The following is a 72,089-nucleotide window of genomic DNA, read 5'->3' on the forward strand; positions in this document are numbered from 1 at the left end:
ATACAGTACAGAGTTTCAACAAATATGCTACATTATAAAGAAACATTTTCCGGTCCTGGCATATGACAAAGAATGGACCGACATAGTTGCAGATGGGGTTCAATGTGCAGCTGGAAGAGCGCCACCAATCGCAAACTATGTCAGCCCCAGTCTGTACCAGGAAAAGAAAAAATTGCAACCAGTCTGGCTTAAGACCAAAGGGAGCTATAGGTATGGACACCACAGGTGTATTTGCTGTACACATATGTTCATCTCCAAGACGTTTGTTACAGCATCAAGCGATAGAGTATTTCAAGTAAAATCGCACCTCAATTGTAACACAACCCATGCAGTTTATTTAATTACATGCAAAAAGTGTAATTTGCAATATGTGGGGTGCACCATCAATGCTATCAAAGCCAGAATACGCAAACACATTTCTGATGTGCCCCACCGTGGCAATCGCAATGTATCTGCAGCTAGTCTGCATTTGGCTGTTTGCCATGGTGGGGACACATCAGACATGGTGGTACAGAGCATAGAAAAAGTATTTTTGCCCAAACGTGGAGGAGACCACAGAAGAAAATTATTTGAATACGCGTCAACCAGATGGTCTAAATAAACGTCTGGATTTAATCCTGCACCAATAATAGACATCTCATAATTCACGCAGCTTTCATTCATTTTTGGGAACACATGTAGGGGATCTTTCACTTTCTCCTTTAATTTTATTATATTTTGTTATATTCCAGTAACTTTTTATCCAGCGTTTACCTTATGTGTGTTTTTGGCATAGTTTTCTTTAGGGGTGCACCGAAATTCCGGCGGCCGAAAATATCGGCCGAAAATTGGCCTAATCCATTTCGGCCGATATGTTAATTATGTTTTTTTTGTGTTTTTCTCTTTTATTTTTATTTTCATGAGAAGAGTTGTTTAAAGGTGTGACACCTTTCCAGGGGCGGTTGCAGTCATGGGAACACAATTAGTGAAAACAGGTGCACTATCCCCTTTAAAAGGTTCCACTTTTTATGTCTTACTGTGTCATGAGGAAGGGCTGGAATTGTCTCTGGTAGCCCGAAACGCGTAGAAAAAAACTACTATTTTTTGTAACTAATGGATGAGATTTTATCGCAAGCAAAATAAAAGATTCCTTTATCTAAGTGAAGCTGGATTCCTTGAAACCCTTTTTCTGCATTGTGCCACCCGGGCCTGACTCGGGTTATCCGTGCTCACAGGTGAAGGAGGGGCAGGTGAGGTGCAGGTGAGCTGCTGAACTTTCCATTTCCTTTTAATTGGAAAGCTGTTACATTTGCCTAGTTAGAAACATAGAAAGAATAAAAAAAATAACTCGGACAACCCCTTTAAGAGCAAGTAAAGATATTGCAATATGTGAATAAGAGATAAATAGCAAACGTTGTTTAGTCCAAGTTTTTAGTTACTACACTAGCCCGATTATAGTCTAGTCCGGGTTTTTAAAGATCATACTGACTTAATATGTGATTTGTCCCTCATTTATATCATATATCTGACCACTGAAGAAGAAACCAGTCAGGTTTCAAAACACGTTTGGCAAAGAAATACAAAGGCAAGATAGCAACAATACAGAAGGGAAAAAACTAAGATCCTCCATGAAAGAATAAAACATATGCCACGGAGCAAAGCTGGCGTCCCAATATTCCTAATCCGAATGCACTAAAATGAAAGTGGCGGCTCCAGCACGCGGACTAACTGCGAGATCCAGCGTGTTTGGAGGGGAACAGCCATACAGGAGAAAGCCAAGTTTGTGCTAATTATTATTCCCAGCATGGAATAAACACACCAGAAGACGGGTAGGCAAGATAAATACTGTATCTGGCCCAAGTGTGCACGAAGTATGCTGCATATGGAAAAGTAAAACAAAGTGGCAACAAGAGTATATTGTATCAATACAAAATGATACATGATAGAGGAATATAATAATTGGTGACAATTTGTCTTTATAAGAGCGCTACATATTAACAAAAGTTCCAAAAGTGTATGAGCTCTGCTATAGGAACCAAAAGAGGGGACTGTGATTACAATTGCTAATCTACACGCCATTAAGATAGATATACTGTATATTGTATATATTTTTTTTATTTCTTTTTTTAGATTGTTTTGGGATACTGACTTGGTGCGGCTGTTCTTCAGACCTCACCCTCCCATTGAAAAGGGTGAAATCTGCACCAAAAAAATTGCACAAAGAATTGACATGCTGCAGATTTCAAAATCCACAGGGCAGGTCAATTTCCGCACGAAAAAAAAAAAAAGAAAAGTGTACATAAGATTTGTCTAATCTCATACACTTTTCCATTATTACGCTGCAGTTTTTCCACACGGAAAAAACATGCATAAACCCTGTGTGCCTATACACTTAAAGTAATGATTCTGAGGGCCACACCCTCCATCGATGCAGAATATGTAATTGTCTGCTATTTTTAATTGCATGGTAATCTTTGTTGCTATTAGAGATGAGCAGATTGACTCGTTGACAAGCAAAAGTTCTTCACCTGCGAGGGGCTGTCCCTGCTGCTGAAGCTCCGGTCTGCCGCTTGATTGACTTCTCATCCGGCTCTGACAATCTCATGCCTGTGCCACTGCTTCAAGTAGTGATGCAAGTGAAAAGGCTCTGCTCCCAAGGTGGACACTGTCATGTGCCACTACCCAGAAATGCACAGTCGCAGCTTCTGTAGCTCAAGCAGAGCTTCGCCGCTTGTGCTGCTACTCGGAGCAGCGGTACAGGCACGGTGAAGAACTCTTGTTGAAGAACAAATCGATTCTCATGCTCATCTCTAGTTGCTATCATTGTACACATAGGACATGCCTAGTATTGTATAAAAATGGATAATTCAAAATCAGTGCAGAATTTATTTGACAACCCCAAAGTAATCACAATGACTCGCACACAGTGGCAACCATCTGGTCCTGGTCATTATTTCATCTTGGTTTGAAAAAGGATTTCAGTATCTCGAAAGTTGTACCTTATTATTGTGATGACGTTGGGGTTCTGAATAAAATTCTGTATGGCGTCTGAATTATCCATTTGTGATTGTGACCTGGGACATTGGCCACCCTAGGTAGCTGCACCAACCCATTACAATATTTCTGATGTGATAATGTTACTGTTGAATGCACACAGAACATATTGTCAATAAATTCTAATAGTTTTTCTTTTGGATTCAGTACATGACAGACAGATAAATTATGGCATGCTTCATCAGATGTGGATGCCACTGGCTAGAGCTCGTACAGCAGCACACAGAGGCTGTGAGGCTCAAAACTAAGGAGCCATCCAACCTCTGTGCACTGATCCATTCTCGGGAATGCTCTCCATAAGGAGATATATATTCCCTGAATCCTGACAGGCCTCTCACCCAGTTAAGCCAGCACTCTCTGCTCTGCACTGATGAGGGGCAATCACTCCAAAACAGCTGTCTGCAGATGAGATGCTGGCTTTTTATTATTCGAGTCATGTCTCATGGTCTATTTAAAAAGTTGAACATTGACTTATAGGACTATAGGACTTATAGGAATCCCCTAAATCCAGGACTAAATAGTCACAGTATAAGAGAGTGGGGCAGAGACCATGCCATATGAGCTTGCAATCTAAAGGATACAGTTACCTCTACTGTGGTCATATTGCATCACAGAAGATACAATAACTTTATACTTATTTTATTTCTTTATTCTGGTAACATTATTGAATCCAATGGAAATACCATCTAGCCTTGCCAGTAAACACATCAATTTAATTATATCTATCACCTGCAGATGCAGCTGTATGCTAACACTCCATGCACACAGGACAACCAACATATCAGCAGCGATGAATGAACAACAGGTGAGGAGACTGATAACTGCAGAGAACGTTCATCATCTGACCACCCCGATAACTGCTCAGTCATTATATCAATTAGATGGACTTCAGCTTATTTCACTGCTGAAATATTAACACAGCCACCACCATGCCTCCCAAGCATCTCTCTTTTTGATTCAAGTCTCTCAGTCCCTCTTTTTGACCTGGGAAATAAATGTGCATTAATAAACTTACTTATCTGCTCCAGAATCTATCTGCCTGGTTCCTATTGATTGATTGGACCTCATTATTTGGTACAATTTGGACCTTAAAATGTCTTTAATCAGAGTGCAATCTGTATGTTGGATTGAGCAGTGTTTGCACATAGTTCATTCAAATTGTCATGCGAGCTTGAGAACATATCTACTGATTATCTACTGTAATTCTCACAGATCAACAACTAAATAGCATTCATGTTCTAGTGCATGGATCATCAGAATCCAGCACTCTAGCTACTGTGAAATTACAACTCCCAGCATGGTCCATTCATGTCTATGGGAGTTCTGAGGAGAACACCGTTTTCAATTCAGTGCCTCCTGAGGGCCCATAGAATACGAGCATCTAATATTGCCCACCGGCCTTGTCCATGCCTCCCAAGTGTCTCTCTTTTGGACGGACAATGCCTCTTTTTGACTAAAGTCTCTCTGTTACTCTTTTCTCCTTAAATGTCCCTCTTTTTGACCTGGGAAATAAATGTGCATTAATAAACTTACTTAACTATTCCAGAAACGATCTTTCTACCTATATATTAGACCTCAACATCTATATTTCTTCATTACTTGGTGCAATTTGGAACTTAAAAAGTCTATATTTAAATAATTTTTGTGCAGCTATTTAAAGAGACCTTCCAGCACATGTGCTGCACATGCTGTAAAAACAGAACTTATACCCACCTCACCTATGCCTCACCGCTATAGTTTTGACAATGCCGGGCCCTGTTGCACCCCACCTCCTGCTATTGTCTCAACATGGTGGGAAATGCTCAAATAATGACTGGCTGGAGCCGTGACCCGCCTCACACAATGAGGTGTAATGCATTACTGGGTGCATTATTCTCATGCTGTAACCTCACTAGTGTTGTAGAACACTGTGCCTTGCAGTAACACGTACAGGGAGTCTGCTATGGTAGTGAAACAATACTGTGAGTCAGTATGACATGCAGATGACAGGCGTCAATCTCAGAATCACTGCGCACTTCACTTATTTCGGCAGTTATGGGGCCAAAACTGACCAAATAACTCAAGTGTGAACTCAGCCTTACAGGTCAATGTTAGCATCAAGAAGAAGTGCACTCCTTTTACACCGTCGTCAGCTGATTCCACATAGATGTCTACAGAACCAGTTCTATTAAACGCTTATACAAGTAGAGCCCCCCCGACCGGGTGGAGAGGGTGTCAGCAGTAAGTTTGTGTTGACGTCACTGATTATTTTGCCCTTCCTCTGATTCATCAGAACAGTAACCCCCCAAAAAAGGATCCTGTCTGTGGAGCATCCGCCTTCACTCGGTCAGCATTTGGTCAGTAATTCATCAGTATTGCTAAAGCCAAAACAAAACAGGAGTGGATCCAAAACAGAGATGACACGTGAATGGAATATTTGCATGTATTCTGTGTTTTTTACCCACTCCTGCTTTTGGCTACCAAATCATAGGCCAAAGTTAGAGGTAGGTGGAGAGTCCTTAAAAATGATTTCAGGGATTTAGGTAAAAAGCTTAGAGCAAGGACCTCAAAGGTAGTATTTTCCGAAATACTGCCTGTACCACGGGCCACACAAGAAAGGCAGCGGGAGATTAGGGAGATTAACAAGTGGCTCAAGAACTGGTGTAGGAAGGAGGGGTTTGGGTTCCTGGAGAACTGGGCTGACTTCTCTATCGGCTACAGGCTCTATCGTAGGGATGGGTTGCACCTCAATGGGGAAGGGGCAGCTGTGTTGGGGAGAAAGATGGCTAGAAGGTTGGAGGAGTGTTTAAACTAGGGACCGGGGAGGAGGAAATTACATTATAGGAGTGGAAGATAGTGTAGATAGAAACCGGGAGCAAGGTAGTAGGACTGGGGGAGGAATGGATGGAGGGACTAGAACAGTTCAGAAGGAAAGGTGTAGGGTAAAAAATATACATTAACCTCTCAAATGTATGTATACTAATGCTATAAGCCTGACTAATAAAACTGGGGAGCTGGAATTAGTGATGTGTGAGGAGGTCGGCTGCTTCAACACACGATATTCCGGTAGTCGTTCGTCCTGTATGGATGGTCGGATGAATCTGATAGGGAGATAGTAACCGGCTGACGGTCTAACACATGTGTGTAGGGTCCCTAAGGAAATCCTATGGCTGTCTAACCGATACCCTAAAAACTAGAAGTGTGGTAGCAGCCTGACCACAGGGCACTCGTCCTTGAAAGGACGACCCTGTCTGGAACCTTTCCCTAACTCTATTAACTATATGTCCCTAACTATGCATGAGCATTGTCCCTACAAGCATGTTTCACTGCCCGGACATTAGGCAGTTCATCAGGGGAGATGATATAAAGCAGGTCAATCCCAGATGAAATGGTAATACCTGATGACCACAAAATGACACTGTCGGTCAAAGTGGTCAGTAGGTGCACGAGGATGGTCGGCTCCTGTGTGGGCTACCCCATAGATAAGGGGTTAGGAATAATGCAGCAAACTGATGTGTCTATCTGCATATGGGACGCCAACTAACCTGGCGTTTGTTCCTGATTTAAATAGCCCAGTTCCCGCTTCTGATGACGTCAATGCCAGACGTCAGGTGGCGCAGCGCTCGCCCGCACGTAGGCGTCGCGCATGCGCACAACACAGAGTTGGAACGAGGCTTGGAGCGCAGAACAAGTGCCTGATGCGAGATGCACTTCTGCGCATGCGCGAACCCGCATAAGGTATCGCGAGATCGCGGAAGCTGATGCCAACAACGAGATAAGTTGGAGGCGACTCGGGTATTTGATGCTTCTCAGTCTGCATATGTTGTACCAACGATCGGACATTCATAGGTACAGCTAGGCATATTAAACCACAATCGGCTCATAATTATAGATATTTGGGGCTATTCTTCCCAAGTGGGGTCGGAACCGCTGATGGACAGTAAAAAAGCACAGTGAGAGGTCATCGAAGGTGTTCATAGGAGATAAGATGTGTCTCATATAGGTTCTTTGTCAACATAAGTACCTAACCTATAACCTGATATTGTGAGGTTATGGTACATGTTGTTGTCAAGTGGGTGTTCGAACTCACACATAAAAGTTAGAAAGTATTGTCTCAGGTGCTACAGAGATAACAGAAGATGGTAAGAAGAAGCGGTAAGAAAAAGTGGTAAGAAAGAGTGGATGGTGGCTAGTACAGCTGCTGTCAAAAAGGCGGTGGTAACGGTGGCATAGATCCTCATAGAATGTCAGTCTATAAAAAGCAGCTGTAATTCAACTGTTCATTGAGACCATTCGGTGTGACAGTCTTTAAGAGAAATATCCACCGTGTCTCACGCTGTAGAAGGATTTTATCCAAATCCCCGCCTCTTTTGGGGGGGCTAACGGTCTCAATACCCATAACCCTAATGACCTTGGGATTGCCTTGATGTAGTTCGCAGACGTGACGTGCTACTGGAGTATCGCGACGCTTATCAATATCTAGGAGATGCTCACCTATGCGTCTACGCAACTCGCGCTTGGTTTTCCCAATATACTCCATGTGGCAAACACAGGTGATTTTATATATTACCCCAACAGTTCTGCACGAGATGAAGTCTTTAATCTCAAAGTTGCGCTTCAGATTTGTACTGTAAAAAGTTTTTCCTGGGCTGATACTACCGCAGGCCACACACCCGCTGCATCTGAAACAGCCCACAGGTCGGCGTCCAAGCCACATATTGGGCTTGGTCGGTGGTGCAAGGTGGCTATGCACCAGTAAATCTTTGAGACTTTGTCCCTTTCTAAAAGTCACCTGTGGGTGTTCATGCAGAATTTCCCTGACATCTGGGTCCATAAGTAAAATGGGCCAGTGTCGTTTTAAGATCTCCTTTGATTCCTTAGCGGAACCGTCAAAAGTTGTGATGAACCTCACTTTTCTGTCACTTTCTTGCTTAGGCTTTGGGGTAAGCAGTGTCTCTCTTGGGGTATTTTTCGCCCTCTGGAATGCTCCTTTCAATACCTTGTCAGGGTAACCCCTGGCCCTAAATCTTTGCCGGAGGTCTGCTGCCTGTCGTAGGAACTCTTGTTCTTCAGAACAGTTTCTGCGCAAGCGCAGATACTGTCCATAAGGTATCCCTCTCTTTAGGGGCAGGGGATGGCTACTCTGCCAGTGTAGGACTGAATTTGTGGCAGTTGTTTTGCGAAAAACAGTGGTAGAGAGCTCACCACCAGAGGTCTTGGAAATACGGACATCAAGAAAAGGTAGAGAACTCTCGCCAATCTCGTAGGTGAAACGGAGGCCAATACTGTTAGAATTGAGAGAGTCCACAAACTTCTTGAAATCTTTGGTGCCCGCATTCCAGACAATCAAAATGTCGTCGATGTACCGGGCCCATAAGGTGATGGGCCCGGTCATCGATTCAACTTCCCCAAAAACGACAGTCGCCTCCCACCAGCCCAGGAGCAGATTGGCATAGGACGGCGCACAGGAGCAACCCATGGCCGTGCCCCTGAGCTGGTGGTAGATGCGACCGTCGAAGGTGAAAAAATTGTGCACCAACAGAAATCTGAGTAACCGTAATCAGGCAGGGCATTGTACCCCGAGGACTCCGCATTTCTGTCACTCCAGTACAGAAACAGCGGAGCCCTGGCTTCACCACACGTTGGGAACAACTGGCCACTAAAAGCTCACTCCAATTGATGACACTTCTATTGGAGGAGGAAAGACTAAATTTAACTAGCCTAACTGACAAACTGAAAACTCAGATTGAAGTGACAAAAACTTTCGTAGGTGATCCTGAATTTCAAAATAAAGAAAAACAACTCCAGGTTACAGTTGAGAAATATCAGTATTACCTACGAGAACGCAAACATAGGCAGTTCAATAAGGATTTAGCCAAATTCAAAGAGAATAAGGCCTACTCTGTCTTGAAGGAAGTGATCCCTAAAGAAATAACTTCAGAGATCTCTACCACTGACACCGAACTCTCGGACAGTGAGAGAGAATCTGGGGGCAATCCTAACCGGAATAAATCCAAAAATTTCAATAAAAGAGGGAGAGGTAGGGGGAGAGGCAGAGGTACAACTGGTCCAAATAAAACCGGTTTTTTAGATCAGGGTGTGAGTTACCCACTAAGGAACCGCCCCCTCACACGGGACCCATCGGGCCAGAAATAATCAATCTTTCTAGCCATACCCTTACCCATAGCGAAATGGCAATATTATCAAAGGGGTTGTCATTCGTCCCCACACGTCATTACGACATGTTCACTTGGGTCAAGGACCTCCATCTGTTTATAAGAAAGCTCAGGTGGCATAAACATTTTAAGAACGTCGAAAAGAAGAGAGCTCAGATCTTAGGCATACCAGCAGATATCCTGAAGGATGTCGAATTGCTACACAGTTTAGCAGAAGACGAACATACGTCGCAGGGCGCTGGCCCATTCACCCCTTTGCGTAACAAAAGCAATAAAATGCCGCCTACAGGTGACGTTTCATGTATAGACGTCTTTCTACAACTTGTCAGTGCTGATTTGATGGCTAAGGAGTATCCTCCACAGCACAATAATTGTTCATCTGAAGAACATCGTGCCATTAAGTCTTTGAAAGAAGACAAGGATATAGTCATCAAGCCATCCGACAAGGGTGGAAACACGGTTATCATGAATCGACCTGATTATCAATCTATGTGTGAACATATCCTGAAAGATAGCAATAGTTATCAGTTGTTAATGCACAATCCTACAGCGTCATACGTGGTTGAATTACGGGAGATTCTCTTAGCCGGGAGAGCGGAGAATCTTATCTCACAAGAGGAACTGGACTTCATGTATCCCAGGCACCCCGTTATGGCCACGTTTTACAGTCTCCCCAAGGTCCACAAAGGCCTTAGACCACTCAAGGGGAGACCAATCGTCGCCGGCATTGGGAGTATCTGCCAAAATATAGGGATATATGTAGACCAGATCCTTATGCCCTTTGTGACTGCACTCCCCTCGTACACCCGTGATACTATGGACCTTCTGAAACGGGTGGAAGGGATCTACATTGAGGACTATTCCTTGCTGACCAGCATAGATGTGGAGGCGTTGTACTCCTCCATACCACACGAGGCTGGCCTCACGGCTGTAAGTTACTACCTCAGCATGCGAGGACGGCAGTATCAGGCGCATAACGCTTTTGTCTTACGGTTACTCAGATTTCTGTTGGTGCACAATTTTTTCACCTTCGACGGTCGCATCTACCACCAGCTCAGGGGCACGGCCATGGGTTGCTCCTGTGCGCCGTCCTATGCCAATCTGCTCCTGGGCTGGTGGGAGGCGACCGTCGTTTTTGGGGAAGTTGAATCGATGACCGGGCCCATCACCTTATGGGCCCGGTACATCGACGACATTTTGATTGTCTGGAATGCGGGCACCAAGGATTTCAAGAAGTTTGTGGACTCTCTCAATTCTAACAGTATTGGCCTCCGTTTCACCTACGAGATTGGCGAGAGTTCTCTACCTTTTCTTGATGTCCGTATTTCCAAGACCTCTGGTGGTGAGCTCTCTACCACTGTTTTTCGCAAAACAACTGCTACAAATTCAGTCCTACACTGGCAGAGTAGCCATCCTCTGCCACTAAAGAGAGGGATACCTTATGGACAGTATCTGCGCTTGCGCAGAAACTGTTCTGAAGAACAAGAGTTCCTACGACAGGCAGCAGACCTCCGGCAAAGATTTAGGGCCAGGGGTTACCCTGACAAGGTACTGAAAGGAGCATTTCAGAGGGCGAAAAATACCCCAAGAGAGACACTACTTACCCCAAAGCCTAAGCAAGAAAGTGACAGAAAAGTGAGGTTCATTACAACTTTTGACGGTTCCGCTAAGGAATCAAAGGAGATCTTAAAACGACACTGGCCCATTTTACTTATGGACCCAGATGTCAGGGAAATTCTGCATGAACACCCACAGGTGACTTTTAGAAAGGGACAAAGTCTCAAAGATTTACTGGTGCATAGCCACCTTGCACCACCGACCAAGCCCAATATGTGGCTTGGACGCCGACCTGTGGGCTGTTTCAGATGCAGCGGGTGTGTGGCCTGCGGTAGTATCAGCCCAGGAAAAACTTTTTACAGTACAAATCTGAAGCGCAACTTTGAGATTAAAGACTTCATCTCAGTGCAGAACTGTTGGGGTAATATATAAAATCACCTGTGTTTGCCACATGGAGTATATTGGGAAAACCAAGTGCGAGTTGCGTAGACGCATAGGTGAGCATCTCCTAGATATTGATAAGCGTCGCGATACTCCAGTAGCACGTCACGTCTGCGAACTACATCAAGGCAATCCCAAGGTCATTAGGGTTATGGGTATTGAGACCGTTAGCCCCCCCAAAAGAGGCGGGGATTTGGATAAAATCCTTCTACAGCGTGAGACACGGTGGATATTTCTCTTAAAGACTGTCACACCGAATGGTCTCAATGAACAGTTGAATTACAGCTGCTTTTTATAGACTGACATTCTATGAGGATCTATGCCACCGTTACCACCGCCTTTTGACAGCAGCTGTACTAGCCACCATCCACTCTTTCTTACCACTTTTTCTTACCGCTTCTTCTTACCATCTTCTGTTATCTCTGTAGCACCTGAGACAATACTTCTAACTTTTATGTGTGAGTTTCGAACACCCACTTGACAACAACATGTACCATAACCTCACAATATCAGGTTATAGGTTAGGTACTTATGTTGACAAGAACCTATATGAGACACATCTTATCTCCTATGAACACCTTCGATGACCTGTCACTGTGCTTTTTTACTGTCCATCAGCGGATTCCGACCCCACTTGGGAAGAATAGCCCCAAATATCTATAATTATGAGCCTATTGTGGTTTAATATGCCTAGCTGTACCTATGAATGTCCGATCGTTGGTACAACATATGCAGACTGAGAAGCATCAAATACCCGAGTCGCCTCCAACTTATCTCGTTGTTGGCATCAGCTTCCGCGATCTCGCGATACCTTATGCGGGTTCGCGCATGCGCAGAAGTGCATCTCGCATCAGGCACTTGTTCTGCGCTCCAAGCCTCGTTCCAACTCTGTGTTGTGCGCATGCGCGACGCCTACGTGCGGGCGAGCGCTGCGCCACCTGACGTCTGGCATTGACGTCATCAGAAGCGGGAACTGGGCTATTTAAATCAGGAACGAAACGCCAGGTTAGTTGGCGTCCCATATGCAGATAGACACATCAGTTTTGCTGCATTATTCCTAACCCCTTATCTATGGGGTAGCCCACACAGGAGCCGACCATCCTCGTGCACCTACTGACCACTTTGACCGACAGTGTCATTTTGTGGTCATCAGGTATTACCATTTCATCTGGGATTGACCTGCTTTATATCATCTCCCCTGATGAACTGCCTAATGTCCGGGCAGTGAAACATGCTTGTAGGGACAATGCTCATGCATAGTTAGGGACATATAGTTAATAGAGTTAGGGAAAGGTTCCAGACAGGGTCGTCCTTTCAAGGACGAGTGCCCTGTGGTCAGGTTGCTACCACACTTCTAGTTTTTAGGGTATCGGTTAGACAGCCATAGGATTTCCTTAGGGACCCTACACACATGTGTTAGACCGTCAGCCGGTTGCTATCTCCCTATCAGATTCATCCGACCATCCATACAGGACGAACGACTACCGGAACATCGTGTGTTGAAGCAGCCGACATCCTTCCCTGGGTACCGGTAGGACACACTGGTTACCCTCACAGTGCCGCCGCGCACTCTAATTTAATATCAATATACTGAGATGACCATGGGCCCTAGCCATTAATGGTCCTATACCGTGTTCATCTCACTATATTCATCTTTCTTTCTTTTTTTCGCACATTGTATCAAGGATTTTTTACTAGCAAAGACATTAAATGTTATGTTTTAAAGATTATTCCTCCAGAATGTTAATTGTATCCCGGATAATCTAGAAGGCAGATAATTCACGATCTGACCTCCTTTACCATTGATTAATTATTGATGTGTGAGGAGGACTATGACATAGGGGGAATAACAGAAACATGGCTGGATGATAGCTATGACTGGGCAGTTAATGTACAAGGTTACAGTCTGTTTAGAAAGGATCGTCAAAACCGGAGGGGGGTCGGGGTCTGCTTTTATGTAAAGTCCTGTCTAAAGCCCACACTTCAGGAAGATACAAGTGAGGGACATGAACATGTGGAGTTACTGTGGGTTGAGATACATGGAGCTAAAAATAATAAAAAATTACTAATAGGAGTTTACTATAAACCACCTAATATACCGGAGTCCATAGAAAATCTACTACTAAATGGGATAGACAAGGCGGCAAATCATAATGAGGTGGTTATTATGGGGGACTTCAACTACCCAGATAAAGACTGGGAAACTGAAAGCTGTACATCTCATAAAGGAAACAGGTTTTTGGCAATAACCAAAGACAATTACCTCTCCCAACTGGTTCAGGACCCGACTAGAGGGACGGCCATACTGAACTTAGTATTAACTAATAGGCCTGACAGAACAACAGACGTGTAGATTGGGGGACACCTGGGAAATAGTGACCATAAAGTAATAACCTTCTAATTATCATTCAAAAGAGCATTTCTACAGGGAGGAACAAAAATACCAAACTTCAAAAAAGCTACATTTAGCCAACTAAGAGCCACAGGCCTAACTAAGACAAAGTCCTCAAAAATAAAAATGCAGCCACAAAATAGGATATCTTTAAAAGCATCCTAAAATCTCCTTGTGAGAGGTACATACAGTATGGGAATAAAAGGTTAAGGAACAATAAGAAACCAATGTGAATAAATAGAACTGTAAAGAAAGCAATAAATGACAAAAAGAAACCATATAAATCACTAAAACAGGAGGGTAGCACAGAAGCACTGAAAAACTATAAGGAAAAAACATGTAAAAAACTAAAAGCGGCTAAACTAGAGACCGAGACATTAATTGCCAAAGAGAGTAAAACTAACCCTAAAATGTTCTTCAATGATATAAGTGTTAAAAAGTATAAATCTGAAGGTGTCGGCCCTTTAAGGAGTAATGAGGGGGGAGTCGCAGAGAGCGACGAGGAGAAAGCAAAGCTGTTAAATATTTTTTTCTCCAATGTATTCACTAAGGAAAATAAACTGTCAGATGAAATGCTGAATGTAAAAATAAATTCCCCATTAAAAGTGTGCTGTCTGACCCAGGAAGAAGTACATCAGCGACTTAAAAAGATTAAAATTGACAAATCGCCAGGACCGGATTGCATACACCCCCGTATCCAAAGGGAACTAAGTAATGTCATAGCCAGACCCTTATTTCTAATATTTGCGGACTCTATACTGACAGGGAATGTTCCACAGGATTGGCGCATAGTAAATGTGGTGTCAATATTCAAAAAGGATCCAAAAACAGAGCCTGGAAACTTTAGGCCGGTAAATTTAACACCTGTTGTGGGTAAACTGTTTGAAGACTTAACAGCAGCCAATCAATGGATGTTGTATATCTGGACTTCTCCAAAGCATTTGACACTGTACCACATAAAAGGTTAGTATATAAAATGAGAATGCTCAGACTGGGAGAAAATGTCTGTATGTGGGTAAGTAACTGGCTCAATGATAGAAAACAGAGGGTGGTTATTAACGGTACACACTCAGATTGGGTCACTGTCACTAGTGGGGTACCTCAGGGGTCAGTATTGGGCCTTATTCTCTTGTAGAAGGCTTGCATAGTAAAGTGTCAATTTTCGCAGATGACACTAAACTGTGTAAAGTAATTAACACTGAAGAGGACAGTATACTGCTACAGATGGATCTGGATAGTGGCAGATGAGGTTTAACACTGACAAATGTAAGGTTATGCGCATGGGAAGGAATAATTCAAGTCACCTGTACATACTAAATGGTAAAACACTCGGTAACACTGACATGGAAAAGGATCTAGGAATTTTAATAAACAACAAACTAAGCTGCAAAAAACAGTGTCAGGCAGCTGCTGCCAAGGCCAATAAGATAATGGGTTGTATCAAAAGGGGCATAGATGCCCGTGATAAGAACATAGTCCTACCACTTTACAAATCGCTAGTCAGACCACACATGGAGTACTGTTGTGGGCTCCTGTGAACAAGGCAGACATAGCAGAGCTGGAGAGGGTCCAGAGGAGGGCAACTAAAGTAATAACTGGAATGGGGCAACTACAGTACCCTGAAAGATTATCAAAATTAGGGTTATTCACTTTAGAAAAAAGACAGCTGAGGGGAGATCTAATTACTATGTATAAATATATCAGGGGTCAGTACAGAGATCTATCCCATCATCTATTTATCCAAAGGACTGTGACTGTGACGAGGGGACATCCTCTGCGTCTGGAGGAAAGAAGGTTTGTACACAAACATAGAAAAGGATTCTTTATGGTAAGAGCAGTGAGACTATGGAGCTCTCTGCCTGAGGAGGTGGTGATGGTAAGTACAATAAAGGAATTAAAGAGGGGCCTGGATGTATTTCTGGAGTGTAATATTATTACAGGCTATAGCTACTAGAGAGGGCTCATTGATCCAGGGAGTTATTCTGATTGCCTGATTGGAAGGAATTTTTTATTCCCCTAAAGTGGGGAAAATTGACTTCTATCTTACAGTTTTTTTTTTTTGCCTTCCTCTGGATCAACTTGCAGGATAACAGGCCGAACTGGATGGACAAATTTCTTTTTTCGGCCTTATGTACTATGTTACTATGTTACAATTCTGATGCAAAATAGGGACCATGTCATGCAGGCCTTACAGCTGTTATATAGACAGGATCCGTTGTGCGTATCATTTTTCCTTCCTTCTGACAGATCAGAAGAAGGGTCAAATAAATGATGATGTGAGCCATGCCGAAAGGCAAAAAAGTGGCCCAGTCATGAAGTGGGGAGGGTGGGACCAGCATCAGAAGTCCACATGAGCATGAGAAGCACTATGACATAGTGGTGAGGTGGAAGCAGAATGAGGAGACCACAGAGTGGCCCAATGACAGAGTCCGGAGGTGGCAGCAGCATCAGGAGGCCACAGAGTGGCACAAGACACAGCGTGGAGGTGGCAGCAGCAGCAGCAGCATCAGGAGGAGGCCACAGAGTGGCACAATGACAGTGTGGAGGTGGAAGCAGCAGCATCAGGAGGCCACAGAGTGGCACAATGACAATGTGGAGGTGGCGGCAGCAGCCAGGCAGGAAAGTTTTTCCAGGGCAAACTCTGCCAGTTGCGGCTACACATCCAGTTTGGCTGCCCAGTAGTCCAGCAGCTCTTCAATGTGGCCACAGAGTGGCACAATGTCAGAGTGTGGAGGTGGCGGCAGCAGCAGCATCAGGAGGCCACAGAGTGGCACAATGACAGTGTGAAGGTGGCATCAGCAGCATCAGGAAGCCACAGAGTGGCAAAATGACAGATTGTGGAGGTGGAGGCAACAGCAGGAGGAGGCCATAGGGTGGCACAATGACAGAGTGTGGAAGTGGCGGCAGCAGCAGCATCAGGAGGTGGCCACAGGGTGTCACAATGACAGTGTGGAGGTGGCAGCAGCATCAGGAGGCCACAGAGTGGCACAATGACAGAGTGTGGAAGTGGCAGCAGCAGCAGCATCAGGAGGAGGCCACAGGGTGGCACAATGACAGTGTGGCGGTGGTAGCAGCATCAGTAGACCACAGAGTGGCAAGGTGACATAGTGTGGAGGTGGAAGCAGCATTAGGAGACCACAGAGTGTCAAGGTGACATAGTGTGGAGGTAGCAGCAGCATCAGGAGACTACAGAGTGACCAGGTGACAGAGTGGGGAAGTGGATGGCAATACCAGTACCAGCTAAAGATGGTGGGTGAAACAAGGAGCACTTGGCATCAGATGTGTGGCATCAGTTGGGAGGCAGCATCAGAATAGTAGCTGAGGCAGGTAGCCAGAAGAAACCGGTCTCTTTTGTCAAAGTGTTGGTGTGGCACCATGGATGATCTAGTCTGATGCATCAGGCATTGGTGGGTGGAAATCCTAGCTGATCCACACCTGATTCGTCTTGACAAAGTTCAGTCTCTCCACATTTTGGGTGGACAGGCGAGTTCTTCTTGGGGTAACTATGGCCCCCGCGACGATGCCACACTGCTGGCAGGGCAGGACAGATTTTCCAGGGCAAACTCTGCCAGTTGCGGCCAAAAATCAAGTTTGGCTGCCCAGTAGTCCAGCGGATCTTCGATGTGGGGTGGAAGGGTACACTCCAAGTATGCCACAACCTGCTACTTCAGGTTCTGCTCTAAGTCTACATGCTAGTGAAGAAAGCTGCTCATTAGCGACTCTAGACTCAAGTTGCTGGAACTGCTCCTGCCCCCACCCCAACCCTGCCACAGCAGCCATGGCAAAGGAACGTGAGCACAGAGGGCCACCTAGATCAGACCTGCGAGAGGATGGACGATAGCACAGATGGGCAGCAGCCAACTCACTACATAGGTGTCACCGCCAGTTCTCTGAGAAGCTCTGACAGACGTTCTTCAGTACCTCTTGCTTGAGGTTCTTTAGTTTTGTCATCTCGTTTCCCTCTTTCAGCTGTCATCTAGTTGCACTGATTGCATCCCTTTATATCCCCTCCCATACTGCATCACTTTGTGGTTTATACAACTTCCTGGATTGTGCTCACTGCTAGATGCTGCAACTGCTGGTTCCTCAAATAAGTCTGTTCCTTTATTTGTGTTTTCCTGTTGGCTTGATCCTAGGTGACCCTGACTCCCTCCTTTTTAAGTGTAGGGAGCCGATGGTCGTGTCCCCTCACTATTATAGGGTTTTCAGGTGTCACACAGTCTAGGTACGAGGGCATGCAATTATCTCTCATAAAGATCTTTGCATGGGCTGAGCAGTCAGGGAGAGCTCTAGGGCTTTTATAGGGCTCACCCTTATGTTCCTTAGTGTGGGATCAAGTCAGTCGGATTTTATTTGTGTCTTCTAGTTTTCTGCAACACCATCCGTGACAATAGGATGTCTCCATAGTAGTTCAGTTTGTCCTCCCTCTCAGCGGCTGTAAAAAGGTCCCCATTTTGGACTGGTAGCGAGGGTCCAACAAGTTGGAGAGCCAGAAATTATCCCTCTGCCGAATGGTGACAATTCGGCTGTCACTACGCAAGCAAGTGAGCATGCATCGGGCCATTCGTGCAAGTGACTCGGAGGGACTCCCTGCCTCCATCTCCACTACATACTGCCACAGTGTGTCTGGGTTCCCCTGCCTCGTCTTCCTCATCGCCCTGTAGCTCCTCTGGATTCTCCTGCTACTCCTCTCCTGTCACCTGTGTAGAAAAACCACCCATTTCGCTACACATTGCTTGTGCTCCAATGTCCTCCTCCTCCTCCTCCTCCTCCAGTTCAGCCCCCACAGGGCTCATGTGGCCGTCAGATCTAGGTGCCAAGTCTTCAATCCCCTGACCAGCCAGATTTACCGGCATCTGTTCCAGGACATGAAGCAGTGGAATGACGTTGTTCATCCCGTAGTCCTGGCGACTGACAAATAACGTGGCCTCCTCAAAGGGCCTAAGCAAACGTCAGGTGTCACGCATGAGCTGCCACTGGCTGACATCAAAGTTACACACGGAGTAGTCCTGTCTGCTTGGATCATTAAGAAATCGTTTATGGCCTTTCTCTGTTCATATAGTCAGTCCAACATATGGAGGGTGGAATTCCAACGGGTGGAAACCTTGCATATCAGCCTGTGTTGGGGGATGCCATTCTGCTGCTGCAGCTTAAGGAGGGTGTGCTTTGCAGTGTACGAGTGGCTGAAGTGCATGCAAAGTTTCCTGGCCATATTTAGGATGTCTTGCAGATGGGTAGAAGACTTCATGAACCGCTTGACAGCCAGACTGAACATGTGTGCCATGGAGTGCGCATGGCTCAGCCCTACTTGATGCAGCGCCGACACCATGTTCTTCCTGTTGTCGGTTACCATGGTTCCGATTTTAAGTTGTCGCGGAGAAAGCCAGGATTCAATTTCTTGATGAAGAACACAGATCAGTTCCTCCCCTGTGTGACTCCGTTCGCCCAGGCAAACAAAATGCAGAACAGCGTGACACTGCCGTGCTCTGCACATGTGTTATGCTGGAGGGGCACTAGGAATTGTCCCTGCACTGAAGGCTGAGGACATGGTGGAGGATGAGGAGGCAGAGGCGGACATTGTCTCAGGACCAATGGCATGAGAACTTGGAGGCAGAAGCGGCATCACCTGGCCAAGTTGCTGGTGTGGCTGTGCAAGAACCACATTCACCCAGTGGGCCGTAAAAGACATGTAGTTACAGCTCCACACTTCGGTGCTGCCGTGCACTTTGGCAGACACCGACAGGCTCAAGAACTGCCCCACCTCCTGTTCTACATACGTGTGCAGGGCTGGTACTGCCTTTTTGGCAAAGAAATTATGGCTTGGGACTCTCCACCTCGGCTCAGCACAAGCCATCAGTTCTCTGAAAGGTGCAGAGTCCACCACTTGGAAAGGGAGGGACTGCAGCACCAGCAACTTGGCCAGGAGCACATTCAGCTTCTGCGCCGTTGGATGAGTGCACAAATACTGCTGTCTCTTGTCAATCGCTTTGGTGATCGATTGCTGACGGAATGCTTGACGAGGAGGAGGAGCAGGAGCATCAGGACCATCAGATGATGGGAAGGACAGACAGCTCCCTTCGGCTGAGGTGGTGGAGCCTTGACTGCCTGAAATTGGGTGTGTGCCACTGGGTGATGCAGCAGGCTGGACCACCACATCGGAGCCACGGTTCTCCCAGGCCACTTTATGGTGACGCTGCTTATGTTGACACAGGGCCGTGGTGACAACATTGGCACCCTGGCCACGCTTCACCTTCTGCCCACAGATTCTACAAAGGGCCATGTTCACCTCCTCCGGCGGCTTAACAAAAAACTGCCACACCGGTGAGTAGGTGATTTTACCCCCAACACTCAGCACTGACTGACTGCTTCCACCGCTGCTTCCGTGGACCCCTGCACCACTACTTTCCGGGCAGGTAGGCTCCTGCGAAGCTGGTGGTCAACCCCAGGCACGTTTGGCTCACGACCTCGCACTGCTGCCATCTTGTTGGCACTAAGCCACGCTAGCGACTTGCTGGCTCTGCCACTGCCTCACGGGCAAGCTGCCCCCCTCTTCTACTGATGATAAAGCCCCTAATTCACCCGGCTCCCAAGTGCGATCAGCTACATCATCATCATCGAGTACTGTCTGCATGTCGCAGTATAGTGGAGCTGAGTCCACAGCATATAATACTTCTCTGGCTGAGGGAACAGAAAAGGACAGAGGCAGGATGTGGACAGGTGAGGGCGCAGGGCCTGCTCCTGGGCCATGCCAACTAAGAGTTGTGTCTGACGAACTCATCGACGCTTGGCTGGGAGTGTCTGATTTCACTTGGGACGAAGTGGATGACCGAGTCAACCATTCAAGAACTGCTGGGTTGCTGGTCAAGACACGACTGCTAGATGACACCGGGAGCTCAGGCCTCTCGCTGCAACTCCTGCTGCACCGCCCCCTTACTCTGCTGCGTATTGTGCCTGTGCCAGAAACATTTAGTCCTCTGCCACTCCTCTGTGCAGGGCCTGGCACTTCTCTGTCTGACATACTGTTAGATCAAATAAATAAGTAAGTAAAATGGTAATTAAAACACCCAAAAAAAGTCTGTAATCTTCTCACTTCACCACTCAACGGCTATTAAGCCCTTTTTTTCCCCCTAATAATACACGCAGAAAAGGGCTTTAGAACATATAACTGCACCACTGAAGGGCAAATAAGCCCTTATTTTTTTCCACTTATACACGGCACAAAAAGCTTTAGAACATATAACTGCACCGCTGAACGACAAATATATATTTTTTTGCCACTAATACACGTCAAAAAGGGCTGTAATTTTCTCACTTCACCTCACAAAGGCTAATAAGCCCTTTTTTTCTCACTAATACAAGCCAAAAATGCTTCAGAACATATAACTGCACCGCACAAGGGCAAATAAGACATATAAATATTTCACTGTAATAAACACTGTTAATGGCTGTATCAAACAGCACTTGCACCCCAATAACAAGAACGGTTTGCTGGCATTACAGAGCTGTATAATGGCAATTTGGATCCGCAGTCAGTGCAGCAAGGTGTGATAGGATTGTTCCTATTACCCAGGCTGTAACCTCCCCTACTGAACCCTGTTCTGCTTCAATACTGTGAAATGATTCCTCCCTATCCTTTCCCTGAACTTCTATACAGCAAAATAAAAGTTTTAAAGTCTTCTCTACCACTGTCCCTAGCGCCTGCTGACGTCTCTCCCTGCACTAAGTACACTTGAAAATGGCTGAATCCAAGATGGCTGAGGCTATTCATAAGGCTGTGACATCACAGGGCTGGCTGGCTGCTGATTGGCTGCATGCATGGCATTATGGGTGATCCCTCATTCCCAGAGTTAATTGCTCCATGTCCTAACACGTGCAGCAGCCATTTTAGCAAAAAATGTGATTTGTTACCACGAAGCCTGAGGAAATTCGGATTCGGTGCGAACCAAATTTTTCCTGAAATTCAGATCGAATTCTACTTCGTCAACTTCGATTTACTCATCTCTAATCACGGTGTACACTATCCCTGTACTGTCATCATTATGTACAATATGCCCAAACTCTGACATCACTGTGTATTATACCCTCACTGTGACATCACTTTGTGTATTCTTCCTGCACTGTAACTTCACTGTGTACATTATCTTCATTCTGTGACATCACTTTTTCCATTATTTCTATATTTTGTGCATTATCCCTGCACTGTGACATCATGGGTGGCATTATCCCAATACAGTACCATCACTGCATCATCCCCATACTCTGTGACATTACTGTGACATTATTGGGTGCATCATCTCAATACTGAGTCCATTATTCCTGCACTGTTACATCTCTGTGTGTATTATTCCTGCACTGTTAAATCTCTGTGTACATCATTCCTGCACTGTTACATCTCTGTGTGCATAATTCCTGCACTGTTACATCTCTGTGTGTATTATTCCTGCACTGTTACATCTCTGTGTGCATAATTCCTGCACTGTTACATCTCTGTGTGTATAATTCCTGCACTGTTACATCTCTGTGTGTATTATTCCTGCACTGTTACATCTCTGTGTGCATAATTCCTGCACTGTTACATCTCTGTGTGTATTATTCCTGCACTGTTACATCTCTGTGTGCATAATTCCTGCACTGTTACATCTCTGTGTGTATTATCCCTGCACTGTTACATCTCTGTGTGCATAATTCCTGCACTGTTACATCTCTGTGTGTATTATTCCTGCACTGTTACATCTCTGTGTGCATAATTCCTGCACTGTTACATCTCTGTGTGCATTATAGATATGTTCGTGTTTTAACTTTCCTACTGCAGTTGGTCATTGTGGAGTGGGCCTCCTTACAAGATTTGCTATGGGTGTCATGATTACTTGTAACATCCCTCTAAAAGCCTTTATATGACTTTATATTTCATCCAAATATGAAAAACCACGGCAACAATGCTCGTACTTGTAAAACCTTTATCATCTGCAGTAGTAAATCGACACTTAGAAGAAAAATACTGCATGTCAACAGCAGTAATTTTCTGTATTGCAAAGATTAATAAACAAATTGGGAACAGTTCCCCTAATAAAATAGAGGTTCTGCAGTTACAAATGAAGGGAGTTAAAGGACCCTATTGTTTCTCAGTTTCCTTTCGGGTGTGGCAGGGTGACTTTGGGAGTAATGAAGCTACTATACAACAATTAACGGGAGATATTTATTAAGAATGAAGTTTCATCACTGCAGTACAGAGCATACACATATTTGCAGTACGGTGCATGCACGTATTTGGCTCTTCTCTGTTTTCACACCTTCCAGACTTCTTGCTCTCATTCTCCCAATCTCAAGATCAACAAGGGTAGACAGAATAAGGGGAAACACAGTAACAAGCCCTTCTGAGACTACTTTCACACTAGGGGCACTTCTCCGGCAGGCTGTTCTGGCAGGGGAAAAGCCTGCTGAATCCGTGCTGCCCCTAGTGCACTGTGCCGCCAGAAGTCCACCCCGGCCCCATTCACTATAATGGGGGCGGGCTGGAGGTCCGGCTGCAGCATGGCAAACATGCAGAGAGGCGGCCGGAATAAAACGACATCATTTTTCCAATTCCCCCTCATTTGGAATTTTTTTCCCACCTTCCCACTACATTGAATACAACAGTAAATGTAATTAAAAAGTTCTATTTGTCCTGCAAAATAACAATGTCACCGCCAGATCTCTGAGAAGCTCTGACAGATGTTCTTCAGTACCTCTTGCTTGAGGTTCTTTTGTTTTGGTTTCGTTTTGTCATCTCGTTTCCCTCTCTCAGCTGTCATTTAGTTGCACTGATTGCATCCTTTTATATCCCCTCCCATACTGCATCACTTTGCGGTTTATACAACTTCCTGGATTGTGCTCACTGCTAGATGCTGCAACTGCTGGTTCCCTCAGATAAGTCTGTTCCTTTATTTGTGTTTTCCTGTTGGCTTGATCCTAGGTGACCCTGACTCCCTCCGTATTAAGTGTAGGGAGCCGGTGGTCGTGTCCCCTCACTATTATAGGGTTTTCAGGTGTCACACAGTCTAGGTAGGAGGGCATGCAATTATCTATCATAAAGATTTTTGCATGGGCTGAGCAGTCAGGGAGAGCTCTAGGGCTTTTATAGGACTCACCCTTATGTTCCTTAGTTTGGGATCAAGTCAGTCGGATCTTTATTTGTGTCTTCTAGTTTTCTGCAACACCATCCGTGACAAACAAGCCCCCCATACGGTTATATGGACGGAAAAATAAAAATGTTATGGCTCCGGGAAGGCAGTGAGTGAAAAACAAACACAAAAACGGAAAATCACAGGGTCCTGAAGGGGTTAATGTCATATATATTTTTTTACTGTAGCAGAGCTTGTCCCTTCGACAAATAATATTATATAATAATATAATTTAAACTTGTAATATATTAAGATCATTACAGATCTTTAATGAGAAGAGACGTCTTGCATTCTTTCATCGTTCTTGCTGAAGGTACAAGTCATTTTTACCTATTTAAGAACTGGTCAGGAGTTAATACATGTCAGCGCTTGCAAAGATCTCGGAGACATTCTAAGCAGTAGCAAATGAAGCTTAATATTTTCTAATAGACCTTGTGTCACTTGCGTTCTGACAAACCTCGGCAAGTAATTTCAATCTTATAACAATACTATCTGATAGAAAGCTTTCAGTAATTGTGGACTGTAACCCCGGAATGGAAACGTGTCTGTAAAAGTAATTTGTATAGTGAATAAAGTCTTTTGTAAACTTTTATAGAAATCCCAAATGTCCATAAAGAAATGAAAAAAATGCCTGTTATATTAATAATAAAAATGCAGAGCTAGACTAGTGTGTGTAGGGCTGGATTATAAGGGAGCAGTTCCTTCAGACTCCCTTCATCTATGGTCCTCGACCACCTTTCCACCATAAAGCCTCTGCCAGAGACAGATTATAGGAACGACAACACAGGCAATTTAGCAGGGGCCACCACCACCACCAAGGGGTCTCTGCCACCCAGTTCTTTCAAGTCATTTCCAAATATGAGGGTGTGAAAATATTAAAAGCTAAGGGTCATCCTGCACAAGCCAAATTCAATCTTCGCCCAATTAACCTAGCTGACAAGCTTCTTTCAGTGTACCTCCTCCCCTGATGCTGCTGAAATCTCACAATGCTTGGTTTCAAGCTGCAATCTCCCTGGATATGCAGTAAAATAATGCAGCAATTTAAGATTGAAACTACTGCATAAAGGAGAGCTCTCTCACTGCAGAACCATTGACACTGCTCTTGTTCTGAGCAGTGTTTCAGCAGCAGGGTAGGAGGTACACTGAGAGGAGCTTATCAGTTAGACTAGTTGGGTAAATTCAGTAAACTTGTAGGCCCTTTTAGTCTCTAGAGTGGAGTGGTGGTTAAGCATTTGCATTATCACTTCATTCAAATAGAAGACTCCTATTCTTGGGATTAGCACAGATCACAACACTCGAAACCCCAGCAGTCGTACATTTACTGAATATCCCATTGATAGGGGACAACTGTGGCTAATGGGGAAACCTCCTGCAAAATCAAAGATCCTATTGCTTGTATGGGTTGGCAATAAGAGCTGGCTCTGGCCTCGGGAGGCCAGTTTCACGTCACACACTTCATTTGCACATGTTTTCGGTGGCATTTTTGGTGATTTATTTTTTTCAAAAACACTGCCGCCTACTCGCATCTTTTTTAAGGTCGTTTTTGTGGTGTTTTAGGGGTCAGTAGCGTTGTATTTAAATTCAACATGCACAGTAAAAATGTCACCAAAATACCTGTATCAGTCGGTCCGTTTCAGTGTGACCACTAAGAATACACTTCAGTTAGGACCACTCTAACTTTTCTACACTGTTATCCAGATACCAGCCCTATAATAACCTCTGGTCTGTACACGAATCTCACCCCAATCACATAGTGATGGCTTATCCTAATGATAAGCCATCTTTGCAAAAATCTGGAAAACCAATGTAAACCATTAGGGGCACATTTATTAAGACCAGCATTTTAGACACCACTCTTAATAAAGACCCATAGCTAGCGGTGGATCCTCTGAAGTTATGAAGAAGTGCCGGCTTCTCCATAACTTCAGCGCATCCAGCGCCAGTTCTAAATGTAAGACAGCTTCCTTGCTGTCTTACATTTAGACCATTTTCTACACCTACGTCTAGGCGGAGAAATTGTTCAATGAGACGGCCTGATGGCCCTTCCTAGCCCATGCCCACAGTTTTAGACCTGGCGTGACGGTCTGAAAATACCCTTAATTTAGGCATATTTCAGACATATATTCAACTTTATAATATAGACTGAAATTCAAAATGCCCTCTCCAAGTTCTAATCTCAGAGGGCTTGGTCACCTTTGTAGAGCTTTTCAACAGACCTCACAGCATGACCGGACTCATGGTGGTAATCATACTTATCTGATCCCTGCCTCTGGGTTCTGGCTCCATCATTGCACCACCACCTCTGCAGGTGCTCGCTCTCTCCATGTCAGCATAAGGTTTGAAAGCAGTTCATGTGACCTCTGCAGCCACTGAATGGCCACAGCAGTGACTTGTCACCCAGTGGTCTTGTCACTGGATCATGTGACGCATGGGTGACACATGACTGCAGTGCCCAGTCATTGGCTGCAGCATGGTATCAAACCAGATGTTGACGTGGGTAGACCCAGAACCTGCAGAGCTTGCGGGGCAGTGATGGAGCTGGATCCCAGCGGCAGGGATCTGGTAAGTATGAATACCAATGCAGGTCTGTTTAGTTATAAGGAGGGGAAACTAACTTGCTAACATACAAATTGGTACATTGATCATAATGAAGGACGGGGTAAAATAAGTTACAACAGCTCAGAATATGAAGCAGTGAAGTTTAAATTGGGTACAAATATTTTGTTCAAAAGTTTAGGCTACTTTCACACTAGCGCTTGATCGGATCCGTTCTGAACGGATCCGATCATATTAATGCAGACGGAGGCTCCGTTCAGTACAGATCCGTCTGCATTAATAACTTAGAAAAAATTCTAAGTGTGAAAGCAGCCTGAGCGGATCCGTTCAGACTTTCAATGTAAAGTCAATGGGGGACGGATCCGCTTGAAGATTGAGCCATATTGTGACATCTTCAAGCGGATCCGTTCCCATTGACTTACATTGTAAGTCTGAACGGATCCGCTCGCCTCCGCACGGCCAGGCGGACAGCTGAACGCTGCAAGCAGCGTTCAGCTGTCTGCCTGTCCGTGCGGAGGCGAGCGGAGCGGAGGCTGAACGCCGCCAGACTGATGCAGTCTGAGCGGATCCGCTCCATTCAGACTGCATCAGGGCTGGACGGAGGCGTTCGGGTCCGCTCGTGAGCCCCTTCAAACGGAGCTCACGAACGGACCCATGAACGCTAGTGTGAAAGTAGTTACAGGAGTACGGTATATAGAAACTTAGTTGCTATGTCCTAAGATAACTTAACGTTAATTGATGAGCTTGACTGCCAAAATGATTTACAATTTTTTTACTTCAGTTGCAAATGTAAAATTTCACTTTGGATCGTGTTCCACGAGTTTTTTTTTTTTTTGGTCATAAAAATAAACTTTTCTTTAAGGACAAACCTCACAATGTGATGATTTAAAGGCCTGACCATTTTTACAATTCGTAACATCACTTCATATTGCCGTGCTGCCTGCTGGATCTTATGAAAATATTGTGTCAAAGTCATCCCGGAGAAAAATGAAATTATACAGAACTAACCTGAAATGGCTTCGAGCTGCTAATAGTAATGACCCCTCTTCTCCATTCATTTTTATGGCTGGAGTCTTGTTTCCAAATGTCATTTACTTGATCTTGAGTCTGCATCTGTAGTCCCACCATGAGCACAGAGCTAACGTCAGCAAAGTAGTAGTACATTCTCAGCTTGAAGAGAAAAAAATATATATTGTGATGCTTTCAAGTGAAGCCCCACCTTTTAATAGCATGTCATTCTTTTGGTTCATGGTTTCCAAAGCCTGTTTATCTGCTGGCTGCTTCCACCACTAGAGGAAGCTTAGGAGCTTACTGCATACTATTAATACATTGGACTCATTTAAAGGGGTGCTGCCCCAAAAAATATTTTACATTTTTTTTATCTAGTACCTGGATCTAAATACTTTTATAATTGCCTGCAATTAAATTTTTATTACAGCCACTGAGTGATTCAATAAAATGTATCTGTATAGCGCCACCTGCTGTTTGTGGTTTTCCTTATTAATCAGTCCACCTGAGTAACATCACTGAGGAGGGTACACATGCTCACATACAATCAACCTTCAACTGTCAACAGCCATTTTTACTGTTAGAAGCTGTTACAGTGAGAGAGCTGCAGAAAAAAGGTCCCACAACCTGAGCTTTGATAGATAAGAAAGCTGCAGCTGAAAGGACACACCCCATGAGCTGTGATAAGGAGAGAGCTTGAGCAGAAAGGATACCCTCCCGAGTCGAAATGAGGAGTGAGCTGCTGTAGAAAGGGAACACGTCCTGATCTGTGATAGGGAGATAACTGCATTAGAAAGAACACCCCCCTGAAAAAGGGCACACCTCCTCAGCTGTGATAGGGAGATAACTGCATCAGAAAGAACACCCTCCTGACAAAGGAGACACCTCCTGAGCTTTGATAGGGAGAAAACTGCATCAGAAAGAACACCCCCCTGACAAAGGACACACCTCCTGAGCTGTGATAGAGAGATAACTGCATCAGAAAGAACACCCCCCTGACAAAGGACACACCTCCTGAGCTGTGATAGGGAGATAACTGCAACAGAAAGAACACCCCCCTGACAAAGAGCACACCTCCTGATCTGTGATAGAGAGATAACTGCATCAGAAAGAACACCCCCCTGACAAAGGACACACCTCCTGAGCTGTGATAGAGAGATAACTGCATCAGAAAGAACACCCCCCTGACAAAGGACACACCTCCTGAGCTGTGATAGGGAGATAACTGCATCAGAAAGAACACCCCTGTGACAAAGGGCACACCTCCTGATCTGTGATAGGGAGATAACTGCAACAGAAAGAACACCCCCCTGACAAAGGGCATACCTCCTGATCTGTGATAGGGAGATAACTGCATCTGAAAGAACACTCCCTGACAAAGGGCACACCTCCTGATCTGTGATAGCGAGATAACTGCATCTGAAAGAACACTCCCCTGACAAAGGGCACACCTCCTGAGCTGTGATAGGGAGATAACTGCATCAGAAAGAACACCCCCCTGACAAAGGACACACCTCCTGAGCTGTGATAGGGAGATAACTGCATCAGAAAGAACACCCCCCTGACAAAGGACACACCTCCTGAGCTGTGATAGAGAGATAACTGCATCAGAAAGAACACCCCCCTGACAAAGGGCACACCTCCTGAGCTGTGATAGGGAGATAACTGCATCAGAAAGAACACCCCCCTGACAAAGGGCACACCTCCTGAGCTGTGATAGAGAGATAACTGCATCAGAAAGAACACCCCCCTGACAAAGGACACACCTCCTGAGCTGTGATAGAGAGATAACTGCATCAGAAAGAACACCCCCTGACAAAGGACACACCTCCTGAGCTGTGATAGGGAGATAACTGCATCAGAAAGAACACCCCTGTGACAAAGGGCACACCTCCTGATCTGTGATAGGGAGATAACTGCAACAGAAAGAACACCCCCCCCCCCCCCCCGACAAAGGGCATACCTCCTGATCTGTGATAGGGAGATAACTGCATCTGAAAGAACACTCCCTGACAAAGGGCACACCTCCTGATCTGTGATAGGGAGATAACTGCATCTGAAAGAACACTCCCCTCACAAATGGCACACCTCCTGAGCTGTGATAGGGAGATAACTGCATCAGAAAGAACACCCCCCTGACAAAGGACACAACTCCTGAGCTGTGATAGGGAGATAACTGTATCAGAAAGAACACCCCCCTGACAAAGGGCACACCTCCTGAGCTGTGATAGGGAGATAACTGCATCAGAAAGAACACCCCCCCTGACAAAGGACACACCTCCTGAGCTGTGATAGGGAGATAACTGTATCAGAAAGAACACCCCCCTGACAAAGGACACACCTCCTGAGCTGTGATAGGGAGATAACTGCATCAGAAAGAACACCCCCCTGACAAAGGACACACCTCCTGAGCTGTAATAGGGAGATAACTGTATCAGAAAGAACACCCCCCTGACAAAGGGCACACCTCCTGATCTGTGATAGGGAGATAACTGCATCAGAAAGAACACCCCCCTGACAAAGGGCACACCTCCTGAGCTGTGATAGGGAGATAACTGCATCAGAAAGAACACCCCCCTGACAAAGGACACACCTCCTGAGCTGCCAGCCTTAAATTAACCAATAGTGAATGAGCAATGAATGGGGAGATCTCTGGATCCATGTGAGGTACAGTATCTTGAAGTTCCTATTCCATTAACTCTTTATTTAAAATAATGTCCCGACAGAGTCATACATTACCTGACAAGACATCTGATCATCAGTTGGAAGGAAATTTATGCTTCGTAAAACGGCTTGGGCTCCAATTGCATTTTCTGATGTGAACACCAGAAAATTAGCTATTAGAATAAAAAGAAATATATAAATAAGTTTATTTTAAAACAATTTTTCTGTGAACCTTCTATAAAAATGATTTGTGCTTATCCATTTATTTCAGGAACATGATTTTCTTTACTTTTTTGGACAACATCATAGGGGATGAATAACTTTAATCATTGCGTTGCATTGTCATACCTTTCATAACTTCAGGTGCCCACTGTGGGTGTCTCTCCTACTCTCACCCTGTACATTTTATGGAGAACTGCTTCACACAGTGACTTCTGCAAGTCCTGGCCGCAGTGTTTAAATACAGTCACAACCGGCCAGGGGTGGACGGGGGGTTAAAATAAAAAAGAATGCAACATTTTTAATAAAATTGGAAAGTTTTTTTCTCACCTGTAAAGCCTTAGGCCTCATGCACACGACAGTATTTTTTCACGGTCCGCAAAAACGGGGTCCGTAGGTCCGTGATCCGTGACCGTTTTTTCGTCTGTGGGTCTTTCTTTGATTTTTGGAGGATCCACGAACATGAAAAAAAAGTCGTTTTGGTGTCCGCCTGGCCGTGCGGAGCCAAACGGATCCGTCCTGAATTACAATGCAAGTCAATGGGGACGGATCCGTTTGATGTTGACACAATATGGTGCCATTTCAAACGGATCCGTCCCCATTGACTTTCAGTGTAAAGTCTGGAGTCTCTTTTATACCATCGGATCGGAGTTTTCTCCAATCCGATGGTATATTTTAACTTGAAGCGTCCCCATCACCATGGGAACGCCTCTATGTTAGAATATACTGTCGGATGAGAGTTACATCGTGAAAACTCATTTCCGACAGTATATTCTAACACAGAGGCGTTCCCATGGTGATGGGGACGCTTCTAGTTAGAATATACTACAAACTGTGTACATGACTGCCCCCTGCTGCCTGGCAGCACCCGATCTCTTACAGGGGGCCGTGATCAGCACAATTAACTCCTCAGGTGCCGCACCTGAAGGGGTTAATTGTACTATCATATCCCCCTGTAAGAGATCAGGGCTGCCAGGCAGCAGGGGGCAGACCCCCCTCCCCCCTCCCCAGTTTGAATATCATTGGTGGCCAGTGCGGCCCCCCCCTCCCTCCCTCTATTGTAATAAATCGTTGGTGGCACAGTGTGCGCCCCCCATCGGCCCCCCTCCCTCTATAGCAGTAACAACATTGGTGGCCAGTGTGCGGCCTCCCATCTCCCCGCCAACCCCCCCCCCCCCGATTATTGGTGGCAGCGTAGTTCCGATCGGAGTCCCAGTTTAATCGCTGGGCCTCCGATCGGTAACCATGGCAACCAGGAAGCTACTGCAGCCCTGGTTGCCATGGTTACTTAGCAATAGTACAATAGTAGAAGATTCATACTTACCTGCTGGCTGCTGCGATGTCTGTGACCGGCCGGGAGCTCCTCCTACTGGTAAGTGACAGTTCATTTAGCAATGCGCCGCACAGACCTGTCACTTACCAGTAGGTGGAGCTCCCGGCCGGACACGAACATCGCAGCAGCCAGCAGGTAACTATGAATCTTCTACTATTGTACTATTGCTAAGTAACCATGGCAACCAGGACTGCAGTAGCGTCCTGGTTGCCATGGTTACCGATCGGAGCCCCAGCGCTGCCACCAATGATCGGGGGGGGGGAGATGGGAGGCCGCACACTGGCCACCAATGTTGGTAATGCTATATAGGGAGGGGGGACCGATGGGGGGAGCACACTGTGCCACCAAGGATTTATTACAATAGAGGGAGGAAGGGGGGGCCGATGGGGGGCGCACACTGTGCCACCAACGATTTATTACAATAGAGGGAGAAAGGGGGGGCCCGATGGGGGGCGCACACTGTGCCACCAACGATTTATTACAATAGAGGGAGGAAGGGGGGGGCCCGATGGGGGGCGCACACTGTGCCACCAACGATTTATTACAATAGAGGGAGGAAGGGGGTCCGATGGGGGGTGCACACTGTGCCACCAACGATTTATTACAATAGAGGGAGTAAGGGGGGGGGCCGGGGGGCCACACACTGGCCACCAAGCTATTATTACAATAGAGGGAGGGAGGGGGGGCCGCACTGGCCACTAATGATATTCAAACTGGGGAGGGGGGGTCTGCCCCCTGCTGCCTGGCAGCCCTGATCTCTTACAGGGGGATATGATAGTACAATTAACCCCTTCAGGTGCCGCACCTGAAGGGGTTAATTGTGCTGATCACGGCCCCTTGTAAGAGATCGGGTGCTGCCAGGCAGCAGGGGGCAGTCTTGTACACAGTTTGTAGTGTATTCTAACTAGAAGCGTCCCCATCACCATGGGAACGCCTCTGTGTTAGAATATACTGTCGGATATGAGTTTTCACGAAGTGAAAACTTAGATCTGAAAAAGCTTTTATGCAGACGGATCTTCGGATCCGTCTGTATGAAAGCAACCTACGGCCACGGATCACGGACACGGATGCCAATCTTGTGTGCATCTGTGTTCCTTCACGGACCCATTGACTTGAATGGGTCCGTGAACCGTTGTCCGTCAAAAAAATAGGACAGGTCATATTTTTTTGACGGACAGGATACACGGATCACGGCCTCGGCTGCAAAACGGTGCATTTTCCGATTTTTCCACGGATCCATTGAAAGTCAATGGGTCCGCAAAAAAAAACGGAAAACGGCACAACGGCCACGGATGCACACAACGGTCGTGTGCATGAGGCCTTATTCACATGTCAGTGTTCCAGGGACATGTGCTGTATGTGTTCTCCATTTCATTAATTTTAATGTGTGTATTCAGTGTTTTTAGCACGGATGCATGCTCTATTATTTGTACAAAAAAAGAGCAAGGATTTAACAAGGTAAAAAATCTCATTTCATTCAATATAAATCACATGATCATTACAGGTGAGACTCAAAAGGGACAGAACATGGAGACGGGGCCACAAAAGGGCTCTACAATGTGGAGAATCACAATGGGGGATAATGTGACCATATACAGCAGGTAACAGACAATTGACAGAAGCTGTGAATATTGAAGACGTTGCGGGTGCAATTGCTGTTCCCTAGTGTTGAACAACTACCTGACTCTTATTCATAGCGTCCAAACAATGGATACTGTAGGGCAGTGGTCAGCAACCTGCGGCTCTAGAGCCACATGCGGCTCTTTAGCCCCCTGATATTGGCTCTTCCAGGTGCGGGCTCACATGTACAGTGCAATAGCATTTTCGTTGCCCGTAGCAAAAATAGGTAGGAGGGTGAAGACCAGGAAGCGGTGAAGGCTCTGTACTCACCGCTTCCTGGTCCTCGGTTGTAGGCTGTGCAGGGCTGCGCACAGTGTGAGGCGCTCTGTGACGTCACTCTGTGCACGCCAGTTCACAGCACAGCCGACAGCAGGAGGAACACAGAGCGCGGGTGGTGAGGAGCAGCGGCATCCAGGAGCCGGAGAGGTAAGTGCTTTTTTATTTTATGAAACTTGGGGCTGATCTGAGGCAATGAGGTGATGAGAATCATAATGGGGGATATGAGAGGCATCATGGATGATGAGAGGCATCATGGATGATAATGGTGATGATGAGAGGCATCATGGTTGACAATGGGGATGATGAGAGGCATGGGGCTCTTATCTGAGGTCTGATTGAGGGGGTCATTTACTTTGGGGTCTGAGCTGACATCTGATCTCAGGGAGGTCTTATTAACATTGAGGTTCTGCTTAAGTGCTTGAGGCATAAGGTCACTGACTTTTTGAATGTTCATATTGCGCTTCAAACAATACCTTCATGGGATCAGGGGTTCTAAGTTAGTCTCCAACCTTATTAAGAACCAAAGAAATAAATCCTTTATTCAAGCCATCAAATCAGCCTCAGGCCCCCGAGTTATTAATACTCCAGCGATAGCTCAGGAGTTTTGATCCTTTTATTCAAATCTGTATAACCCCCCCAATACCCCTCACCAGCCAGCAAATCGAGACACGCACGTCGGAGTTCCTTAGCTCTATTAACATCCCAAGAATTTCTGAGGTCGATATACATCAGCTGCTTCAACCGTTTACAACGGAAGAGGTAGAAAAGATTCTAATGTCTATCCCTTCAGGCAGGAGTCCCGGACCTGACGGTTTTCCAAGCTCATATTACAAAAAGTATAAAGATATTTTAGTCCCACATTTTGTCACGGCATGCAATCTCCTCCTTACAGGTGGCTCTCTGACCCCACAAGCCTAGGAAGCGCACATAACGATTATCCATAAAGAAGGGAAGGATAAGGAAGCATGTGGAAGTTACAGGCCGATTTCACTGCTGAACACCGATTTGAAGCGGTGGGCTAAACTGCTTAGCAGCAGGATGTCAGGGTTGCTCCCTGGGCTTGTGGGTGAAGAACAGGTAGGTTTCGTTGCAGGTAGAGAGGGTAGGCATAATATCAGTAGAGTCATACATGCGATCACCCACGCCATCAAATCTAAGTCCCCTCTTGTACTCCTGGGCACAGATGCAGAGAAGGCGTTCGATAGGGTTAGCTGTGCCTATATGGAGAAAGTACTACAAGCCTTTGGCTTCCCTGAAGGCCTCATCAGAGCTATCTATACTCTATACTCTGCACCATCTGCGAGAGTACTTGTCAACGGCACCCTATCGAACGCCTTCCAAATTAGAAACGGTACTCGTCAATGATGCCCATTATCCCCCACCTTGTTTGTACTCACCCTAGAGACGCTTCCGCCAATCCCCCACGATCAAAGGAGTGAAACTAGGCAGATTAACTGCTCCTGATGATTTACTGCTCCTGTTGTCAAATCCTGAAGAGGCTTTGCTGGAGGTTATGCAGATTTTTGAAACTTTTGGGGTTATCTCAAATTTTAAGATAAATTTCGATAAGTCGGAGGCCCTTGGCGTTTCCCTCCCAGCTGTCCTGCGTACTAAGGTCAAAGCCCTCACACCATTCAAGTGGCCTACACAAGCAATAAAATATTTGGGGGTGACGATCCCGATGGACCCCAAGTTGTTGTTTAGTCCTTATTTCCTCCCGCTACTCTCCAAAGTCACCTCTATTCTCTCTAAGAGCAGCTCTCCTTTCCTAACCTGGCTAGGCAGGAAAAATGTCCTCACCACCTACATCCTGCCGCTGATAATGTACACCTTGAGAGCCCTACCCATATTGGTACCTGTTAGTTTCATTAATAAACTACAATCCATCATGAGCAGTTATTTGTGGGATAAGAAGCGCACTAGAATGTCCTTTCGCCTTCTTTCCCGAAGAAAGAAACATGGGGGTATCTCCCTCCCTGACCTATCAACCTATATACAGGCTATTAGTTTGGAAAGGTGGCTTAAACTGGCCAGACAAGAGACATTCTGTATGCATGTAGATTTAGAATTGGCCCTGTTGGGTAAGGAATTGTTCCATAGGTTATGGACACCTGAGAGGACAGGAGAAGGGACCAAAGTAGATAGCGTACTCACTAGAGGAATGCTGCATATTTGCCATAAGTCTTTGGTCTTAACATCTGCTCAGGACAAGATTTCTCCCTTAGCTCCTATCTCAGTTATCCCCACACTACTGTTCCCACAAATTAAATCTCCATCAGACATTTGGCTATCAATGTCACATCACAATTAGGAGATTTGAAAGGGTTACAGATCACTTCCGACTTCTAAACTGCCCTCTCGGGTGTACCTGCCCTTGGTAAAGATTTCATTCAAAGAAATGACTTTGAGAATGCTTGTAGGCAGTTTATGATTTCCAAATTTACCCCTCTCCCTGATCCATCATGGTTGGAGAATTATGTTCTGCTGCCAAATTTACCTCATAAATGCACCACCCTCATTTATAGGCAGATTCTAAGTGAGAGCTATTCTAGCGTACCGCCCTGGGTTGCTGAGTGGGGAAAAGAACTCCACCTTGAATTTAGTGACACTGACAGTAAATGGATTCAGAAATCTTCGCATGGCTTTTCCAAGTGCATAAAAATTCAAGAAAACTCTGTTAAGACAGCGTTGCGTTGGTACAGAACCCCCGAGTTCCTTTTTAAAATCCGGTTGCTCTCTACGGATCTTTGTTGGAGGTGTGCTGCTGCCACCGGATCCTTATCCCACATCTGGTGGTTATGTCCTGCCATCAGATCCTTCTGGACAGATGTAGAAAGCGCCATTAACAGGATCTGTGCAATGACCCTGAAACTTTCAGCCTAGCTAGTACTACTCTAGATCCCTACCCCAGATTTTCGCCCCGGAAAAAAATAACTTGGCCACGCATCTGCTTATGGCCGCAAAGCTCTTAATCCCAGTAAAATGGAGATCAGTTGACCCACCAACACTGAAGATGTGGCGGAGTAGGGTCCAACAGATATGCCAGATGGAGGAACTGATAGGCTGGACATACCATAGCAGAAATAGATTTTTACAGATCTGGCAACCGTGGTTAGATTATAGGACAAACCTTCTCAACGCTCAACAGTGGGACTCTGATTAAGGATATGGGAAGACGGTCACTTCTTTCAATCAATATGCAGAACCCCCTTTTTTATTTTTTATTTTTTATTTCTTTTATTTCTTTTTATTTCATTACATTCCTTCTTTTCGGCACGCCTCCTATCCTCCCCTGTAGTTGTCTCCATTGATATAGTCAAAACTTGTTTGTGCCAGGTTATAGATAAATATACATAACCTTAGATAAATATAACTAGTCTTAGTTATATAGACGTTCCTGAGCGGGACCCTAACTGCACCTTGGGTTGACACACTGTTAGGGCTGTTATCCCCATCCCACCTCCCCTCCCCTTACTGTTATGTATCTAATGTTACCCGCATTTGTTTTGTAAGATCAATCACTTTAAGGACCCCTTGCCCTAGCTGAGTGGTTGTCACATCCTAACCTGTATTGTTAGGCTATGCCTTCGATGATCTATGACTAGATTTGATTGTGATGTGTCACCCGCTGTACTGTGCTACATGCGATTTGGTGATATTTCTTTGCTTGTCTAATAAAAAGAGATTTCAAACATTGAGGTTCTGATTAGTGGTCTGACCTGAGGTGTAATGAAAAATATTTTTTTCCATATTGTCCTCCTCTAAAACCTATGTGCGTCTTATAGGGTAAAACGTTGTGGAGTGAAAGAAGATGTAGTGTCGAGGATTGAGAAAGGTATGTTCAGATGGTTAGGAATACCCTTATGAAGTAAATAACAATGTACCTTTCTATATATTTGAAGTTTAAAAAATTTGGCTCTCAAAAAAATAAAAATCGCTGTTTTGTCGATATTTGGCTCATTTTACTAATAAGGTTGCCCACCACTGCTGTAGGGTATACTAGGACGGTGCAATACTACTCATAAAGATGGCATATAACAATAACTGCAAACCACTAGTCTCACCCTAATCCAGATACCATGTTACCTACCCATGTTGCTGCTGAAAAGAGGTGACACGGTTCCCCCACTGCTTCAACCTCGACCAACGAAGCCTACGTGGCGAAACACGTGTCAAGCTTGAAGCAGTGGGGGATCCGTGTCACCTCTTTTCAGCAGTAACATGGGTAGGTAACATGGTATCTGGATTAGGGTGAGACTAGTGGTTTGCAGTTATTGCATATATGCCATCTTTATGGGTAGTATTGCACCGTCCTAGTATACCCTACAGTATCCATTGTTTGGACGCTGTGAATAAGAGTCAGGTAGTTGTTCAACACTAGGGAACAGCAATTGCACCCGCAACTACTCCAATATTCACAGCTTCTGTCAATTGTCTGTTACCTGCTGTATATGGTCACATTATCCCCCATTGTGATTCTCCACATTGTAGAGCCCTTTTGTGGCCCCGTCTCCATGTTCTGTGCCTTTTGAGTCTCACCTGTAATGATCATGTGATTTATATTGAATAAAATGAGATTTTATACCTTGTTAAATCCTTGCTCTTTTTTTGTACAAGTTGTAGTAGGTTGGGGAGTGAGGTTCGGTTTTTGGGTTATTGTAGGCTCTACCTACATGCTCTATTATGTCCGTGTTCACAGATCCATCACGCCCATTAGGCTTCGTCCACATTTCCGTTTTCCACAGACGTGTGCTGTCCGCATTTTCCATGGACAGCACACGTACCCATTGATTTAAATGTTTCTGCTCATATTTCAGTATTTTTTTTACTGTGGTCAGTAAAAAAAATCACGGAGACATGCACTCCTTTGATCTATGATGCAGACCAATAGAAGTCTATGGGTCTGTGAAAATCACGGACACATCCGTTTTTCACTAAAGACTGATAGGAGATTCTTTGGAAATTAATTTTCAGCTGAGCAAAGTCAGTGAATTACGGATGACACACGGATGGAAAAAAAATGTACCCATGGACCCATCACGGATTCTTCACGGATGAAACACGTACCCTTTTTTTCACGGACGTGTCACTGACACGGAATTGTGGATGAGGCCTCATAGTCTATGGGCCTGTGAAAGCCACGAATGCAAAACGGATGCCATCCGTGGTTCACGGATCATTAGGAAGAGATACTTTGAAAATTATTTTTCAGCTGTGCAGTGTCAGTGAAACACGGATGGCACATGGACAACAAAAGTCGGACACACGGACCCAGCACGGATCCTTCACGGATGCATCACTGACCACCTTCTCACGGATTTGAGCACGGACATGTGAATGGGGCTTAACACAACTACTTGGACAATAAATAAATAAATAAATAAATACATGAAATATATGCATAAATCCTGGAAAGCCCTATCTATATCACCTAATAGGGCCCACCATCTATAAGCGAGAACACAGAGCCACTATGTAAGGTACTGTATGAGCATTTCTGTTTCTGGCGGATTTTAGCAGTCCTTTTGTCCTTTGAATGGCTGTCATGCAATGCTACATTTTCCCTGCAGTGTTTAATTGCATGCCAGAAGCGTGGTCTGGGGCAATTGGTTGATCACCCGAGGAATCACAATTTGAAAGGAGATGCTTCTGATGGGACAACTCCTTTATTATACCAGTTACTAGTGTTGTGAATCGGCCTCTGGAAATACTAGTTCCGATCATGAGTGATCATCGGAAAGTCATTTCAAAATTGTCTAAAATTGTCATTGTTGGGTAAACGGTACAATAGTGTATTTTTTACAGGTCTGTTGTATTTTTGGGTACATATACAGCATTAAAAACTTTTATTCATTTTGTTAGGGGAGATGGAAAAAAATAATACTGCAATGTCTGGGGCTTTGTTTTTCAAGATCATTTTATGGCATTAACTGTTGTGGTATAAGTCACAGGTTAACTTTATTCTGCAGCTCAGTATAAATACAATGATTCAAATTTACAGTGCCTTACAAAAGTATTCGTATTTTGTTACATTACAGTCTTAAGTTCAATGTTTTGTTAATCTGAATTTGATGTGATGGATCAGAACCCAATAGTCTAAGTTGGTAAAGTGAAATGAGAAAAATATATAAATAAATAAACTATTGTTTAGAAATAGAAAATTAACATGTTAGGAAGCCCATAAAAAGCTCTGGTGCAACCAATTACCTTTAGAAGTCACAGAATTAGTGACATGATGTCACCTGTGTGCAATCTAAGTGTCACATCATCTGTCATAAATATACACACCTTTTTTGAAAGGCCCCAGAGGCTGCAACACCTTAGCAAGAGGCATCACTAACCAAACACTGTCATGAAGACCAAGAAACTCTCCAAACAAGTAAGGGACAATGTTGTTGAGAAGTACAAGTCAGGGTTAGGTTATAAAAAAAATATCCAAATCTTTGATGATCCCCAGGAGCACCATCAAATCTATCATAACCAAATGGAACGAACATGGCACAACAGTAAACCTGCCAAGAGACGGCCGCTCACCAAAACTCACAGACCAGGCAAGGAGGGCATTAATCAGAGAGGCAGCACAGAGACCTAAGGTAACCCTGGAGGAGCTGCAGAGTCCACAGCAGAGACTGGAGCATCTGTACTTAAGACAACAATAAGCCGTACGCTCCATAGAGTTGGGCTTTATGGCAGAGTGGCCAGAAGAAAGCCATTCATTTCAGCTAAAAACAAAACGCTATGTCGGGAGCAAACCCAACACATCACATGACCCAAAGAACACCATCCCCACAGTGAGACATGGAGGTGGCAGCATCATGCTGTGGGGATGGGGATGGGACTGGGAGACTGGTCAGAGTTGAGGGAAATATGGATGGTGCTAAATACAGGGATATTCTTGAAAAAAACCTGTACCACTCTGTGCGTGATCTGAGGCTAGGACGGAGGTTCACCTTCCAGCAGGACAATGACCCCAAACACACGGCTAAAGTAACACTTGAGTAACACTTGAGTGGTTTAAGGGGAATCATGTAAATGTGTTGGAATGGCCGAGTCACAGCCCAGATCTCAATCCAATAGAAAATCTGTGGTCAGACTTAAAGGTTGCTGTTCACAAGCGCAAACATCCAACCTGAAGGAGCTGGAGCAGTTTTGCAAGGAGGAATGGGCAAAAATCCCAGTGGTGAGATGTGGCAAGCTCATAGAGACTTATCCAAAGCGACTTGGAGCTGTGATTGCTGCAAAAGGTGGCTCTACAAAGTATTGACTTTAGGGAGGTGAATAGTTCTGCACATTGACTTTTTCTGTTATTTTGTCCTATTTGTTGTTTGCTTCACAATAAAAAAAAATAAAAAAAAACATCTTTAAAGTTGTGGGCATGTTCTGTAAATTAAATTATGCAAATCCTGAAACAACCCATGTTAATTCCAAGTTGTGAGGCACCAAAACACGAAAAAAGTCAAAGGGGGTGAATACTTTTGCAAGGCACTGTATATAAATATATACAGGTGAAACTTGAAAAATTTGAATATCGTGCAAAAGTCCATTTATTTCAGTAATGCAAATTAAAAGGAATTGCATTAATGCAGCTTAAAATTTGAATTTTGTGAAAAGGTTCAAAATTCTAGGCTCAAAGTGTCACACTCTAGTCAGCTAATTAATCCATATCCCCTGAGCAAAGGGGACCTCAAAATTGTGACTTTGGGGTTTCATAAGCGGTAAGCCATAATCATCCACATTATAACAAATAAAGGCTTGAAATATCTCGCTTTGCATGTAATGAGTCTATGGGCTCATTCAGATGGCTGTATGCGGATCCATTTTTTTGCGGACAGTTCAGCATGTCCGCAAAAGAAACGGATTGCATTGCATTTTTTTGCTGATCCATAGACTTCAATATGTCCTGATTTTCACTGACAAGAATAGGACATGTTTCATTTTTTTGCTGAGCCGTGCAATGGAAGAAAAGGGCCCCATATAAGTGAATGGGACAGCATCTAATCCGCAAAAAAAATGATTTTTTTGCAGACAGCATATGGCCGTCTGAATGAGACCTATCTCATTTGTTAGTTTCACCTTTTAAATTGCATTACTGAAATAAATGAACTTTGCACGATATTCAAATTTTTCGAGTTTCACCTGTACAGGTCCTTCTCAAAAAATTTGCATATTGTGATAAAGTTCAATATTTTCTGTAATGTACTGATAAACATTAGACTTTCATATATTTTAGATTCATTACACACCAACTGAAGTAGTTCAAGCCTTTTATTGTTTTAATATTGATGATTTTGGCATACAGCTCATGAAAACCCCAAATTCCTATCTCAAAAAATTAGCATATCATGAAAAGGTTCTCTAAACGAGCTATTAACCTAATCATCTGAATCAACTAATTAACTCTAAACACCTGCAAAAGATTCCTGAGGCTTTTAAAAACTCCCAGCCTGGTTCATTACTCAAAACCGCAATCATGGGTAAGACTGCCGACCTGACTGCTGTCCAGAAGGCCATCATTGACACCCTCAAGCAAGAGGGTAAGACACAGAAAGAAATTTCTGAACGAATAGGCTGTTCCCAGAGTGCTGTATCAAGGCACCTCAGTGGGAAGTCTGTGGGAAGGAAAAAGTGTGGCAGAAAACGCTGCACAACGAGAAGAGGTGACCGGACCCTGAGGAAGATTGTGGAGAAGGACCGATTCCAGACCTTGGGGGACCTGCGGAAGCAGTGGACTGAGTCTGGAGTAGAAACATCCAGAGCCACCGTGTACAGGCGTGTGCAGGAAATGGGCTACAGGTGCCTCATTCCCCAGGTCAAGCCACTTTTGAACCAGAAACAGCGGCAGAAGCGCCTGACCTGGGCTACAGAGAAGCAGCTCAGTGGTCCAAAGTACTTTTTTCGGATGAAAGCAAATTTTGCATGTCATTCGGAAATCAAGGTGCCAGAGTCTGGAGGAAGACTGGGGAGAGGTAAATGCCAAAATGCCTGAAGTCCAGTGTCAAGTACCCACAGTCAGTGATGGTCTGGGGTGCCATGTCAGCTGCTGGTGTTGGTCCACTGTGTTTTATCAAGGGCAGGGTCAATGCAGCTAGCTATCAGGAGATTTTGGAGCACTTCATGCTTCCATCTGCTGAAAAGCTTTATGAAGATGAAGATTTCATTTTTCAGCACGACCTGGCACCTGCTCACAGTGCCAAAACCACTGGTAAATGGTTCACTGACCATGGTATTACTGTGCTCAATTGGCCTGCCAACTCTCCTGACCTGAACCCCATAGAGAATCTGTGGGATATTGGGAAGAGAAAGTTGAGAGACGCAAGACCCAACACTCTGGATGAGCTTAAGGCCGCTATCGAAGCATCCTGGGCCTCCATAACACCTCAGCAGTGCCACAGGCTGATTGCCTCCATGCCACGCCGCATTGAAGCAGTCATTTCTGCAAAAGGATTCCCGACCAAGTATTGAGTGCAGAACTGAACATAATTATTTGAAGGTTGACTTTTTATGTATTAAAAACACTTTTCTTTTATTGGTCGGATGAAATATGCTAATTTTTTTAGATAGGAAATTTGGGTTTTCATGAGCTGTATGCCAAAATCATCAATATTAAAACAATAAAAGGCTTGAACTACTTCAGTTGGTGTGTAATGAATCTAAAATATATGAAAGTCTAATGTTTATCAGTACATTACAGAAAATAATGAACTTTATCACAATATGCTAATTTTTTTTAGAAGGACCTGTATATATAGAAATATCAACTAGTATTGAGCGACTTGAACCAGACAAAGTGGAATTCGATCTGAATTTCAGGAAAAATTTGATTCGACACAAAGCTAAATTTCCTCATCCTTCATGGCTGCAAATCAATTTTTCCTAAAATGGCAGTAAAAAAATTGAACTACTTACTTCATCCATTTGACCGCAAAGAGCCGGCCGCCCACATCTTGATTGAAGATCTAGCACGAAATTCCATGAGCAGTGCTGTACATCGCAACCACGGGCCACACGAGATTTCGCGCTAGATCTTCAATTAGGTGGGCAGCGGCTGGCTCTTCGCAATAAAATGGATGAGGGTAAGTATGATTTTATTAGTTTTTATTTTATTTTACACTGTATTATTGCTGTCAGATGGCGCGATCAACTATGAATGTGGCATCTGAGGAGTACAATGACGGGGGGCGGCGCAATCCAAGCTTCCTGTCATTGCACCCACTACTTACAAAGAAATGCGCTTCATGATGAAGTAATTCGTCACATTTTCTTGTAAAATTTGCCAAAGCAGCCAAATCAAATTTTTCAATACTTCGCTCATCACAAATATCGACCTTTTACTACTTTCTTTTTTTTTAACAAATATCTGTTTATTGGTTTTGCAATAAAGTCAAAGGCATGAATTGACATCATTCAAGTACAGACCAAGGCGAGTTTTACAGCAAATGCGATTACAATTGTGGTTACATAGCAAAGCAAACATGTTTGTTTAATGTACAACCAGATACTACTAAGTAGGGTTCGTGGAACAAAAATTAAGAACATATTCTATTCATATGCCCTTAATGTGGAGATTTGACCAAGATGACAAGATAAAGCGTTAGAGGAATTATCTATGTTGACTCTGGAGAGAGGTTTTAGTCCACAGATATTATAACTAACAAGTGGAGGTTAGGAACAGCCTCCGAACAGCACTAAGCTCGCAAAACACATTCAGGTCATTTGTCACATCTTGGTGGGATAAGAGTTGTGAGTAGCTAATGCTAAACTAGCCTCCTCTGCATAGAAGGGGATTCCACCGTCAAGACAGATCACATCAGTATAAGGTTCAACCACCGATAAGCCAAGCCAATCCAACTCAATTTTAATGTAAACCACAATTGTAGTGAAGTACAGAAATTGTACACGCATATCACCTCATGTGGCTGAATTGTTCATTAAATGTGAGCATGCAGGTGTGAATGTATATGAGTTTATTGGTTGGACGACTAAAGTACGTAGTGTAAGCTAGAAAACTCGTGTCAAAGTTAGGGATTTCTAGCTTTCTTCCAAGGGTTCCATAGTTTTATAAACTTGGCGTGGGATCTATTGGCCCAGCTGCTGAGTTCCTCCATGAGATATAATTGGTCAACCTTTGCTTTCCACTGGGTAATGGTGGGAGGTTCTGGGCTAAGCCACAGTAGCGGGATAAGCAATTTAGCTGCTTGGACAAGCCATGTGGGTAAATCATATGATCTAGGGGACCAACCCTTAGATGGCAGCCATAAGAGCACTGAGCTTGCGGAAAGCTGAAGGGATGAGTTGCATATCCTATTAATCTCTTTCTCAATTTGAGACCAGTAGCTAGTAATTAGCGGGCAGGACCAGAATATGTGGCCAAGTGTGCCCTTACCCTGAGAACAGCGCCAGCAAACATTCGACGGTGATAAGCCCATTTTATAAAGTTTATCGGGATCATTGTACCATCTGACCATCATTTTGTATGAATGCTCTTGCATTTTTACACACCTAGAAAAGCCGTGTGATCTTAGATGTATGAGGTCAATATCTGCAGGGCTAAAAGACACTCCTAAATCCTCTTCCCACTTGATAGTATAGTCTGGTTTGTTTATTTTTGATGAACCTATTAGGTGCTTATAGATATCTGAGATTATATGTTTAAGTGAAATGCGTTTCAGGATCAGTTGTTCAAACCAAGTAGATTCATCTACAGATTTATATTTATCCTGGAGTTTGAGGCAAACGTCTGTGAAAGCTTTTTTATCTAAAAAGGTAGCTTGTTTCAAGCGTTGGGAAAAGAATGCTTCCATATCAGTCTCTGATTTTGTGTGACTCAAAAGGTCTCTGACGTTTAAATCTTTAAGTGTATTCCAGAGATCTGCAGGATTGGAGATATTAGGGAGTATCAGGAAAGGGCTGAGAGAGGCAGGCATGAGTACAGAGGGGATTGAAAGAAGAGGCGAGTGGCCAGACAAGGCATTGAACACCAAGTGGGTTCCTTTTGTCAAACCTCCTATAGGAGGATAAGGTTTTCGAACTCCCCACAATCCCGCAAGCTGACAGCTAGTTAGTGTGTTTAGTTCTATATCCGATCCCAGCGTTCTAAAGTGAGGTATGCAGAGTTGCATCCATCTCTTCAGTTGGATTGCTTTATAATACGACTGGGCATCGGGAAGACCCATACCACCATGCGTGCGATTTCTTGTTAATTTATTGTAGGCTATACGTGGTTTTCTGCCTTTCCACAGAAAAGAAGCAAATAATTGCCTGGTAGTTCTGAAGAAGGAATTCGGCAAGTGGATAGGAACCTTTTTGAGGAGATATAGAAGTTGGGGCATAATATAGGTTTGTAGAAGGTTTTTTCTGCCTAGCCAAGAGACATATGGGAGGGACAGAGAGTTCAGTTGATCTTTGACTTTTTTCATTAGAGGGACATAGTTTACAGAATATAATGTTATTGGAGAATTGGTAAGATAAATGCCTAACCTTTTACTACTTTCTCACATTAAAAACATTTAAAAAAAAACACCATATTTATGTCACCATATTCTCAGGGCCATTAATAACTTTTCATTTTTTTTGTTGACAGAGATGGGGCAGCTTGAATTTTTCATTGGTACCTTTATAGGGTATATGTGACTTTTTAAACACTTTTTGTTCAGTTTTTTTTGTTGCATGGGGATGGATGAAAAACAGAAGTGATTGGTTTATGTAAAAACTGTCTCAGTCTTCCACAAGGTCCCCCATGGGAGTGTCCCTTGCTGGAAGACCTGCATAAAAGGCTGGCATGTTGCCCCATTAAAGTGTCCTGTTCTACCCTTCATGAAGTCTGGGCTCATGTTTGGGGGATTGGAGAACTACACTCTGGGGCTTGCTATAATCATTATACTCTCCAAAGTATAATCCCTAGCTCTTGTAAGAGCTGTTCCTGTATCGCTCTCTGAAGGAAGAGAGATGCACCCACTGGAACCTGGAAGCCTTGTCGTAGGTCCAGGGTGGGTAGAAGACGGCGAGATCCGTTATTCCTAACTTTTTTTTTATGGCGTTCACTGTGTGAGTTTAATAATGTCATAACTTTATAGTTCTGCAAACCAATAGTGCAGCGATGCCATTTATTTGTACTTTTTTATATCATAAAACAATGTTAATGTGGAAAAGGGGATTTTTTTAATTTTTCAATAGCTTACACCATACGCAATACACTACAATATTTAATAGGCCCTTGGCTGCCCTGGAGCAGTGGCTCTGCAGTGGCAGGAGTTCAGAGCAGTGGGCATAACTTATTTATTGTTAACAACCTCCCTGTCTTAATAATTTTTTTACTTGGACACACCCTTTAAATGTCCAGGATCAGATATAGCTCTGATCCTACTGATTAAAGTGATAACTGTTTTGTGAATATTGTTGTTCCGTTTGTAAGAAAAATACTTTTAATCCTAATGCATATGAGGGTTTCAGTGCACCAAGGGGGCAAGGAGTATGGCCAGCACTGGAAAGCTAAGAAGGTGAGGTGCACCAGGGGACTAGGCCCTGCCTCTTGGGGGTACTGAAGCTCTTATTTGCATAAAGAATAAAAGTACATTTTCTCTAGAATGCAGAAACAGATTTTTTCAAGAAAGGTATTATTTTAATCAGCAGAATTAGGGTCCCTTCTATGCAATCTGCCAGGTTTATTAGGGCTAATTCTGCTGACCGATACTTTTAAAGGGCATCTGTCAGCAGATATGTACCTATGACACTGGCTGATCTGTTACATGTGCACTTGGCAGCTGAAGACATCTGTGTTGGTCCCATGTTCATATGTGCCCGCATTGCTGAGAAAAATGATGTTTTGATATATGCAAATGAGCCTCTAGGAGCAACAGGGGCGTTGCCATTACACCTAGAGATTCTGCTCTTTCTGCAAATGCCGTGCCCTCTGCACTTTGATTGACAGGGCCAGGCAGTGAAAACACCTGGCCCTGTCAATCATAGTAGAGAGGGGGCGGCAGTTGCAGAGAGAGCAGAGCCTGTAGGTGTAATGGCAACGCCCCCGTTGCTCCTAGAGACTCATTTGCATATATTAAAACATAATATTTCTTAGTAATGTGGACACATATGAACACGGGACCAACACAGATGTCTTCAGCTGCCAAGTGCACATGTAACAGGTCAGCCAGTGGCATAGGTACAAATCTGCTGACAGATGCCCTTTAATCCCTTGGTGACCACCCATACACCTTTTTATAGCGGTCACTAAGGGGCCTTAGGCTGGGCCATCACTTTTTAACCCGCGCTCCTGCTCTAACAGCCTGGACCAGCAGGCTTCTGTCACCCCATTAAACTCTTTTTTTTTTTTTTTGGTTTCTTATAATCCTTATACAGCGATATATGAATGCATAATGTTATTAGTCATTTTGGTTCAGTAGATCATGAATAAAACGTACTTTTATAATATGTAAATTACCTGTCTACCAGCAAGTAGGGCGGCTACTTGCTGGTAGCAGCCGCATCCTCCTATCATATAGACGCCCCCTCCGCATGTTCATTGACAGGGCCAGCGAATGCGATCGTCCTCTGGCTGGCCCTGTCTGCTATCAATATCTCGCGCCTGCGCCGTAACGGTATTCAGTCGGCGCAGGCGCACTGAGAGGAGGCCGCTCGCTCGGCCGCTCGCTCGGCCGCTCCATCCTCAGTGCGCCTGCGCCGATGATGTCACATCTACACTCGGCGCAGGCGCTCTGAGGTTGGAGCAGCCGAGCGAGCGGCTGAGCGAGCGGCCTCCTCTCAGTGCGCCTGCGCCGACTGAATACCGTTACGGCGCAGGCGCAAGATCTTGATAGCAGACAGGGCCAGCCAGAGGACGATCGCATTCACAGAATTAATCATTTATTCTTAGCTGCCCCCGAATTTTTTTTTAATAACAAGCGAACCAAAAGCGTGATTTACTTCAAATGATACCAATGAAAATTGTCCGGCAAAAATCAAGCCCTCACACAACTCCCTAGAAAGAAAAATAAAAAAGTTACAGGTCTTGAGAAGTGGCAATGCAAAAAAAAAGGGGTTTTATTGCACAGAAGTAGTAAGAGTACTTTCACACTAGCGTTATTCTTTGCCGGCACTGAGTTTCTGTCCTGCATTCTGAATGGAGAGAAATCTGTTCAGGATGCATCAGGATGTCTTCAGCTCAGTCTTTTTTACTTTTCAGGACGGAGATAATAACGCAGCATGCTACGGTTTTATCTCCGCCCAAAAACACTTGCCGGAATGCCGGATCCGGTAAAAATGTGCAGACCGGTAAAAATGTGAAAAAAAAATAATCTGAAACGGATCCGTTTGTCTGTATGACAAACGGACAGACTGATCCGTTCTTGCAATGCATTTGTGAGACCGATCACTCTGCCGCAAGTGTCAAAGTACCCTTAAAAATAAAAAAAATATATGTATTTGGTATAGCTGTAATTGCACTGACTCAGAGAATAAAGATATTTTGTTATTTATACCGAAAAATAAATGCCGTAAAATTTATAACGTAAAAACTCAATGGCAGTATTGTTGTTTTCCCATCACCCTCCCAGAAAGAGTCAATAAAAGTTAATCAGAAAGTTATGTGCCCCAAAATGGCGCCATCAAAACTAAAACGTATCCCGCAAAAAACAAGCCCTCATAAAGCTATATAGAAGGAGAAATAAAAAAAGGTATAGCTCTTGGAAGGCAAGGAAAAGAGGAAGAAAAATGCTTAGTCAGTAAGACCCAAGACAGGCTGGTCACTTAGGGGTTAAGTATTATTTTTATTTATTTTTATTTTTTTGCTACTTACATAATTTTTGTCAATATGACGGTATTAAGTTTAATAGCCTATCTATTTTCACTATGAATTTTATAATTGGCATCATTGCTTATTAAATAATAAACCAGACACCATGACCATGAAAATAATGATGTCATTTTAGCTATTTTCTTTCAATGCATCTTTAGGCAGCTAATAATGCAAATAATCAGTCATATAAATCCATTGAAGTCAAAATGAAATCACTGACAATTATCAGGCCAAAGTTAATGATTTAGTAAATGGATATTAGTAATAGAAACTGTTCCTAGGACTTTGTACTTTTGTTGAAATTACTGCATATAATCAAAACGAATGAAGATAACATCAGGTCATACAACAGTATGTATTCAGTGTACGAGTCTATTACCTAACACAACTGGATGATGTCAATAGGTTGCTATTTTTATTTTGCATTTTATAGTTTAGTTTCTAGATGCACAATTAAAAGGGTTTCCAGGAATAGGAAAAAAAAAAGTCAGCATTTTTTCAGAAACAGAATATCGTAACGGTCGGAGGGCACACAAATATCTGGTTCTACACAGACTCAAAAATCAATAAATAAAATTAGATTTATTCAACATACACTAAACTATAAAATATGTAAAAGATATATAAACAACCTGAACTGCTCATATGTGGTATATATATGAATAACTCTCAGTAATACACGCACATAAATATGGTTAACTTTCTATGGAACACGTCTACATTCAAAAATCAAATAGCATTCTTTAATACAGAATGCTAAGTATAATGTCAATTGAGGGTTAAAAAATAATAAAAACATAACTCACCTCATCTACTTGATCGCGCAGCGGGGATCTTCTTCTTTGTTCTTCTTGAAGGACCTGCAAAAGGACCTTCGCTGATGTCATTGCGCTCACCATATGGTGAGCGTGGTGATGTTAGTGCAGGTCCTGCTGAATGAAGATAGGACCTGCGCTGACGTCACCGCGCTCACCATATGGTGAGCGCAATGACGTCAGCGAAGGTCCTTTTGCAGGTCCTTCAAGAAGAACAAAGAAGAAGATCCCCGCTGCGTGATCAAGTGAATGAGGTGAGTTATGTTTTAGTATTATTTTTTAACCCTCAATTGACATTATACTTAGCATTCTGAATTGATATCGCCACCCTCCCTTTCATTAGAGCAGCCTACCTAAGTTCATCGCCGCCTCTCTAACGTCAGCGCCGCCTCTGAAATCGTCCGCTCTCCTCAGCCAGATCCCGCGCGTGCACACTAGGTATAACCTGAGGAGAGTGGACGATTTCAGAGGCGGCGCTGACGTTAGAGAGGCGGCGATTTAACGAGGTAGGCGGCTCTAATGAAAGGGAGGGCGGCAATTTCAATTCAGAAGGCGGCGCTGGGCACCGAAACGAGATGGCTGCAGCCGGGCAACCTGCATCATGAGACGTCCCCTTGGACACATTTGTGACGTGAGTAGAGGTTATATAAGGTCACTTTAGGATTCTGTGTATTAGTAGGGACCTCGCCATATGTTTAGGTTATAGGCCTAAATTCTGATGACAGAACCCCCTTAAAGAATGCTATTATTTTCCATTATAACCATGTTATAATGGAAAATATTGCAATCTACAGAACTTCAGTGAAGAAGTCCGGGTTCGGATCTGTGTACCACATTCAGTTTTTTCTCACGCGCGTGCAAAACGCATTGCACTCGCTCAGAAAAAACTGAACAATGGAACGCAATCGCAGTCAAAACTGACTAAAAATTGCGTACCTACTCGCACAATTTTCCCTGAATGCCCCTGCATCGCATCCGACCCTCACCCGCGACGCCCCTGTGAAGGGGGCCTTAGTGGGAGATAATCAGTGTAGGTTAGATCCTGATATAGTGCAGCTGTTGCAGTGCAGGGTGTTAGGTAGTGTGATAGGTTCTGCTGTCCATACATACATGCAGACCTGCTAAATTGTGAAGTTTCACGTATTGCGCCAAAATATTCGCATTATTAGTGCCGATTAGCGCAATCGCTAATATATTGGAGCACTCTAACTGCATATAAAGCCATTGTAATGTTCTGCCGTGCCAAACATTTTCTCCAGTCTCAGGAAACTTCTAGCAGCTTGGAAAATGTAGTAAAAGTGACCTACGCCTGTATTTCGCATGCATTATGCGAATATTACATTGCTGATTTTTCGCAATCAAGAAAATAATCACCCAAATATTCATGAAATATCGCAAATTCGAATATAGCCCCTGCCGCTCATCACTACTCATGAGACTCAGCTAAAACACCAAAGTAATCCCACGGACAACATCAGTGCTGTTTTTGTAAAGAACTGACCATTTTTCTAATCCTGGACCATCCTTTGTAACAAAGTGAGTTTATGCACAAATACTGAAGCAATTGGGTGCAATTATCCATACTGACACAGGAAGTCCTGGTGCTTTGTAAATAAAAAAAAAGCGTCATTAAGGCCCCTTTCAGACGAGCGTGTCCGGATTAGGTTGCGTTCAGTGAAAAATGCACGATTTCGCAAACAAAGTAATTCAGTTTTGTCTGCGATCCCGTTCAGTTGTTCAGTTTTTATTGCTCGGCAGGGGCGTCTTTACCAAGGGGCAAAAGGGGCAGCTGCCCCGGGCCCAGTTGCTCCTGGGGGGCCCAAGGCAGCTGCCTCTTGAGCCCTGCTAGCCACTGCCCCGGGTGTCAGGCTGTCAGCTCTACCAGGAGTCCAGGCATCATGATCGTACTGTGTTAAAGTTGTTATTTAGGACCTTAATGACATCATCACCATGTGACCAGTAACCTAGCAATTACTGGTCACATGGCTATGAGGTCATCACAGGTCCTATCAGGAGTGTTGCAGAAGTTAACTGTGGAGCTTTTTTGTGTGAAGATTACATCAGAAAAAGGTGACAGGGGCTGTTATGTTAATATACTGTAAACTACTGTATAGTGGGGTGCTGTATACTGTGTGGGGCTGTATACTGTGTGGTGGGCTGTATACTGTGTGGTGGGCTGTATACTGTGGGGGGCTGTATACTGTGTGGGACTGTATACTGTGTGGGACTGTATACTGTGTGGGGGCTGTATACTGTGGGGGGCTGTATACTGTGTGGTGGGCTGTATACTGTGGTGGGCTGTATACTGTGTGGGGCTGTATACTGTGTGGGGGCTGTATACTGTGTGGGGACTGTATACTGTGTGGGGGCTGTATACTGTGTGGTGGGCTGTATACTGTGGTGGACTGTATACTGTGTAGGGCTGTATACTGTGTGGGACTGTATACTGTGTGGTGGGCTGTATTAGGGATCGACCGATTATCGGATTTACCGATATTATCGGCCAATATTCAGGATTTTGAACGCTATCGGTATCGGCATTTATTTTGCCGATATTCCGATAGCGTATGGGGAACACAGATCGCGCTGCTCTCAGCGCTCTCCGTGTTCCCCTTAGCAGCACAGGAGAGAAGGAAGCAGTGTCTCCTCCCCCTGTGCTGCTGCCGCTGCCGCCAATGAAAGGACAGGGGACAAGAGAAGGGGAGGAGCTATGGCCACTGCGCCACCAATGAAGCTTAATCTCTCATTTATTCATATACAGGAGGCAGGAGCTGCAGTATCACATTGCCGGCTCCCGACCTCTATAAGCTGTAGCTGTGATCTACGGTAGTTAACCCCTCAGGTGCCGCGGATCGCAGCTACAGCTCATAGAGGTCGGGAGCCGGCTATGTGATTCTGCAGCCAGCTCCCGCCTCCTGTATATGAATAAATGAGAGATTAAGCTTCATTGGTGGCGCAGTGCGCCCCCCCCCCCCCCCTAGTATTAAGCATTAAAGGGGTTTTCCAAGTTATATTTATTGATGACCTATCCCCAGGATAGGTCATCAATATCAGATCGGCGGGGGTCCGACACCCGGCACCCCCTCCGATCAGCTGTTTTAAGAGGAGACTCGCATGGTGTCAGCGCTGCCTCCTCTTCACTGTTTACCTTCTAGCCGTTGCATCTGCAGTGGTGAGCAGGTGTAATTACACCCAAGCCGTCCCATTCATTTCAATGGGAAGGCTTGGGTGTAATTACACCTTCTCACCACTGCAGATGCAACGGCGAGAAGGTAAACAGTGAAGAGGCAGCGCTGACACCATGCGAGTCTCCTCTTCAAACAGCTGATCAGAGGGGGTGCCGGGTGTCGGACCCCCGCCGATCTGATATTGATGACCTATCCTGGGGATAGGTCATCAATAAATATAACTTGGACAACCCCTTTAATGGCGCAGTGCGCCTCCCCCCCAAGCCCCCCCAGTATTAAGCATAAAAAGCACAGAGCAGCAGGGACAGTGTGAGCTCCTATTCACCCTGATAGATCTCTATCAGGGTGAATAGGACAAGGGTTCTAGTCCCTAAGGGGGCTAAAAGTTAGTAAAAAAAAAAAAGAAAAAAGTTACAAAAATAAAAATAAAACACCAAAATATTAAGTATAAATGAAAAAGAAAGATTTACAAAAAAAAAAATACACATTAACAATAAACATTAATTTTCAGCAGATTTGTGGGAATTTATTCCCAGAATATCGGTATAAATTATCGGCTATCGGCCTGAAAGTTCACAAATTATCGGTATCGGCCCTAAAAAATCAATATCGGTCGATCCCTAGGCTGTATACTGTGTGGGGGCTTTATACTGTGTGGGGGCTGTATACTGTGTGGTGGGCTGTATACTGTGTGGTGGGCTGTATACTGTGTGGGGGCTTTATACTGTGTGGGGGCTTTATACTGTGTGGGGGCTGTATACTGTGTGGTGGGCTGTATACTGTGTGGGGGCCTGTATACTGTGTGGGGGGGGGCTGTATACTGTGGGGGGGCTGTATACTGTGGGGGGCTGTATAGTGTGGGGGCCTGTATAGTGGGGGGGCCTGTATAGTGGGGGGGGCTATACTGCTGTACTGTATACTGTAGGGGTCTGTATAATGTATACTGAGGGTGCGGTATAGTGTGGAGTGCTATACTGCTGTACTGTATAGTGTGGGGGGCTGTATCGTGTATTGTTTGGGGTGCTCTATACTGTGAGGTGTTGTATACTGTGGGGTGCTGTATACTGTGGGCTGCTATACTGCTCTACTATATACTGTGTGGTGCTGTATACTATAGGGTGCTATACTGCATACTGTGTGGTGCTGTATACTATAGGGTGCTATACTGCATACTGTGGGTGCTGGGGTGCACTGTAACACTAGGGTGAGCCGAGCCCTGGTCTCCTTCCTGCAGAGCGGTGCCCACTTCCAGCCTGAGCCCAGCTGCCCAGAGCACTGATCCTGAGCCGCTGGAGTCTTCAGAACTGGAAGTATTTACAGTCATTCACTGGACTCTACCAGATGTGTGGATTTTTTGTGTGTGTGTTGGGGTGGAGGGCGTGACTGCCTGCTAAGGTGTGGGAAGGCGGGATCCAGGGGGCCCAAGTAAATTTTTGCCCAGGGTCCAATCAATATTAAAGACGGCCCTGTCGCTCGGGTGCAATGCGAATTAGGCCTCATGCACACGACCGTTCTATTTTTTGCGGTCCGCAAACCGCGGATCCGTAAAAAAAGGAAGCCGCTCGTGTGCCTTCCGCACTTGCTAGCGGATGCGATGCGATTCTCACGCAGCTACATTCACTTCTATGGGGCCTGCGTTGCGTGAAAATCGCAGAATATAGAACATGCTGAGATTTTCACGCGACACACAAGTGATGCGTGAAAACCAACGTACATGTACAGAACCCTATTGAAATGAAGGACCCTGCGATTTTCCATCTTTGTGTTTTCATTTTTCACTCCCTGCTTTCCCAGAGCCATAACTTTGTTAGGGTACTTTCACACTAGCGATAGAAGAATCCAGCAGTCAGTTCAGTTGCCGGAACTGCCTGCCAGATCCGGAAATCCGTATGCAAACGGATATCATTTGTTTCCGGATCCGGATGCGGATCCGTCTGACAAATGCATTAAAACACTGGATCCGTCTCTCCGGTCTCATCTGGAAAAACGGATCCGGTATTAATTTTTTTCACAATTTTAAAGGTCTGCGCATGCACAGACCGGAAAACCGGATCCGTCAATGCGACAATTTCCTAAACACTTGGTACCAGATCTGGCATTAATACATTTTTATGGAAATTAATTCTGGATCCGGCAATCCGGCAAGTGTTCCGGAATTTTGGCCAGAGAAAATACTGCAGCATGCTGCGGTATTTTCTCTGGCCAAATACCGTAAAAGGGACGGAACGGAGGACATCCTGATGCATACTGAACGGATTGCTTTTCATTCAGAATGCTTAGGACAAAACTTTTTTCCCGGTATTGAGCCCCTATGACGGAACTCAATACCGGAAAACTTTAAAGCTAGTGTGAAAGTAGCCTAATTCCCATTTACATACAGTAGATATATTAGGTCTTGGTTTTTTGCAAGACAAGTTGTACTTTTCAATGGCACCGTTTATTATTGCATACAATGCAATGGAAAGCTGGAAAAAATTCCAAAAGGGGTGGAATTGTAAAAGATGGTTCCTATGCGGGAAAACTGACCTATTAAATAAATTCTGTGGGTAAGTAAGATTGTAGCGATACCACATTTGTATAGTTTTTTTCTTGTGTTTTAATACGGAAAAAATCTAAAAACTTTGGGGAAAGTTTTTTTTCCATTGCCATATTTTTTATAGTCTAGGGAGCTGTGTGAGGGCTAATTTTTTGTAGGAAAATCTGTAGTTTTATTGATACCATTTTGGAATTTTTTTGGGGGGAGGAGAAGGGACAAAAAAACTGCAAATCGGCCAATTTTTTTATTTTCCATTACACTGTTCTCTGTATGGGATAGATATTTTTATATTTTGAAAGTGCATGCGGCAATGCCTATGTCTTTTAATGTTTTTGTTCTAGGGAAAGGGGGTGAATTTTTATGTATTTTTTATATTTATAATTATTTTTTTACTTTTTAAACTTTTTTTTAGTCAATTGACTATAACTTTCAATCATTAGATTGCCTCTTTTATTCTGTGATGAATATCTATGCATTGCAGAATACAGCATTCAGTACATTACAATGCAGTGCAGCAACCTTCAGTGCTGCCACCTGCAAGCCTGCATTGTAATCTACTAGTAATTGGCCTGAGAGCCTTGTACAGGCTCAGACCTATTACTAGTATGGGACATCTGAGGGGATTAAATGGCTGCAATCAGCATCATCACCAATCGCAGACATTAGAGCTGGGCCTCTTCTATGTAAAACAGCAGAAACTGCTATCTTCAAAGACTTCCATCGTACATGTACGACGGAGGTCCAGAAAAGCTTAAAGAGGACCCGTCCCCTCTTCTGACACGTCTGTTTTAGCAACTACTTGCATTCCCCATGTAATAACAATTCTGGAGCATGTGCCCACAGGTAAAACAAAATGATAAATCTACCTTCAATGACTTTCGGAAACGTGCTAGTGAGTCCCTTTACAGCAAGTACAATTTGACAATGGCCATAACCTTCTTTTGTTCTAGAGCTTGCTGATTGTTTCTACACCCTCTTTCTTTCTATTTTATGACTGAATATGTTCTTTATTAGGGTTTTGTCGGTTTCTTTGATATGCACTTGGATAATTCTACATAATGGGATATTCCCATCTTGACATTTCAATAGGATACATCACAAAAGTCCGATAGGTGTGGGTCCCACTTCTGGCACCCACTCCTCTCTTTAGAACGGGGCACTCATGTGACTGAAGAGCAAGCAACAATGCATGGCTTTTCCTATTCATTGCTATGGGAATTTCAAAAATAGCTTAGCAGTGGCCCATTCCCAGTAATTCCACAGTGGAGAATGAAGGCATAGCCGTGCAGGACCAGTGTTCTCTCCATTCCCTGCTATGGGACTTTTTTTCCGAAGCCCTGTAGCAATTAATAGAGAAGGCCGACATGCTCAGCTTGCTCTCCATTCATGCCAATGCACTGTTCTTGAAACTGGAGTGGGTCCTGGTCTGGACCGATAGGACATTTAGGACAGTTGGGAATTTCCCTTTGACAATATACAATGAACCCTCTTTGAGGTGACTGCCCAAAATTCCATTGAAAAATGGTCTTCTAGAAGGATGATAATTGATAACTTCCCCCAATTTAAACATTGTCAGATTGCTAATACTACGTAGATGACTATTGGTGATGAGTGAAGCATTCAAAAATTTGATTTGCTGCTTCTCCGAATTTTACAAAAAAAATTAGCTTGGTGACAAATTACTTCATCAAGAAGCGCATTTCTTTGCAAGTAGTGGGTGCAATGATAAGGAGTGGCGATTGCATGGCTCCCCTCATTGTACCCCTCAGTTGCCACATTCATAGCTGATCTCGGCATCAGACAGTAAAAAAGAGTGTAAAAAAAAATAAAAAATCATACTTACCTAATTTATTTGATCGCAAAGAGCCACCCGCTGCCATTTTGATTGAAGATCTAGTGCGAAATCTTGTGTGGCTGTCATCACTTCGGCCGGCGTTGTGATGTCATACGTCACCGCACACGGGATTTCATGCAAGATCTTCAATCAAGATGGCGGCGGCTGACTCTCAAATGGAGGAAGTCAGTATGATTTTTTTTACCACCATTCAGGGAAAATCGATTCGCTACCACGAACCAGAGGAAATTCAGCTTTGTGTCTAATCACATTTTCCCTGAAATTCGGATCAAAGTCTACTTTGTGGAGTTCGATTCACTCGACACTAATGACTATGTTCTCAAAAATCGTTGGGGGGGGGGGGTTATAAAAACAATTATTTTGCAGTACTTTTCATCCCAGCTTTACAGGTTGAATCGGTTTGGTTTAGTTTGGCATGGACTGGTGCAGTGAAGACAAGACATAACATAAAGAAGAGAATGATCTGGCTTTCCTCTACCATCAGGATCCTCTGGGACGGGGGCTTATAGTGCATCTCCTTTAGGCTCCCTCATATTGACCACACTGGAATAAGCATCATGGACTATAACACATCTCTCCCAAGCAACTGTTGGTGCAAGACCTTGTCCATTTTTATCAGATGGAATGAGCAAAGAAAACTGTGGGAACCTTTGTTCATTCTACCTGATAGACTGAAGAAAGAAGGCAGGTCTGAAATGTGTACCAGGTATTGTCTCATTTATTAGAGGACCTCTAAATGAACAAGGACTTGGTTGTAAATGTGTGTACAAGAGAGTTAGCATTGTCTGCATAGTTTGTCTTGGGATTCTATTAACTGTGTGAGAATTGGCCACTCCAAGGTCCGAAATAATAACTGAAAAACAAGATATGCGCAGTGACCATCATGGATTGCATAATCAAGCTACATTCCATTAGGCCTCCTGCACGCGAACGTGTGCGCCCCGTGTCCGTGCTGCGGCCTGCAAATTGCTGGGCGCAATGCACAAACACCGTCCGTGGGGCAGCCGCAGCGGATCGCGGACCCATTCACTTTAATGGGTCCGCGATCCGGACGTTCCGCAAAAAGATAAGACACGTTCTATCTTTTTGCGGAATGGAAGTACGGGACGAAACCACACTGAAGCACTCCGTAGTGCTCCCGTAGGGTTCCTTTCCGTGCTTCCGTTCCGCATCTCCGGATTTGCGGACCCATTCAAGGGAAAGGGTCCGCATCCGTGATGCGGAATGCCCACGGAACGGCACCCGTGTATTGCGGATCCGCAAATGCGGTCCGCAATACGGCAACGGGGCGCACACGTTCGTGTGCAGGAGTCCTTAGGGGGTGAAGCTCTTTGGTTAAAACAGTATAAAAGCTTGAACTTTTCAGTAAAAAAGTTGGAGTTCATCTATGAGGGAAGGAGGCCGCCCCCTACGTAGAAAAATGTTCCCAATCGAGTCCCTGACTGCTTTTGCTGAAACGGGCTCCCCAGATGATGCGTGTCACTCTCAGACGATGCTAACTCAATGGTGATGTAACGACTGTACCTTCTGGATGTAGTCAGGACTCTAGATGAAGTGTGGTTGTACGTATGTAAATAGTAGATGTGTGTTGTCTTTTGTCTAAGCCCTTATTGTTTGTAAGCTTTCTATTTGGTGTTGGTGAATTTACCTAATTTTGCTAAAAAGGACATATATTTGCCTAATTATCCTTATTCCCTTAATAAATTTAGTTAATTATTTTACTATTCTTAAAGCGATATGTGTAGTCTGTCTTTAAAGAGTATCTGAACCTGAAATAGAGTGTTTGTAAGCAAATTGCCTAATTTGTTAGCAATACAAATGATGAATACTGGGGCCTGCTCGTTGTGGTAGAAAGGCTCTTCACATCCTAACCTTATATCGCTGGTCTTACTGCTCTCCAAAAAGTATGCACTGTGTACAGTAAAATTTAAAAAAATATTGACATTATTAGCTTACCTGTAATATTATTTCTTTGATCCAAAAGTGCGCTTCCAATTTCTAAACCATTGGTTCGGACCCAACCTTCAGATGTCATGCCGCAGAAATCCGTCTCAAAATCACATCTTTCGTATAGGGAGCCTATTCAATGATATCAGATGTGAGAATGATTGGAAACATATTGAATTTCATCTATGCAGAACTGAGAAATGTTCTAAACAATATGCAAAATTCTATTGGAATACAGCCCCTTTAAACATGATATCCAATTGCTATTGGTATATCACAGTTTTCATTGTGATTAGGGGTGAGAGAATCAAAAAAAACATCCGAAGTCGATTCGCATTAAAACTTCATTTCAATACTGTACGGAGCAAGCTCTCCGTACAGTATTAGAATGTATTAGCTCCGATGAGCCTAAGTTATTAGTTCGTGAAGTCTCACAAGACTGTCTTCATAAATCGATTTCTACAGTAAAACATTTTTTTTCCCGAACTCGGGTTCGGTTCCAAGTGGCACCTTGAAAATCTGTCATGGGAAATCTGTGACACTTTACTTATTTTTTTCAAGTCTTATTGGGGGACTAGACGATGAGATCACTTGATTGCTGATATAATACACTGCAATACTTCTGTACTGCAGTGTATTAGGCTTGTCAGCTAGAAAGTGCGGATGCGGTGCTAAGGAGACAAGGAATGTATGACCCGGGACCCCATCTACTTTTTTATTTTCCATTCTTAATGCAGAATGCTAAGTATAATGTCAATTGAGGGTAAAAAAAATAATAAAAACATAACTCACCTCATCCACTTGATCGCGTAGCCGGGATCCTCTTCTTTGTTCTTCTTGAAGGGCCTGCAAAAGGACCTTCGCTGACGTCATTGCACTCACCACGTGGTGAGCGCGGTGACGTCAGTGCAGGTCCTGCTGAATGAAGATAGAAGGTCCTTCAGTGAAGAAGTCCGGGTTTGGGTCTGGGTACCTCATTCAGTTTTTTCTCACGCGCGTGCAAAACGCATTGCAATTGTGCGGAAAAAAACTGAACAACGGAACGCAATCGCAGTCAAACTGACTGAAATTGCGTGCCTAATGCATTTGGCCCTCACCCGCGACGCCCGTGTAAAGTGGGCCTTAGGCCTCATGCACACGACCGTTGTTTCATTCCGTGTCCGTTGTTCAGTTTTTCGTGATTTTCTGCGGACCCATTGTCCGCGTCCGTTTTTTTCCTATCATTTGCATGGCAAACTTGACTTCGACTTTTTTTTTACTTTCCTTCATGTCTGGTGATTCTCCAAAAATAAAGGAAGACACACGGGAACAAAAACTGAAACGGATCACGGAACAACGGATCCCCATTTTGCGGAACAGAACACAACAACGGTCGTGTGCATGAGGCCTTAGTGGGAGATAGTCAGTGTAGGTTAGATCCTGATATAGTGCAGCTGTTGCAGTGCAGGGTGTCAGGTGGTGTGATAGGTTCTGCTATCCATACATAGGCCTCATGCACACGACCGTTGTGTGCATCCGTGGCCGTTGTGCCGTTTTCCATTTTTTTTCGTGGACCCATTGACTTTCAATGGGTCAGTGGAAAAATCGGAAAATGCACCGTTTTGCAGCCGAGGCCGTGATCCGTGTATCCTGTCCGTCAAAAAAATATGACCTGTCCTATTTTTTTGACGGACAACGGTTCACGGACCCATTCAAGTCAATGGGTCCGTGAAAGAACACGGATGCACACAAGATTGGCATCCGTGTCCGTGATCCGTGGCCGTAGGTTGCTTTCATACAGACGGATCCGAAGATCCGTCTGCATAAAAGCTTTTTCTGATCTAAGTTTTCACTTCGTGAAAACTCATTTCCGACAGTATATTCTAACACAGAAGCGTTCCCATGGTGATGGGGACGCTTCTAGTTAGAATACACTGCAAACTTTGTACAAGACTGCCCCCTGCTGCCTGGCAGCACCCGATCTCTTACAGGGGGATATGATAGCACAATTAACCCCTTCAGGTGCGGCACCTAAAGGGGTTAATTGTACTATCATATTCCCCTGAAAGAGATCAGAGCTGCCAGGCAGCAGGGGGCAGACCCCCCCCCCCCTCCCCAGTTTGAATATCGTTGGTGGCACAGTGTGCGCCCCCCCATCGCCCCCCCCCTCCCTCCCTCTATTGTAATAAATCGTTGGTGGCACAGTGTGCCCCCACCATCGCCCCCCCTCCCTCCCTCTATTGTAATAAATCGTTGGTGGCACAGTGTGCGCCCACCATCGCCCCCCCCTCCCTCCCTCTATTGTAATAAATCGTTGGTGGCACAGTGTGCCAACCACCATCGGACCCCCCTCCCTCTATAGCAGTAACAACATTGGTGGCAGTGTGCGGCCTCCCATTCCCCCCCCCCATCATTGGTGGCAGCGGAGTTCCGATCGGAGTCCCAGTTTAATCGCTGGGGCTCCGATCGGTAACCATGGCAACCAGGAAGCTACTGCAGCCCTGGTTGCCATGGTTACTTAGCAATAGTACAACAGTATAAGATTCATACTTACCTGCTTGCTGCTGCGATGTCTGTGACCGGCCGGGAGCTCAGAGAGGGCAGTATAAGGCCTCTTTCACACGACCGTTTTTTTTTTCCGTTTTGCGGGCCGTTTTTTGCGGTCCGTATACGGAACCATTCATTTCAATGGTTCCGCAAAAAAAACGGAATGTACTCCGTGTGCATTCCGTTTCTGTATTTCCGTTTTTCCGTTCCGTTTAAAGATAGAACATGTCCTATATTTGGCCGCAAATCACGTTCCGTGGCTCCATTAAAGTCTATGGGTCCGCAAAAAAAACGGAATGCATACGGAAATGCATCCGTATGTCTTCCGTATCCGTTCCTATTTTTGCGGAACCATCTATTGAAAATGTTATGCCCAGCCCAATTTTTTATATGAAATTACTGTATACTGTATTTGCCATACGGAAAAACGGAACGGAACAACGGAACGGAAACGGAACCACAACGGAAGCAAAAAACGGAACAACGGATCCGTGAAAAACGGACCGCAAAACACTGAAATGGACATACTGTCGTGTGAAAGAGGCCTAACAGTAATGGCAGGCTAGCTTTAGCACCTTAATGATGCAGCCATTTGTGGCCTTGTGACACACTAATGTTATGCATTTCAGCAACCATAACTTTAATTTTCATTTCTTTTTTATTTATAATATATACATTTTTGGGGGCGGATACTGAAAAAAAAAGTTTCTGAAATGTGTGTTTTATTTCTGTACAATGCGCTTTTTGCTAAACATCCATGAATTCTATGAGTGATTATAATTATTGTGCCACCTATTTTTTCCTGAAATGGCAGTAAAAATTTTAAAAAGTCATACTTACCTCATTTATTTGAGCGTGAAGAGGCCGCTGTGGCCATCTTGCTTGAAAATCCCACGGGAAATCTTGTGTGCGGTGACATATGGCGTCACCATGCCTGCTCACATGATGACGCCGTCATGCGTAGCACGAGATTTCGCACTGGATCTTCAAGCAAGATGGCATTGGCAACCTCTTCACATAAAAATAGATAAGGTAAGTACAATTTAATTATTTAGGCCTCTTGCACACAAAAGTTTTTTTTTCGATTACGTTCCAATTTTTGCCTTCCGTATACGGAACCATTCATTTAAATGGATCCGCTAAAAAAACGGAAGGTACGCCGTATGCCTTTCATTTCCGTATTTCCGTTTTTCCATTCAAAGATAGAACATGTTCTATTATTGTCCGCATAACGGACAAGGATAGTACTGTTCTATCAGGGGCCAGATGTTCCGTTCCTCAAAAAAACTGAATGCACATGGACATAATCCGTATTTTTTGCGGATCATTTTTTTTCGGACCGCATAATACTGAAAAAACCATACGGTCATGTGCAAGAGGCCTTAAAATGCTTTAATATTGATCTCAGATGCCGCGATCAGTGTTGAACGCGGCATCTGAGGGGTTCAATGACGGGGAACAGAGCAATCGCAGTTCCCTATCATTACACCTGCTACTTACAAAAAAAATGTGCTTTGTGACAAATTAGAATTTTTAATAACATAAGCATAACATATTCTAAATATTCTCATGTTTAGTTTTTTTTTACTGGCAGGAGTAAATCTGTGAATTGACAATCGAATACCCGGGACATCTGTGCAGGACGTGTTCTGCAGCCTCATAAAAACAGACAGGGGCGGATTGGCCATAGACCTTACAGGGAAATTTCCCAGTGGGCCATAAAGTCTGCAGGTGCATTTCTTATATGCAAATTCCCAGGTGGGTCATGATAAGTGCTGCCCAATACTTGAGCTACATGAGCAAGCAAGGTAGACGTGGAATTTCAGACGTTCCCGGCCCGCGACAGGTGGCAGGAGATCGAGGAGACTGGTAACACGTGGTTTGATCTGACATGTTTTCCATTTGGATCAAATGACATCTGTGTGGTTCTGGTGCTTGCCACACCTTCTTTCCCCAGGTTTTAACCTTCTCTATTTATAGTTGCTTCTTCCACAATGCTGTGCGGTTTATAGCTTCTGTTTGGACCTTTGGATAGATTGTGGTTAGATCTTGGCTGAGTTCCTGGTGCTTCCATTGCTCCTTTGAAGTTAAGTCTTTCCTTTCCCTTTTTTATTTTGTTTGAGTTCTGTGTGTGTTGCATTTCCCTATTGTTTGTATTAGGCCTGTAGGAGACTCCTGTTCGTCCTTCCTTTTGGAGTAACAGGTAGTCTCGTCTCTGCCATTAGTACCAGGGTCCTATAGGGCTTGATAGAACTATAGGTATTCCTGCGTATGAACTCACCTACCTTTGGGGTCTGTTCATACTGGTAGTCAAAGAGGATTTTGGGTAGGGTTTTCACTAGGAGGTGTCCATTTTCCTTCCCTGGTTCTCAGGCCTGATCCCCTGTTCCCCTCTTCCCTCCTATGCTCAGTGTGGTGTTTCCCTCACACACCGATGTGTGATGCCCTGATTAGAGGAAATCTTTTTTGTGGATTACAAATAAAGTGTTGGTAATTTTATGATGATTTGGACCTTTCTTCATACAAGTTTTGTACCGTTGGCCGATGTTCTCCATTGCTTCAGCTGAGGACCCTCAAGTGATTACCGTGTACCTGGGGTGATGAGCATATTTTTTTTGTTTCCCTAGGTGAATGGATGGATTGGGTCGTAGAAGGGAGCTGAGGGTGGGGGTCCTCTCTATGATGCCCATAAGCAGGGGCGTAACCACCATAATGGCAGACCATGCGACTGCTATTGGGCCCAGGGCAAGAGGGGGCCCAGTTGAGATCATCTCCTCTTCTACTGGAGGTGAAAACTTGGTCAGCACTCTACCCTCTAAAGGAACAAATTTTAGCAAATGAGGCAGTGGGAAAATTGCCCAAGGGTCATTGAAAAGGGTTTAGGCAGAAACCCTTCTGTCCTGTGTGGGGGGCCTGGTTTTATCCTTGCTATGGGGCCCTTAATTCTCTAGGAACGCCATTGCCCATAAGCATCAATAAGGCACATGGAAAGAGGTTCTTTCATGAAGCAGTGCGCAGGAATCCAAACCACTGTCTGCCCAGCAAAAGTATATATACATTGTTTTTAGTTTTTTTTTAGTTTTCTTTATAAAAATTAATTTCAAATATGAACCCAGACTAGATGAGGAGGGAAGTACTATTTTATCCTACATCTAAAATGAAAGGGATTTTGACATTTCAGCATTTAGCAATTATTAAGCAGAGAGAGTTTCCAACCATGGTTACGACGACCCTGCAGTCCAGCATGGCTGTGCTTGTACACTACAGAAAAAAGTACCAGCTCCCACGGTCCCGGCCACCACAGAGGCTGGCATTTTTTTTATGTGTGCAAGCACGAGCACCACTGCTGGGTTACAGGGTGGTTGTAACCATGGAAGGGTGGTTGTAACCATGGAAACGAGCAGTGTACAATGTGATAGAAAAATTAACCACACCAGCAAAGGAAGCAATATGGATAAACCACAATACATTAGTAAGTGGCTTTTATTAACTTCCTCTACATGATAAATGCCTCTTGCTGAAGTGAGACAACCTTTAAGATCGCCCCCGGTCAACTATCAGTGACTGAGAGCTATGCACATATGTATAAACACACAGGCATCATGCACACGAACAAATTTTTGGTTTGAATTTTTTACGGATCAAATGGGGACCCATTCATTTCTATGGGGCCGCAAAAAAAGTTGGACAGCGCACAAATGCTATATGTGTGCTGTCCGCATCCATTTATCATGTAGAGAAAGTTAATACAAGGCAGTTACTAATATATTGTGATTGTCTCCTTTGCTGGCTTGGTTCATTTTTCCAATACATTATACACTGCTCGTTTCCATGGTTACAACTAGAGATGAGCGAATCGAAGTTGACGAAGTGGAATTCGATCCGAATTTCAGGAAAAATTAAATTCGCACCAAATCCAAATTTCCTCGCGCTTCGTGGTAACGAATCACATTTTTTTTCCTAAAATCACCCACAATGCCATGCATGCAGCCAATCAGCAGCCAGCCACTGCTCCACTCTGTGGCCTCCTGATGATGCTGCTGCCACCTCCACACTGTCATTGTGCAACCCTGTGGCCTCCTCCTGATGCTGCTGCTGCCGTCACCTCCACACTTTGTTATTGTGCTACTCTGTGGCCTCCTGATGCTGCTGTCACATCCACACTGTCATTGTGCCACTTTGTGGCCTCCTCCTGATACTACTGCCACCTTCAGACTCTGTCATTGGGCCACTCTGTGCTCTCGTCATGCTGCTTCCACCTCACCACTATGTCATAGGGCCACTCTGTGGACGTCTCATGCTGTTGCCACCCTTCCCACTTCATGACTGAGACACTATTTTGCCTTTTGGCCTGGCTGACATCATCATTTATTTGAACCTTCTTCTGATCTGTCAGAAGGAAGGAAAAATTAGACGCACAACGGATCCTGTCTATGTAACACCTGTAAGGCCTGCATGACATGGTCCCTATTTTGAATCAGAATTGGCTTATGATTTGGCAGCCAAAAGCAGGAGTGGGTACAAAACACAGAAGACATACAAATATTCCATTCACGCGTCATCTATGTTTTGGATACACTCCTGCTTTTTTTGGCTTTAGCAATACTGATGGAACCTGACCAAATGCTGACCGAGTGAAGGTGGATGCTCCACAGACAGGATCTGTCCTTTGGGGGTTATTGTTCTGACGGATCAGAAGAAGGGCAAAATAATCAGGGACATCAACACAAACTTACTGCTGACACCCTATCTACTCTGTCGGGGGCTCTACTTGTACGAGCGTTTAATAGAACAGGTTCTGTAGACATCTATTTGGAATCAGCTGACGACGGTGTAAAAGGAGTGCGCTTCTTTTTTACGCTAACATTGACCTGTTAGGCTGAATCCACACTTGAGTTATTTGGTCAGTTCTGGTCCCGTAACTGCCCAAATAAGTGAAGTGTGTGGTGAGTCTAAGAGCGACGCCTGTCATTTGCATGTCATACGGACTCACAGTATTATTTCACTACCACAGCAGACTCCCTATGTGTGTTACTGCAAGGCACAGTGTTCTACACCGCTATAAAGGCTCTGCAGCCAGGAAATAGACATTTTGTAACGCGATTCGCCACAAATAAATTCAGATAGAACTGAATTTTTTTTCGATAAATTCGGCGAACCGACCAAATCTATTTTTTTAGAAATTCGCTCATCTCTAGTTACAACCACCCTGCAATCTAGCAGTGGTCGTGCTTGCACACTAAGAACTATGGGAGCATACTTAAGCTGGTGCTTTTTTGTATAGTATACAAGCAGAGTCATGCTGCTGGACTGCAGGGTTGTAGTATCCATGGAAACTTTCTTTGCATAATAAATACTATTTGCTGAAGTGGCAAAACCCCTTTAAGTATAATCATTAGCCTTTAAGCATTTCTTATGTATGGTGCTTGGATGTGGCACAGCATGTGCCATTGTTTTCTTCCACTTCACCACAGGTCTCCATGTTTGTTTGTTTCTTCTTTCAAGGAGCTAATGATATGGCTGCATTAGTTTAACCATTAAATAAAAGGACAGCAGTGTATTTATTGTGTACCAGAAGCTCATTTTTACAGGCCGAACATCAGATTTATATGGGTCTGCAGTTTGGAAGACCGGTATGTTAATGGCAAGTCATAGGGTCATTTTAGGTTTCTTGTGCCGTGTCTAACTTTTACACTCTAAAGTCGCATTTACACGTTCCGAGGAGTTCCTTCCCGACAGTCAGCTGCTCGTTACTGGAGGTGAAGCACTACATTCACATGCGATGATCACCTCCACAGTATAAGGACAAGCGATCCAAAATCATTGCTCCTGGATGCTGGTGTTGGCAACTTTGATCATTGTTTCCAGATGAACAAACGTTTCGCTCATTTATCGGGTGATCTGCCGCACCTTTAGATGGGCACAATATTCGGGCTACGTAACTCCACCTTACCACAATTTTTTTTGCAGAAGTGTCGTATTCTCACTTTGCATCTTTAGTGTAATGTTTTGGAAGCTGAAGCATTGATGAAGCCTGTGGAGCCTGAACTCTGCACCTTCTACTTGATTATTGAAGGAAAGCAATGGACAATTAACAGGCAATGCAATTTTAATTTATTTGAAAAGATAAGTAAAAAAAAAGGATACATTTTACAGATAACTCTTTAGAAAATTGTTATATGGACACAAAGTATGCACAGTCTCAAAAGTAATTTGTTAAGGCTGCTATACTTTGCCTCCTTTTTCTCTTTTTACGCTACCCATATCATGCTCTTATATACTTGTTACTTTCACAGTCAACATCCTCCACTTCCTGTCATTGAAAAGGGTTGCATCAGTACTACAGTCTTCAGTGTTATCTCTCCATATTGAGTCTCCTGCTGAATTAGGTATAATAATATACAGTATATATGTTTCGTCTGATACATAGTTCATATACGGATCTAGCAATCTTTAACTTGACGCAACACATTAAAGATAGCTTTAAATTGACGCATAGCGCAACAAAAGTCACTAATAGTCAAGTTAGGGTCCATTCAAACAGAGGAAGCACCGCAGTTGTCCACTTTAATTGCCAAGGACCTGTTAACAGCTCAGCTTCATTTAGCAGTCAGCCACCACAGCTTCAAGCGGCGGCTATCCACACACTGTGCCAAAAAAGGGACATGTCTCTTCTTGGTGAGATTGTTGCTTTACACCAGCCCACAAACTTCAGCACTGCCACAGGTGAAATTTTGGAGTGCTGTCCATGCCATAATTCCGCCAGCAAATTCTGCCGTGTGAGTAGGCCCTTTAATTACAAAACATTTGCATTCATCTAGGTTTCGCTACCTGAGCACACTCCAAACAGTTTGGAGCACTTGTGTAGACCTCTACATCCCAAGCTGGAAACTTGAATCAGGAAAGAATCTATACAGTGAAGAATGGAAGCATCTGAAGATTTCATCCAATGACTTACATTTCAGCAAGACCTTTTGAATACAAGGGAGCAGTTATTATCTTTGTAATCCATATAAGAATTAGGCAATTCACATTCTATGGGGGAGCTCAGCTGGTCATAAAATACCAAGGGCTGCTGATCATCTTGCTCTTCACAGATCACAGTATTTGGCTTTTCAATGTCCATTGAGAGATCTCTGTTTGTTTGCTGTTATTTTGTGTGCGCTTGGATACTCTGTGGTAACTTTATGGTACAGACTGTGATTCTCCTTTGCAAGGCAGACGTTTGGTCACAGCAGGCTCAGTCAGAAGAATCATTCAGCAATCTAAAACATGGCTGTGTCCTCTTGAGGTTGCTCAATGGGAGATTTATATTTAGACGTGCGTGGTGTGTAAGGAGATTCTGAATATAAGCAAGTAGAATTTTCTCTAATCTATGCAGCAGACTCAACTCTTCTGGGGACCTTGGGGCTTAGAGTCTTCACAGGTACATAGCCATTATATACAAGTTTTGTGAAAGAACCACTAGAGGTATGACTCCGCCATTTCATCTGTAGTTGAGGCATTAGGCTGTTAAAAGAGCAGACACTCCAGGCTCTTTGTCTGGCTGCACGAGGAAGGATTATTGAGCTGTGACTGCTGAGAAACATCTGCAACTCTTTCAATCTGACTGGCATTTTCCAATTCTGTGCTTTGCATGTCTTCATCTAATACAACCCATTGAAGCTCATGGACTTCTGGGGCAGTATTCCGTATTCCATTCACTTGTGTGGCTATCTGGCTCTCACTGTGTTCTCTTTTGTGACATTTCTTCTGCCTATAAGTTAGGCAAATTGCCAGCGGAAGTACCAACGCAAAAGTCATGGTAGCAGTAATCACAGCCAACAGCTCTCTCTACACCTTCCCTGCCCCGTCTCTCCTGAACACCCATGGTAGTCACCAAAGACTGGTTATGGTAAGACAATAGGATTGCGAAGCCATGGCCATGGTTAGTGGTTGTGATTAGCTCCAAAATCGCCTCACCCAAAGGTGAGACTTTTATTTGTAGGAGAAATGGATCCACAAAACCGAGCAGAGTAAATGTCCAAGTTGGTGATATAGAGGACATCAAGCGTGCATATTTCCGGTACTGGAGGTGGTCTAGTGAAGGGGCCCATTTTAATGCTTATTGATGGAACACCTTCACTCACCTGTTCATAGGGAACCATTGCCATTTTATTTGTGATCGCTGCTAGAAGATGCATAGGCTTGTTGACTTCTTTAGTGAGGCTTTCATATTTACTTGTGGCTGCAGATTGATATTTCATTAGACAAATTGTCCTTTCTATCACTCTTGTATTCAGAGTGAGAGCTGAATTCGGAAAAGGCATAGCTGGTCACATATTTTTCATTACCAGAGGTATCAAATGCATCAGAATCCAGGGATTCCAACATAACAGGAACATAACAGTGGAACCTCCGGAAACTAAGATCTGCCACAGACAGAGCCAGGGAGCTAGATGTTGGGAAATCCTGGAGATAAAATGAAGTCTATGTCTGAAGGGTTCAGTACAGCTTCACAACCATAATACACCTTGCATTCCCCTGGCTCTGTGATCCTCAGCAATAAGCTGAGATCCATGCTGAAGGAGAGCTCTCCATATCTGGAGATGCAGCTATTTCAGGACAGCGCAGCAGTTAGGGATGTGAGGCTCTTAGATCTTGGCTTCCCCACTGTGGACCCCTCTCTGCAGAAGTGTATGCCTTATGCAGAGGGGAACGCCCTTATTGTTTGCTAGATTTTGCTTAAAGTAATATATTACACCTCACATCCGGAAGCTAAAGTAAAAGTCAGTTAGTCACGTATAGAGTATTAAAGATTGCATCAAATACTTTAAACAAAAACCTTTTGGCCTATGATTATCTGTGCAGCTGTGAGAACTGTAACATCTGTCACATTACAAGTAAGACCTCTTCTGAACTGTTTGCATTTGAATTTTTGAGTAAAGAAACCGTTCTGCTACGCAACTTTCTCCTCACCATTGCTCCCTGCACTACCTTTGTACTGCAAAGTGCTGGCATCATGACAACAGGGAGCCTGCCTTGCACTGTAAAACTGTCAACACCAAGGGCACCTAGACTGCCATCAGGCAGGATTATCCAGAGAACCCGTGTGCCCTTCCTGCCACTGCACGCTGGCCCAGCGAGCTTCAGAACCATAGGTACGACTACTGCACCTATCTAGCCATCCAAATTCACACACGCTCCTGCAGCCAGGATGCTGCACAAATATTCAGGTGTCTTGGATGTATGGCTAAGTAGAGGCATTTAATGTACCAAATTTACTAATGTCTCATGAAAATCCTGCAGGCAGGCAGTCCATAGTCAAAAATAAATACTGCAGTCAGCCCACAATCTAGTGTAAATGCTGCAGTCAGTCCACAGTCGAGAGTAAATGCTGCAGTCAGTTCACAGTCTCGTGTAAATGCTGTGGTCAGTCAGTCAACAGTTAGGGGCTTGGAGGGCAGGTAAGGGCAGATGTGTCAGAAGAAGCTTTAGGCTGGGTTCAGACCTGAGCGTCCTGACCTGAGCGCTGTGTATGCGCGATTCTCCGGCGTCTCACATACGCGGCTCCAGTAGTATGCGAACGCCCATTGTCGCACGTTCCCGGAAGTCTATGTACGGGAACGCGCGACAAGACGCCCCAAAGAAGCTCCTGTACTTCTTGGGGCGTCGGGCGTTTTACAGCGCGATCGTACGCGCTGTAAAACGCTCAGGTGAGAACCATTCCCATAGGGAATCATTGGTTCTTGCCTGTTGAGCGTTTTACATCGCGTAGGAACGCGCTGTAAAACGCTCAGGTCTGAACCCAGCCTTAAGGAGTAACTAACATAAAGTAGCAAGGATCTATTTGGGAAAGTAGGGGGATGGGGTAAATGAATATAGGCAAGGATAGAGGAGAGCGTACAAAAAATAGTGCTAGGTTGTGGTGGCTCACTAGTAAGTAGTTAAGGTATGGTGCTGCAAGCTCATATAGAGGGAATCACCCCACCCTCTCTTAAAAGGCAAATGTAGTAATAGAATAATGAGCGAGCAC

Source organism: Bufo gargarizans, chromosome 5 (genome assembly GCF_014858855.1).
Source record: "Bufo gargarizans isolate SCDJY-AF-19 chromosome 5, ASM1485885v1, whole genome shotgun sequence".
NCBI lineage: Eukaryota > Metazoa > Chordata > Amphibia > Anura > Bufonidae > Bufo > Bufo gargarizans.